Consider the following 62,035-nt stretch of genomic DNA (forward strand, 5'->3'; position numbering starts at 1 on the left):
TTTAATATGCAAAATCTTCTGCTTATCAGTTGCCTTAAAAGAGACCATGAGAATCCCCATACATGGCTGTAGTTTGGCTAAAGGTGAAGCTGTGTCCCTTTTCATGGATATTTTTACAAAAGAACAGCCTTCTCCTTGCAGTGTTTTCTCCATTCCCTAGACGTGCACCACCTCCCACACCCCGCCCAAGTACATTTAAAAAGACTTTTCTTTAGAAATGTAAGCCAAGGGGTAGTTAGTGAAGAATTTTCCCCACTGGGCTCCCTAGAACAACCCTTATATTTAGTTGAGAAGAATTAAATATCAATAATATTCAAGCCCTGGTCTATAGAGATCTTGGTATTTCTTTAAATAACTAGTTTTCTAAAAATAAAGTTGCCACATGATCCAGCAATCCCACTCCTGTGCATATACCCAGATAAAACTATAATTTGAAAATACACATGCACCTCTATGTTCATAGCAGTACTATTTACAAGAGCCAAGACATGCTATTTACAATAGCAACCTAAATGTGCATCAACAGATGAATGGATAAAGAAGATGTGGTATATATATATATATATATATATATATATATATATATATATATATATAATGGAATATTACTCAGCCATAAAAAAGAATGAAATAATGTCACTCGCAGCAACACGGATGGACCTAGAGATTATCATACTAATCAAAGTAAATCAGAAAGAGAAAGACAAATACCATATGATGTCACTTATATGTGGAATCTAAAATACAACACAAATGAGCATATCTACAAAACAAAAACAGACTTACAGACATAGAGAACAGACTTGTGGCTGCCAAGGGTGGGGGTGGGAGGTACTGGGAGTCTGGGATGAGCAGGTGCAAACTATTATATATAGGATGGATAAACAACAAGGTCCTACTGTATAGCACAGGGAACTATATTCAATATCCTGGGATAAACCATAATGGAAAAGAATATGAAAAGAATATATAAATGTATAACTGAGTCATTTTGCTATACAGCAGAAATTAGATACAACATTGTAAATCAACTATATTTCAGTAAAATTTTTATAAATGACTAGTTTTCTACCATTGTCTCAAAAGTAATTCTTAAAAACCTTTCCAAAAGCTTACATAAAATTTAATAATTTATGTATATGACTTCTATCAATATCTCAAGCAATTAATTGAGGTAAAACCTGAGGAAGATCCTTAGGAGAGACTAATCCTTATAGCTGTCTCTTTCCCCCTCCTTGCATTCCTGATTGGTGGGGTTTCCCTGGGAACTCACAAAACTGCTATTAAATCAACCAAAGCGAGCTGGACAGCAGAGAGTGACAAGAGTGGCACCTGTCACAAGTAAGAAAGGAATGCCCACTACTGGTTTTATCCCTTCCTTATTCTCAAATAGAGCAACATGTCACCATCATAATGTCCTTCTATGTCCAATCTTACTAAAATAAACCAAAACCCAAAGGGCACGGGGAAATCACATGCTTAGGAACAGACAGAGGAACTTTCTCCCTGTTTTAGAAAGTGAGGTCCATGAGCTCGGACCTTTTCAGACTGGTTCACGACCATATTCCCAGCATCTAGAACAGGCATCATTATGATTTTTGAGAACCACTGTTTTTAATTCTGTACATTCAAACTGCAGAAAGTAACACCAGCTTTTGGGTTCCAAAAATTATCCACCATAAGATGTCTAATAAGAATATATGATAGGCAGGAGGACACACAATCTCCACAAAATCGAGGATCAATTCTTTTCCCCTTATCTGTGGCTAGCAGGTATAAACTTCACCAGCCCTTTGGGGAGCACACTTTGGTTACAGTACATTTTCAGAAAACGAATCTAGTACTTAAAGTTAACTTCATTCTCCATAATGATCCTTTTACCTGAGTATTTAAAGACGTATCATGTCAAAAGTAAAATCAGTGAGGTCTGCCTCCTCTACCTGATTTAAAACTGTGAGTCTTTCTCTTTCCTGTGCTCCTAGCCCTCCTTAACCTGTTCTATTTCTCAATAGCACTTTTGACATTCTAACACACCCCACATCTTATTTATTATCATGATGGCTTCTTTGTTTGCCTCCTGCAGCCCCCAACTAGAGTATCAGTGCCACAGGGGTATTTTTAAAGACAGAGTTATTTGCTTTGTTCACTCATGTTCCCATATGCTTAGCTAAACTCATGTCTGGCACAGAGCTGATGTTCAATAAATATTTGTTCAATGAATAAATGTTATTTTTCATTAGATAAGCCATTCTACCATGCTGACATTTATTACTGTAAATATAAAAACATAAATGCAAAACTGAGTAAAAATTATATGCAACTTTTGGGTTTCCCTGGTGGCGCAGTGGTTGAGAGTCCGCCTGCCGATGCAGGGGACACAGGTTCGTGCCCCGGTCCGGGGGGAATCCCACATGCCGCGGAGCGGCTGGGCCCGTGAGCCATGGCCGCTGAGCCTGCGCGTCTGGAGCCTGTGCTCCGCAACGAGAGAGGCCATAACAGTGAGAGGCCCGCGTACCGAAAAAAAAAAAAAAAATTATACGCAACTTTGGTCTGTTTTTGATAGTCACATCAGGGAGTGTTTTATAGGAAATATCACAAACCTTTGCCATAGCAGTTATACATGTAGGCAAATAGTTTTAGAGTTTTAGCCAGGTTTTCTGAAAAACGTTTCATCATGGGATTTATCTGCATCCAGTTTGAGTCTGGTCTATGATACCCTTTGTTTCAGCTCAGAATGCTTTTGTAAGCAGGTAATGAGAGAAGAGACTGTTAGGAGGATTAAACCATAAGGACACTTACTGTTTAGTAAGCAAGAAAAAGTAGGCAGTCCCATAATTCAACAATGTTATTAAAGACCCAGGTTCTTTCCAACTTTCTGCTTCCCCATGAACTTGTTGGGTTTTTTACCTTAATGCTTGTTGCCTCACGGTTGCAAGATGGCTACCATAGCATACGGCATCACACCTGCATTCAAAACAGAAAAAAAGAGGAAGATGCCATAGCGTTAAGTTCTCTGGTATCTGTCTCTTTTATCAGGAAAGCAAAAGGAGTGCCAGAAGACACAGCAGAGATTCATTGGCCAGAACTAGGTCACACGGCCAACCCCAGAGATTAAAAAGCCAGGAAAAGCAAAGATCTGGCAAGGAACAGGATTGCCTGACAATGGTTCTCTACCCTAGAGAGAGATTTTTTTAAATGCTAATGACACACTTCAAACCAATTAAATCAGAATTGTGGAGGCGGAGCAGGAATCTGTATTTTTTTCTTTTAAGAATTTTTTTTTCTTTTTTTTTTTATGCCATTATCTCCAGTTCTGTCATTTTTTTACATTTTTATTTTATATTGGAGTATAGTTGATTAACAATGTTGTGTTTGTTTCAGGTGTACAGCAAAGTAATTCAGTTATACATATACATGTATCTATTCTTTTTCAAATGGGAATCTGTATTTTTAAAAGCAAAACAGGTGGGACTTCCCTGGTGGTCCAGTGGCTAAGACTCCTGGCTCCCAATGCAGGGGGCCCGAGTTCGATCCCTGGTCAGGGAACTAGATCCTGCATGCTGCGATTGAAAAGATCCTGCGTGCTGCCACTAAGACCCGGCACAGCCAAATAAATAAATAAGTAAATAAATATTTTTTTAAAAAAGAAAAAGAAAAAGCAACAGAGGTGATTGTCACGTGCAGGCAGGGTTGAGAACCACAGACTGGACCATTCAAGAGTCATTGCTAGGATTAGCCACATCCATTGTCATCCCAAATGAAATCTGGCTTTTGTAAAAAAGGGGATGGGTTAGGAAAGCAAATGGTATCAGCTACATCCATTAACTTAATGTTATTACCACAATTCTATTTAAAAAGTCTCACTCTGCTGTTCATTCTTGCATTCAGTCAGAAGACATTTATTAAGTACCCTTTAAGTGTAAGGTGCTGAGGACAAAAGATGAATAAGTTCTTAACTTAGAAACTAATGAGGGAGATAAACATGTAGAAAAAAAAATCCATCAAAATCCAATATGCCAGGGGCTGGGGAGAGGGAGAGATGGGCGGGGGGGGGGGGGGGGTGTTGTTCAGTTTTATAAGATAAAAATTTCTAGAGATCACTTGCACAACAATGTGAATATAGTTACTACTGAACTGTATATTTAAACATGGTTAAGGTGGTAAATTTTATGCTATGTGGTTTCTACCACAATTTAAAAAACAAAAGCAAAACAAAACAAAAAACAATATGGTAAATCCTAATAGAGGAATAAGACTAAAGAGCTTATGGGAGAACAAAGAATTTTTTTTCATTTATCAAAGTCTTTGGAAGTGAATAATTACCCATCTAGCCTCTTCAGTAACCATCTGTCTCTATGCATCAATTTCACCCTTTATGACCTGATCTTGGGACACCTACCTTGCTTAGATTGTGATCAACAAATGGTAAAGAGCAAAGGCTACACTCTGGGCCACCAAGAAGACAACTTAATGGGAAAGGGAACAGCAGGTCAGAAAGCCAGAACTTCAGACTCTGGGACTTGAAGTCCCAAAGGGCTTTAAGAGTTGAACCCATGCATTTTGTTTTCAGTTTTCTTTATAACAGACCAGTATCCCACTAATGATCCCATTCATGTATTTGAAGATATTTAAGGCTTTTCCTTAACCTTCCTTCACTTCAGCAAGCTAAACAATTTCAACTCCTTCTAACCTTCCATGTAAGATGTGTTTTCCTCAGTTATTTTTTTCCCTAACCTTCTCTGCTTTCATATCCATGTCAAAAGTAAAATTATTCTAATAAATGCCCTAAAATACTATATTAAGTAATTGTTAACTAATATGCAGTTTGAGGTCCACTTTTAGTATTTAGTCTCGTAACAGCTAAATTTGGATTAAACTTGTGTCTAGTCAGTCCTTCCCAATTTTTTTCCTTGCATTTGCCCCCATCAGATTTATCTTATTAGTGAGATATTGTCTTCAAGTTTTTGAACATCTCTTTGACAGAATCTGGGTAGAGAGCCAACTGTAATTCAAAGAAGAGCAAGGAATTTCTAAATCAAGTTACCACCTAACACGGTTTTCAACAGGTTATATATGTGAATGTTTTAAATTCTGTGTATACCCATCTTGAAATAACAAATACTATTACTTACCACATCTGGGCTGTACATTTAAAACATATGGGTGTCAAGTTTATCTGGAATTGTTTGGATTAACCGTGGTTTCCAGAGCCTATGTCTTCCAGCTGCCCTCACTGGGTGCTCAGTAACAAAGCAGCCTTCAAGGAAATCCAACTCTCAGAACTGTGACTGCTATTCTCACCCCACAAACGAAGAGCCTCAACACGCATTCAACAGCCGCATTTCACCCCCCTCCCTAACGCACAGTCTTTCACAACTTTAGGAATCTGTTTTTGAAAGAATCCAAGTCCACTGCCACAGTTAAGAAAAGTGCTTCCAATTTAAAGAGTGTATGTACCCCCAAAGTCTAAACAGTCTGGAAAATCTGCACTATATCTACATCCAATGTAGAGCGCTGGTACGGCATCCAGTACAAACCACATACAACGTCCAGACAACAAATTTGAGCAATTCTGATTCTTGTGATTCATCCAGGTGCTAGTGCAAAACTAGTACTATTTTACAGAAGAGTTTAAAGAGACTATAAGAAAATGATCATCCAAAACTACAAAACTGAGAATGTTGGGCCCAACCTCTGATTATAATCCCCATTAGTTAATCTGCCCTGGGTCACCCTGAGATTGCACTGTCTACGCCTGTCAACAATAAGAAATAAGTACTGAAGGATTAGACACTTGGTTTATAGAAAACCTATTGCTGCAGGTGAGGGATGAATTCAGACACTTAGGTTTTCCTTATGGGCTCTGGTCTGAGTTCTTGCTTCCACTGAATTTATTCAAAAGATAGCCACAATGCATGTAAGGGTACCACCTCTTTTCCACATCAAAACATACTACTATATGTAAAATAAATAACTAACAAGGACCTACTGAGAACCTGAAAAATTTGATATATAGATATATAACTGAATCACTTTGTTGTACACCTGAAACTAACCCAACATTGTAAATCAACTATATTTCAATTAAAAAAAAAGAAAACACCCTGATAACTTTGAATCCTAAAATACCTGAGGCAAAATCTGTTTCTGTCTATTTGTTTTACTGAAAGTTTGGGGACTCGAGAGGTTAAACATGGCAACACCAGAAACAAATTTAAATTGAGTACTGAAGATCCTTCTTAGAAGTCCTTCAGCAACCATACCACAGGCAACCTCTCACTGGCTGCTTTGCCCCACTGGCCTCAGCTTCCCACCCTGCTATCCCACACCCCCCTTTCCTTATCTGATCTCCCTCCATCACCATATTCCCTACCTCTTGTTGACTTCTCAAGCAGAATGGTTTAACTGTCTCTAGATTTCTCTGGTCGGGGACTTGAAGCCTCACTGAACTCCATTGAGGAACCTTCTTAAACAGACTATTTTGTATCTAAGGTGAATTCTGAAGCCTGCCTTTAAGATTATTTTTCCCAGCCTGGCTACATTTAGATTTTGAAATTTGTGAGGCAGAAGACCTGTGTCATCTAAGTTGATCAGAGTGACGGGGCAATAAAGCAAGACACATATAGTGATTAAAGATACAAATATTATTATCTGTCTGGGATCTAGAAGCTCACCCAGTACCAAATAATTGCAGCACTATGTCTTATTCTGAAGGTATTTTATGAAAGACCCAAATGATTGCCTAAGCTGCTGCTACATATTGCATCTTTCATTTTGTATCTATATTGTTTTTCTGTTACGCTAAGTAATTAATACCACTATTAAAAATTATAGAGGCTTCCCTGGTGGTGCAGTGGTTAAGAATCCACCTGCCAATGCAGGGGACATGGGTTCGATCCCTGGTCTGGGAAGATCCCACATGCCGCGAAGCAACTAAGCCCATGCGCCACAACTACTGAGCCCGCAAGCCACAACTACTGAAGCCCGCGCGCCTAGAGCCCATGCTCCGCAACAAGAGAAGCCACCACAATGAGAAGCCCGTGCACCGCAACAAAGAGTATAGCCCCCACTCGCCGCAACCAGAGAAAAGCCCGCGCAAAGCAGCAAAGACCCAACACGGCCAAAATAAACAAATAAAATAAAATAATGAAATAAATAAATTTATTTTTAAAATTATAGCATTAAATGGAAATAGAATATCCTTCATTATTAAATCTAAAAAATTTTTTTAAAGAATTGTTGGGCGACAAGCCTGATTATGTGTGGATATAGATCAGAAAGAATTTTCCAAGAGTGCTAGAAAATCGATTTTTCAAAGCAGCACAAAATGTCCATGGGCAGCAAAGTATTATCACCCTTCAACAACAACAACAAAAAAATAGAAAGATATGAATACATAATAAAGTAAGTTTGCTTGCTCCACAATTTACTCTCAACTCTTCATGCCAACAATGGGAGAAAATTGACTGACTCAAGCTAACATTCTAATAAAATCTCCAGATTCTGTTCTGCCAAATACCATTCATGGTAAAACAGGGTGTTCTTTCTGTATTTTCGAGGAAATAAAATCTGGTTGTTTTTGTTTATTTGCAGATCACAGCTGCTTGAGTTCAAAGGTGATTTTTTTCTTCAATGACCACTGATAAACAGGCAAAGTAAAAAGCCGTCTACTAGAAAGCAGTAAGACTTACAAGAAAATGAAAGGGGGAAAATATCAAAATATGGGTATCCTAGGTAGTTTGGGACATTTCTGGGGCTTTCTTTGGACTAGGAAATAGAAAGGTAGGTAATAGCAAACCTCTCAAGGAAAATAATTCCTAGTAAACATACACATAAATGCAGCACAAGAAAAGGAATATTAAAACAGCAGTCGGAGTAAGGTGAATATAACTGCAAGAAGAAAATGGCTTTATTTTATTTAGGCAATATAGTTCACGCAAGCAAATTGAAGAAAATTGTAGATTCAATTATTCGTTCAGTCAGCAGATATATCCAAGAAATGATTTTCATACTCTCTTCTAACTGGGACATTATAAAGGTCTATCAGATATACATACAGTTTTATTGGCTCAAAATACATTTAAACAAATAAAACCACATCAAATACCCTAGCGTCTTGAAATATGCATTAAACACTCAGCACGCTTTTCTGAAAAAGCACTGGATATACTAGGTTTTATTTGTACATCAAAATAATTTCATGCACTGCATAACTAAAGGAAGATAAAATCTATAAAAGCATTGTCTCTCTAGATCAAAGCATGGCAGTTGCATCTTTTGAATTTTGATGCTACAATTAAATCTACAGGGATATGAACACTAATGAATAAATAATGCTTTAAAGCAGTATTTACATACACAATGCAATAATTTTCTGCTAAGTTTTCTTTTTTGACTGTACGTTCAAAGAAGCACCATGCATGATGGTTACTGTGTGCATGTAAGTGGTTTAAATGATCAGTATGTGACCAAGAGCTTTTCCCCAAACTGCGTTTGCCACTCCAGACATACAAATATATTGATTCTTTCACAGCCTGCACTGACTTGGTTGGAATGTGTGTGTGCAACAGACTTCTGTATCTAAGGTTTTACCACAATGCTACAATTCAATTGAATTCTAAAAAATTTATAAAATCCTACTCTTTGTAAATTACTATGTTGGGCTATGTGAACAGAGTTCATCATACCTCCATGGGGCTTACTAACTACATATCCACCTTGGGGAGGTGGGTTTCTGAAGGCAGAGAATGTCCTGACTTGGCAAAGATGTTCAAAGTGAGCTGAGAAGCCACAGATGTGACAAGTGTTCACTCAACTTCAGAATAGATTCATTTGTTCAATCTTGTTTATAAAGTGCTTACTATATGCCAGGCCCAATTGCTCTCCTTTCCTTCCCATATATCACACTGTATTGTCATCCTTTATATGTCTCTCTGGGCAATCCAGCACCATCACATTACCTCCCATTAAACTGAAAGATTCTCAAAGGCTGGGACCTTGTCGTATCAACTGATACATTGCCATAGACTCAATAAACATTTATGAATGAATAAATAAATGGTAAATGTATAAAATGTTATGTTGTAAAGGCAGGAAAAGAGCTTCTTGGAAGATGTGGCATTCTAGCTTCTAGCCTTAAAGAGAAGAAAGGGAAGAGAAGAGGGTTCTAAACAAAGGGAACAGTATAAGCAAAGGCCTGCGGCGAGTGGGGAAAGAGCAGGCATTTGGGGGAAGTCAGCAGTTGAATTGGTTGGTATATAGCAATGGTTCCTTCCTGGGGAGAAGGGCCCCGGCTTGTCACCAACCCCACTCAACTGTACCAGAATACAGGGGAGAGGGGGATGGCAAGCCCGACATATTGAAATGACTCCCCAAGTCATTCTGAGGAGAATTCCTGGTAAGGAGATGTTATTTATAAAGCGTGGGTCGGGGGGAGGCTAGAGAAATGGTGAGGCAGGGGGAAGTAGCAGGCAAAGTTGCAAAGAAGTTTATCTTTGGGGTCCTCCTGTCCCCTGAATGCCCTTCAGTGGTCTCAGTACTCTACTCTTATCTCCATGTCTCACTCACACAGGCCCCCACTGATATGGTGGTGACAGCAATCCCTTCTAGCTGAGGGGGATTTCTTTAGCGAGTGGCCTTCCATTTAGTCACGATTCCATCCAATTCAGCCTTCACTGACCAAGAGTCCACCATACACAAGCCAGCATACTCTCCTTGGATGCCCAGATGAATGACGTCATCCCATCCTCAAGGATCTCGCAGTCTAAAGCATTTGAATTTTAATATCTAAGTTCATACATCAAATGCTTTTAAGAACTAAAGGAATTGCCAATCGCACCAAAATAGGGAGAGAACTTGAAGGAAATAACCTTGCCCTAAATTCCTAAAACACCCCCAATTAAAAGTGTGTCTGTTCTAAAATTGCTCGTGCCAACTGCCAACTTCCTATGTGTTAAATCTGCAATATTCAATCAGCAAAACAGCTGGCTAAGCTAAACATCTATAGGGATCAGTGGTTCTTCTTCAGTAGAGACATTTTTGAATGAGAAACAGAAATGATGGAGGAAAATCATTCGCATAATAGGGAGAGAATTCCAGGCAAGTCTCCTCTCAAAAAACCAATTGTTTTCTCCCTAAAGAGGCAGCTCTCCACCTGTTTCATCTTATCTCAAGCATTGTGTGAAAGGCATTGTCGGAAGGGCTGTGCTGCAGCAGGGTCCAAGGGTGTTGTAAATGCACTTGACCCCCCAACTGGAACAAGAGTGGCCCCTGACCTTGCTGACCAAAGGCTCCTGGAGAGGCAAAGACAACAGAAGAAGGGAAAAAGGGGGGAGGTAAGAGGAAGATGGGCTGTGCAGGCATGGTTTTGTCCAGGAGAGCATATTGCTGGCCAGCCTGAGGCTGGAGAAGTTATTTCTTCTTCTGCCTTGGGCAGCACTGCTGTGACCTGGTCCCTACCGACCTTTCTACCTTTACCTCTATCGACCTCAACTCATACAATTTATGCTCTTATAATACCTAACTGCCGCTGTGGCCTTCTGGCTCTGTCTCTCTCTGTCTCTCTCTCTCTCTCTCACACACACACACACACACACACTTGCATCTGCTGCTCCTTCCACCCAAAACTCTACACAACTATTACAACCCCTCACCCTCTCCCCCATCCCCAGTGAGTCATTTAACTCTTACACAACCTTCATGGCTTGGCGTAGAAGTGATTTTCTCCAGGAAGCTCTCCCTGCGGCCTGTTTGTTTGTGCTGCCACAGCATCCTGGGTAGTCCTAAATCAATCTCACCATCCTCTGAGCCCCTTGAAGTCCAGACCCTTACTTACTCATCTTTGTATCCTCAAGACTTAGTGCGGCATCTGGTAGGGAGTGGGTCTGGTACGTGGTGAACTGAATGGGATACCGTATGTCTGGGTGCTTACCACCTTGGGTCCAGAATGTAGGAAGTACTATGGAGGTTTCGTGGGTTTCCCCAGACAGACTTGAGAGCCAGCAGCCTCAAAGTACAGAGGAGTTGGAATAGCTATGGCAACCGCCAAGAGAACAAGAACATAAGTCTGGAGGGAAAAAAAAGATTTCACCAAAATGCATGGGTCCGAGAAGAAGTTTTAGGACTGAAGCTTTGAAAAGCCCACGTTACCTGACTCCATAACAATTTTCATGGACTTCCCTGGTGGTGCAGTGGTTAAGAATCCGCCTGCCAATGCAGGGAACACAGGTTCAATCCCTGGTCCAGGAAGATTCCACATGCCGCAGAGCAACTAAGCTTGTGTGCCACAATTACTGAGCCCACATGCCGCAACTACTAAAGCCTGTGCGCCTAGAGCCCATGCTCCGCAACAAGAGAAGCCACTGCAATGAGAACCCCGTGCACTGCAACAAAGAGTAGCCCCCACTCACCGCAACTAGAGAAAGCCCGCGCATAGCAACGAAGACCCAACACAGCCAAAATAAATAAACAAATAGATAATTTAAAAATTTTTTTCATAATACTGTCCTAGTGGACCACGAGCTGAGGAGGGGGTGGGACAGAGGGAAGGGAAGTCCATTATTCACCTTGGTGTCCCATCGTGAAGCGCGTGAGACATACTGGCTAGACAGATACACATTTAATAGTTCCTATATATCTGATTCATATAACTACAGAGCTAATTTAATGCTGTTCATACTATAATATGGCTTCTATGCTGCCCAAGTTATATATTCATTGTCAATTTAATTCATAGTTTAAAAACAAATCCCTTCAAATACTGTTAAGAGAGTCAATCAAATCAGGTGGCCCAAACTGGATGGTGTATTCATTACCCTGACGGTTAACTTAGTGCAAGAAATGTGACCTGTTTCATGAACAGAAAGACATTTTGTGGGAGCATAGGAAGTTCTGCTCTTGGGCCTAGGAATTCCCAGTTTGAGCCCAATGCTTGGTGAAGACAGAACCGGGCTCCTTACATGAGAAGAGTAGTGGGGAGAGATGGAGAGGAGGGGAGGGAGTTGGGAGGAATGGAACAGAGCTCAGTATAGTAGATGCCAAGGCGGCTAGGTTCCAGCCTCAGCTGCACCACTAACTCACTGTCCCTTGGCCTCTCTAGGCATCAACTTCCTCAATCTGAAAAACAAGACAGATGGATGAGATGATATTATATCTCCTTTCTAAAAAAAATATTTCACGCCTTTATTTTTAAAAGTTATGCCAGAGATATAATTTCTTTTAAAACTATGCTAATGCATATCATGCTTGATTTTTATTACCTATTTTTATTATGCTTATAGTCAAAGATTAAAAATAAGAGGACACGTTGCTGTACTCTTATTTGCCTTCTTATCCAAGTTCCAATGGACTTCTGATGAACTGTCTTCTCCGAGGTACAACAGACGGACCTATTACTGCGGTAGCTTCCTTTGTTATAGACATTTAAAGCGTAGCAGTTACAGATGTTACAGAGAAATCATTTTTTAAGGCTTTATTTTCCCATCTTAAAAAAATATTTGATTTGAAAATATTTTTAACAAGTTACTCATCTGTTTTATTCACCAACAATTTATCAGTTGGAATAGGATTTCTCATTCACACATCTCGCTACTAGCACAAACCAGTAATCTTATCCACTTCGGGAAGAGAATTGGGGTGAAATCTAATGGATATTTCAAGCATCACATCAGTTAGCCCCTATAGTCTGCCACATTTTACGTTGCTTCCCTATAATCATCATTCATTTCTTTAGCACCGCGAGGCCATGAGTATCAGAGGCAAAGATGTGTCATGATATCATCTGCTAAAGATCTAACAGATCGATGGCAGTCTTTATTCTTTCTGAAATAAACTCTGCCACCCTCTATGTGTGTGTGTGTGTGTGTGTGTGTGTATACTTTTTTTTTCTTTTTTGCGGTACACAGGCCTCTCACTGTTGTGGCCTCTCCCGTTGTGGAGCACAGGCTTCGGACGCGCAGGCTCAGCAGCCATGGCTCACGGGCCCAGCCGCTCCGCGGCATGTGGGATCTTCCCGGACCGGGGCACGAACCCGTGTCCCCTGCATCAGCAGGCAGACTCTCAACCACTGCGCCACTAGGGAAGCCCTATATATCCTTTTTATATATCCTTTTTATATATCCCAATCATATCCCTTTTATACATGCGCATTATAGATCCCAATCATATCCCTTCCACCTGTGATTGTACATAATTCCAGATTCCTAATCAAGGGGGTTCCAAGCAGTTAACCTAGGAGACCCACATGGCCCTTCCCAGCCGATCGCCCCCTCCCGGGACCTCCCTGCCGGCTCGCCTTTGGCAACACCCGGCCCTCTGCCGCGTGAACGCCGCCTCCGGGTCCGCAGCGCCGAGGCGCGCGTACCCGAGGCCACGTGACCCCGAGCCGCCATGGCGGCGGTGCCGGGCGGTCGCCGCTCCGGGCCTGCAGCGGGCGCCCGCTTCTTCTGCACCGCGGGCCGCGGCCTGGAGCCCTTTCTGATGCGGGAGGTGCGGTCGCGGCTGGCGGCCACGCAGGTGAGTCGGCCTGGTCGCGCGCCCGGGCGGGAAGCAGGGCAGCCCAGTCCCCGGCCCTGGGCGTGGTGCCTCCCCGCCGGGGTCCGTCCCAGACCCGGGAAAGCGACGTGAGCCCCGCGCTCTCGGCCCGCGAACCCACGGAGGCGACGTCCCGGCCCTCGGAGTTCTGCTGGCAGGTCCTCTAATTACTGCCGGAAAGACCCGCCAGCCGTTTTTCCCTGCCCATCTGTTACCGCGTATCTGTCACGCGTGCAGTTTTGTTAAAAAGAGGGTTTGACGCAAGTTACTTCATGGATTCTTTAAAAGAAAAGTGATAGTGCCTATAATTAGAATTTAGACCTGTCAGAATCCTTTCTCCATCCTTTAAATGCAAATATAATCTTCAGGTTCAGCTGTTTTTGTCAGTTTCCCGACAATGATTATGTTTATCTCTTAGGCCTTTTGGGAGGATTAAATGATAAAGAGTGTGTAACGTACACCTTAAACACGCAGTAAATAGTAGCTAGAAAAATTCTCTTGGAAGCCTCAGAGGAGGAAGTTAACAGTTGCTGGCATTTATACGCTGTTAATTTCAATGAAACGAAGCAGGTTTTAAACATCAGTTTAGGTTCTAGGACGTGCTGAGCCTGGTTCTTGAAAACAGGAAAAGGATGTAAGAGAAAAGTGCTCCAGTATCTTGGTGGGATATATATGACAGCGTGAATGATGTGTTTTTGGAAAATGAAAGATTAATGAAAGAAATAGACCACTCTACTCCCAGGACTCCTGCAGTGTTGAAGGTCCACAAAAGGAGTTTCAGTGATGAGAGGGTGGGGAGAGGAGGATAGAGGGGTCATGAAGAATGGCATCAGTCTTTATTAGACTACCTGCCATTTGTGGTTTTGGTCACAGAATGTCATAGAGTATTGAATGTAGCTAATCTAAAAAAGCAACAATAGCAACTGCTGACATGGATTAAGCATTTAATATGTGTCAGACAATTTTCACAACTGCCCTATGGTATGAGGGAGGCTCCACATTTAACAGAAACGGAAAATGAGGCACAGGTAAAGTCCAATAAAATATTCAAGTCGTGGAACCAGAAAACAGCAGAGCTGGGGTTCACACCCAAGCTGTCTGAAATCAAGCATGAGCATATTATCATGTTCAACCTAGGCAGGCTGGGACCTGGGTCCATTTCCTTAAACCCTGTGTGGCCATGACGTCTTGCTGCACTGAGTTTTTAAAATGTAAACGTAGAGTTCTTGGTATGAAAAACAGATGGCTTGACCCAGTCTGCATATGCTGCATTATTAGAAAAAAGACGGTCTCTGCTTGTTCTCAGTCTTTGCCATTTGCTTCTTCATGGTGTGGTTTCATATGTTCCTCTATCCTCTGTTTCCTGTAAATCGGAGTCCTGTAAGTTATAGCTAGCACTTGGTCATATTCAGATTTGATTTTTTTTTCTCCTGGTGGTGGGGCAAGCCTCTCTATAGGTTCCTGTGTATTTTTAAATATTTAATTTATAGCATATAAATATATACTATAGTATGTAGTGTGTAGAGTACTTTATAAAGAAATGTGTTGGGGGGGCTTCCCTGGTGGCGCAGTGGTTGAGAGTCCGCCTGCCGATGCAAGGGACATGGGTTCGTGCCCCGGTCCGGGATGATCCCACGTGCCGCGGAGCGGCTGGGCCCGTGAGCCATGGCCGCTGATTCTGTGCGTTCGGAGCCTGTGCTCTGCAACGGGAGAGGCCCGCGTACCACAAAAAAAAAAAAAAAAAAAAAAAAAAGAAATGTGTTGGGTAAAATTAAGCTTTACTTTGTAATAATGTTTAACGTGTTAAATACTGTTATTATAACAATAAAAGCAGGAACAGTAATTTTGAAGATAGTAGAGGTGTCTCCAATGCCAGCTGGCCAGGAAACCCTGTCAGTTGATTAATCAGCCTTTATAAATCCACATAGCAAAGACAATGAACCCAGGTCCTTTTGTTTTTACTTTTTTAGTGGGGTCATGATGATAGAGGGTAGTGGGGTACAGCTAAGCAGATAGTTGAGTTGTTTCATAGTTTTTCGTTTAATGTAGTAAAGTATATATTTTTAATTCTCTCTTCTAAAATGATCCAAAAAAGCTCACACCCCACCTCAGTCCTTCACTTAGCGCTTTAAAATTAATTCCGAAATTAAATGGCATCTGTAGAGTTAGGAAAACTTTGGTATCACCCTATATTACTGTACCTTACTTTTTTGCATAGGCTTAAGCTTTTCATCTTTGTGTCAGACTTGAATCCCTGAATTTTAAAAGAAAGGTAAAACTGCTAACTGCCTAGATAATGCTAGCCAATAACAGAGCTATTTTTTTCTTTAATAAAGGCTGTTATTTCATCTTCTGAAGTGTTAGACATAAAACCAGCTGGTTTTAGGCAGTTTTTAATGATTTAATTCCAAATGGAAAGAACAGATTGGATATATAAATAAATTTTCAAGGAAAAAATACTGGGATGAAATATTCTAAAATGCCACAGTTCTCCCTAATTATTGTAATTGAATATGATCAGTTACAAACTAAAAAAAATGAGTAAGGGTAGCTTCAGTGTTTGAAATCATAAACACCAAAATTCATCTCTCTACTACTTTGAGATACAATGTCTTTACGAAGGGTGAACTGTTAAAGTGCTTTCATATATATGACTGATTCTCACAGTGGCTGTTTTACAACTTAATAAACTACTTCTGATTACATGCTCATTTCTTGTAAAAGGAATGTAGGCCTAATGTTAATTTTTTTAAATAAAGAGAATAATGTTGCTTTTGGTTTTGAGAATGTATTTAGTGCCTCAACACATATTATTCTTATGATTGGGTACCCCCAATAAATTAAATGACCTTTTAGGTCCTCTTAATTAACTTTATTTTCAGTCCACGCTTTTTTGTTCTTCACACCCCCCTCAAAAACAGATATTTTTGGAGGAAGTTCATTATATAAACTGTTTCCCTTGATACTCAAGTAAATGAGAAAAGATAAGATCTTTGTACAATTAAATAACAAATTTAATGTCTAGACTACTTAGGTTAAAATCACTCGTCTAGATGTTTGCCTCAGTTTGTTTATAAGACTTGGATCTTAAAACCAAACATTGTCAGTAACGTATTTATTTCAGTTCCCCCAGAACCTTGACAAAGTATTTCCTGTCTGTTAACCTGTTTTGTGATGGCTTAACATCAGCTATATTTTTAGGTCAAGTAACATAAAATCTAAACTTCTAAAAATTTACTTTTTAAAACTATGTCTCCAAGTTCTAAGCACTTTTGAGGTATATATTTAGTTTTGACTTTAGAGGGAAAATGTCACCTTTGTAATGAGAAAGAAGTAAATTGTAGAAACCGGAAGTTCTTGTTTTAGTTACTTCATTATCCCCTTAAATACTGATTCCTAAACATTCTTCTCATTCCCTATTTCCTCCATCTCTCTTGGTCAGCTACATTGCTGGTACCTAAGCTATTTGTTTTTTTAATTTATTTGTTTTTCCAGCTCTCTTGAGGTATAATTGACATACAACATTATGTAAGTTTAAGGTGATTTGATACATTTATATATTGCAAAATGATGGCCACCATAGCATGAGCTAACACCTCCATCCCGTCATGTAAGCACCGTTACTTTTTTGTGGTGAAAACATTTCAGATCTACTCTTTTAGCAACTTTCAGCTACATAATACAGTATTACTAGCTGTAATCACCATGCTATATGTCAGAGCCCCAGAACTTGTTACTCTTTTAACTGGAAATATTGAGGTTTTAATTGTTATCAACCTAGGGCTTCCCCAGTGGAGATTCTTCTTCATCAAGCTAGAGTGGTAACCTCAGAAATTACCATCTGCAAAGCTTAGTTAGACCAGGTCAGATCAAACATAAAACATTTGGAGTTCAAATTCCCATTGAATGGGAGCTACCTACGCACATGGGACCCCCCAAATTCCATGGTTGCCTTAGTCCTAGGAAATGACATAAAACCATGTCAGTCAGCCCATGGCCACTGCTAAAAGGAGAATGCTAGGACTGTCCACATCCATCCTGAACCTGAGGGCGTTGGAATGACCCAAAAGGTTTAGGGTTCCATTGGCATTAAGCACCATTTGCTGTACCTCATTCGACTCTCTGTGAGCCAGCGCTCTCTTCATTTTCCTTTCTTCCCTGACTGACCACATAGCCATCCTGTCTCCAAAACCTCTTTCTGTTCGATGCATACTTCTTGCTTCTGTCCATTTTCCAGTTCCCACAGCCAAATGGTTCATTATTTCTTCCTCAGTAATCTACTTCTCCCTCCAGCATCACATTCACCACTCAGTCCTTTATGCCTCTTCCACAGTAATTTTTTCTGCCAGCTAATTTAGTGCTGTCATAGTTTTCATCAAAAGCCTGTAATGCTTGACCATTAGCATCTGTGGTACTCGAAATTTTGTGACTGTTATCAAGCCGGCCTGAGCTACACCATCCATCCACCTGACACCATCAGTCAGCATCACGCAGCAAATGTTGCCATGCTGACTTACAGTTTACTTCAGCCAGGTTGTCACTCCCATCTGTGTGTTCTTGCCCTTTTTTCTTTTGTTAGAATCCCTCTTCCTGAGTCTTATAGGATTCTTCCCCGAGACTTTTACTAACGATGGCTTCCATCGTTGGTGCTACTTATTGTACCTACAACTTATCAGTGCGTTTATTATGTTAAGTTTTTAGTTTTCTTCTGGGTTTAATGCAGATTGTTGTCTTATAAATTTTACATTTGAATTTGTATGTCATTGTATGCCTATTACATTATTATTCATCTTTAAGATTTATACTGTATGCTTCCTTGTAGACCACGAGGTAGATGTTTAAGAAATACCTACTGATTATTTTAACCTTGGGCTAGACACCTCATTTGTCCTCTCCATTATACCTTTCCTTTGCCCACTCTTAACAGTTGAGTGAGATTTGATAATTAATGAGTATTTTGTGTTCTATTTTTTTAGTAGTGTGTGCACACACACACTTTCCAAAAGGTAACATAGAAAGATTATGATCTTGGTCACTGACTATGTGACTTCATACAAATTATTTAACCTCTCTAAGCCTCAATTTCCTAATCTATAAAATGGGGATGATAAAATCTACCTTAGAGGGCTGTTATAAGGATGAGGGGGGAAAAAATGTATTCAGAGTGCCTAGTACAGTGTCTGATAAATAGTAGATACTTCAGAAATGGTCATTTTTATTATTGTTAGTCTAGGTGCTATGTTTTAATTCATTAATATCTATTTTTTCTATCTCTAGGTTGAATACATTTCAGGAAAAGTTTTTTTCACCACCTGTTCTGACTTGAATATGCTGAAAAAATTAAAATCTGCAGAAAGGTTATTTTTGCTGATTAAAAAGCAGCTTCCATTTAATGTTTCTTCTGTAAGTAAAGGTACAGTGTATACCTATTGCTTTTACCCCCCATGATATATTGTACTCCAAAGTTTTCTGCTTGGTAATTAATATGTAGCCATTTCACATTTTTAAGATTCATTCAGATCCGTGGGATCGTTAATTAGTTATTTTTCTGTATTTCCTGAACATTATCACCTAATTATGTCTCTTCTCTTTGCAATCTGCTGCCTGTCTTCTGAGATTTTAGTGTCCTAAGTCACATTTCTTCCTTAAGAATTACGATCAGACACCTTCTCTAGAACTGTGTGTGGTCAGTGCATTTATTTAGATTTAGGAGCACGTAATAACCCAAAATGCATTGATTTAATTAATTGGTCAAACCTGTCACCATCTAAATTTTAACTGATGAGTGATATAATTGGAAAAATACTACATAGTAAAATTTCCTGTTTGGGGAACTTTAAATGTTTTGAAAACACTTATACCCATTTATAAAGCATTAGAGTTAAAGAGGGCTTAAGAGATTTCTTGTCCACTCCCTAATTTTATAAATATGCTGCTGAAATAATGTAAAGATCTTGATAAAAGCAACAAAATAGGATCAGATACATCTGGATAAAACATTGCCTTAAACCTCATTTTGATTGCTGCTTGTGCACAAGAGACCATGTCATCATATAGTCTATAATAAAATGTGTCAAGAAAGATACAAATGGCGAGAAATCAAGGCAGGGCAGAAAAATGGTTTTAAAGCAAATCCTAAGGTATTATATTGTGGGGTCAATAAAATTTCATCCCAATATTCCACACACTTTCATCTTTAGAGAACTACAGTAATTATTCTTGGGTCATTTTTATGTCCCTTGTTCATCAAGGAAAGGTTACATTTTATCGAGCATGGCTGGCAGTCCCTAAGTTATGAATGGGTTGGATATCTGAAGTGTTACTTTGTGGGAAATCATTTTATTATCTGTGCTAATATTGTATGGTCTAACATAGTCCCAAGATTTAGTTGCTATGTTTTTGAGCTCTGTGTTTTGCAGTTTATTCTGTTTTTTTAAACTTAATTTTTGTAGGCAAGATCAGCATTATTTTAAAGATCAACACATGCTCTAGGTCTGTAAGTATATAAAGAGGTGCATATGTTATCGTAGGACAAATGATCTTGCTAAAGAAAATGATAACTTTGTAGGAATTTTAGAACAGTTTTGACGTTAAGTATGGAATATACGAATGAACTTTATTCTGTACAATATTCTTATGTTAAATTATATAAATTCCAGATAAAAGGGAAGTCACTATTCATGTAGCAATTTAATAAAATTTCTTATTTTAAAGAAATAAAGGTAATGGGATTTGGGGGGTGATGAATAGCTTCAATAAAGGGTAAACTGAGATTTTATTTCTTTAGGAAAAATATTTAATGAAATGCAGAGACTTACAAATGATGATCCTGAAAGTTGGTTGAATGCCATTTCAATTTGGAAAAATCTTCTTGAACTTGATGCAAAAAAGGTAAAACTTTCTCAAAAAAATGCTAACCCACTAAAAAGAAAAGTGGGAGAAAATGACATCATTGCTAAGAAATTGAAAACAGCACAAATGCAAGAGATACAAGAGAATAAGGAATGCCAAATGGAAAAACAAATAGAAGAAGAAACACTGGAGCAAGGAAATTTTACCACTAAAAGAGACAAATCTCAAGAAGAACTTCAGAACGATGTAGCAGAAGCAGTTGATACTCAAAAGCAGAACGACTTAACTTTCAGAGTTTCCTGTCGCTGCAGTGGAGCCATTGCAAAGACCTTTACTGCACAGGTATACTTTCCCCCTCCAGAGTGGGTTACCGTGTTCTAAAAGAATTTATTACTCTTTAGATCTAAAAAGAGGTAAAAACCTTTCTCAGAATACATAAACCAGGCCCAGACAGATAACTAGGCCTAATCTCATATAACTAAATCTCTTCTAAAAATGCATTTTCCTTCTTAACTGTACCTCAGATGCTTAAGAGGAATAGTATGCCATTCTATGTAAAGACTTCCTTTTACTTTCTCCCTAAAAGTTTCGTTAAACGAATAGATATCCTTTACATTTGGAAATCCTAATATCATGGTCTGAAGCTTTTTGGCTTTCTCTGTAGTTCGGTTCTGTGTTTATTGAATTGTTGCTCTGCACCAGGTCCTGCATGTGGGATTGTCCCAGGACCCAGATGCAAATACACAGATGGACGTAAAAGGAGAGCAGAGACCACGAACAGACCCTACAAAGTTCAGTAATATAAAGGGCATAAGCCTAGGTCCTTTGGCCAGTCTTAAAATCAGACAGACCCTTAAGTTTGAGCCTAATGCTATTGCTGGTAATTTTTGAACATATAGGATTGCCATAGCTAAAATAGTTAATCTTTCAGCTTGCATCTGTTTCCTAAAACCCAGAATGACCATATTTATCAGGCCATGATCTGGTTATTTCATGTATCTAAAATTACAAGAATAAAATAATAATAATAAAATAAAATTACAAGAATGAAGATTACATACAAGTAGACGTTAATGCCATAGGATGTGTTGGGGGTGGAAAAGGTAAAATATACCCTTTTTGCCTTGAGTAGAAGATGCTTTCGTGTGATATTTTAATATTGTAGCCTTAAATTACCATCAGATAGTCTGATTGATTTTCCTGCAGACTCTGTTAGTTTTTGCTTACATTTAAACTTAAAATTTTCATTTTTAGTAAATTCTTTTCTATAACCTGCTGCTTTTCCAGGAGGTAGGAAGAGTAATTGGAATTGCTCTCATGAAACAGTTTGGATGGAAAGCAGATTTGAGGAATCCAGATTTAGAGGTAATGAGTGTTCATTTTATTTTATATGCTTATAACCTAATTCTTTAAAGACGATGCCAACTATTCCTTATTTTAAATTGAAATATAGTTGACATAAAATATTATGTTTCAGGTGAACTACACAGTGATTCGACACTTGCATACATTACAAAATAATCACCATAAGTCTAGTAGCCACCTGTCCCCATGCAAAGTTATTACAGTATTATTGCAATGTCAACAACTTTTATTGTGCTTTTCAATTTTGCTTTAGAGTTTTAGAAATCATGTCTACATGGATCCAGCAGTCTGTTTCCTCTCTAGCAATAGAATACTGCAGATAATTTTGCTAGTAGTTTTCACTATGAAAATGTCTCATCCAAATTAGGACTTTTGGAATGGAATTGTTTAGTCACAGTTAAACTGAACATTTAATATGAGGTTGCAGAGATGCTCTCTATAATCACTATAATAAATAACAAGTCTGTATAATAAGAAATTCTAGCTAATGGTAAAAAAAAAAAAATCGGAAAACAAAAAGGCCAATACAAAGTTAATTAGTGTGTTAATCGTGGCTTTGTTAGGGTTTGGGGATTATTTTTCTTTTTCTCTATTTTCAAAATCAATTTAAGGAGGTTACACAATTTTTAATTAGAACAAAGTAAACACTTACATGGGAAAACAAATTCTAGCTATAACAAATATTCTTCACTATTTTTTGAAAACCATCTCATAAATTTGACCAGTTTAGTCACTTTTATGATTCGTTAATTCATAAATTTATTGTTATATAGCTTTAAATGGAGTAATGGCTGGCCAAATCAGATTTTGTGTTGTTTTTCAGTTTTGTTATTTGAAATTTTTTGCTTTTAAAAAGTCGTGCCTCTTTTATATTCTTTATTGCTGTTATGCAAAATATTTTGACCTCAAGACTGTTTTGACATAAGGGTGTCTTCCTTCACCTGCCCCTTTCCACTTTGCTTATCTTCAGCTCTCCTGGTTTCCTCCTCTCCATCTCTCCCTGCCTCTATCTCACTGTCTCAGAATTATAGTTTTCTCATAGTTTAGCTCATAACTAAATATATCTAATTTAATTCCTATCATCCACTTAATGCAAAAATCTGTGACCAAAATTGACAGAAGAATCAAATCTTAACAAATTTTGTTCTGTACAGTTAATAGAAAAACCTTCATAGTGGGGAAAGCTATACCTGATAACATTTGATATATAAAAATATCGGTATATCATATCTTTAATATAACTTTTAAATAGAAAAGAATTAATCCCAATTAGTAGTTTTGCTAAAATGAATAATATAAAAAATTGGAAAGTTTAGCTTCAGTAATCAAGGAATTAAACTGACTAAACGGAGTTCACTCCAGATTATTCTTTTCTTAATAAAAGTTTATCAATATTGGAATAATTCTGATTAAACTATATTAAAATACCTTTGGGGTAAAAGTATCAGGAATCAAATGTTCTTGAGGTCAAACAGCAGAATTAGAGAATTCCATAAGCCTCATCAGGCTACAGAAGGAGGGTTCTTTAAAATCTGTGTGGGCTACTAATTATAACTTGAGACATTTAAATCCTCATCATGGCCTATCATGACGACTACAGCTGACACTGCTATACAACTTAAAGGAAGGCGGTTAAGAGAGTAAATCCTAGGGGTCCTTATGACAAGGAAGAAGTTGTTCCTTTTTCCCCTTCTTTTCCTTTCATCTATATGAGAAGACGGATGTTAGTTGGACCTATTGTGGTAATCATTTCACAATATACATGAATGAAGCCTTCATGCTATATGCCTTAAACATATAGAGTGATATATGTCAATTATTTTTCAATAAAACTGGGGAAAAAATAACAAGGTAATAGAAGGAAGAAGCTCCCCTATAAATAGTAGGGAGGGGAAAGGTCACCCTTGCTACAGTATATTTGGCTTAAAGAAAGTTTTCTGTTAACCATGGCATCAAGTCTTATTTGAGGCTAGAATTAGGGTAGATTTAGGTAGTTGTCTCTAACCTAAAATGATGAAAAATCTAATTTAGTTAAGGTAATTCAAAGAATCGCTGGGAAGAAAGGTGACCTTGAGTTCTTCGTAATATGATTCTCAATATAACTTGTATACAATTTGACCTCAGAATTTTTCTATGAGACGTACTTAAAATTTACTTTGCCTCTGCTCAGTAAAAAATATTATGGAACATTTTTCTGGATATGACAAAGCCTTGGAATTTCTTATTAAAATATAGGTTATATTAGGTTCAAATTGGAAGTTTTCAAATTGTCAATCATTTGGTAATGCATTTCCTGTTCCATTTTAACTTCTGTATTTGTTCTTTCAGATCTTTATACATCTAAGTGATATTTACTGTGTGGTGGGAATTCCTGTGTTCAGGTAGATATTGTTTCTAAGTTTCAGGTTTGTTCCTTAGTAGATTTTGTAAAATTAAGAACTTTGTGCTTTTATTTATAGTATGAAAGAAACATTGATATATCAGAGGGGGCTAAAGGCAAAGCATTTGAGTTCTTTGCTTGAGCCAGTAAAGTATTTTCATGGAGCTTAGTAGATATCTGATCGGACTAGAGCTGTGAAAGATTTGATCACAATAACCCACTGATTACATGATTCATACTGAAAATTATATCTAATTATTTCTATTATTAAATGATTTTCACAGGCCCATATTTAAGCTAAAATTTTTAGTCTGTTGGCCTCTTGGCTTTTTTTATTAAAGTAGAAAATACAACACAGTACTTAAAAGTCGCCTTAAACATTCTTCAAATTTTATTGCAGTTCTTTTTTTGTGGGAGAGTAATTCCAGTTTTTAAAATCTTCAGGTTTTCTCCCTAGTTATGTTGGGTACTATATAATAATAAATGCAGTTGATTCCTTTTCTTATTCAGAAATACTTATTGAACGCTTATCATATGGCAGGTCCTTTTTCTAGATGCTTTGGGAGGAAAGAGCTGGTTGGATGATGGAAATAGGGATTTGCAGTTTGTTGGGAACATGTGAATATTGTTGGCATCTTCAAAACATTTTATTTGAAAGCCCTGTTTACACAGTGTAAGGTGATTTAGATACCCTTTCTCTAGGTGATTCTAGGCATGGACTGTTTTTAAAATCCTAAAAGTGCTATGGGAATACGTCACTTACCCTAAGCTCACATTTGTGCATGTGTAAGCCTGAATCAGGATGTAAAAAGGAATGCTGAAGGTCATTGTAATAGCTTTTAGCAAATGGTGCACCATAGCAGTTGATTAGCACAATGCTGAGAACACTGTAGATGTTCAAGAAGTGCTGAATGATTGAGTTCCACTGTGTGCTAGTTGTAGGGTAGGCCCCACTCGCCTCTAGATTACAAAAATCATGCACCAAATAATATTTCTTGTCACCTCAACACACACGAGGTCATCACATGCCTCAATGCCCTGTTGGTTTCCCTTGGCCCCCACCTACCCCAGTAGCCTACCAACTCTCCCAGATGAAACCTAACCCACTGTTTTATACCTACACCTGCAAGGTGTCCAGGCTGCCCTACTCCAGTGCCTTTTGAAGTCCCAGGCCCTAACCCCTGCAGAATATTTGTAAAACTTTTTTTTTTTAGCAATTTTGGTTTTTTTAAATTTTATAATAGTTGACAGGAAAGGTGGGAGAAACTGAAAGATGGTCACATTTCAACCTAGTGTAATTATTGATAGTCACCAAGACAAGGGTAAGGAAGACTAGTAAGACAGTAAAATATGAAATACATTTTTAGAAGGATTCATAAAGCAGCTAAATATTCTTTAACACTTTGGCCCCTAAAAGGGTGAGCTTAAGTGTCTAGAATATTGATTTATAAGGAACATTTCATCCCCAGCAGGGCTGACTGATGCAGTATGAATGTATTTAGATTTTTGGCAGCAAATAAAAGAACTCATTTTTAATTTGTGATCATAGATAAAAATGCTAACTTTCATGCTCTTTTATTATTAACTTAACAAATATACATAAGTTCTTATATGTGTTTTTAAAAGGTGTACAATTTTATTTAATGATTGCTAGACACCCTCAAGAAGTCATGCTTATGGCATCTCAAGTAATAACTGGTAATTTAACCTAAAAGTTGACAAATAAAATGTATGTATCTGAAAATTAAGGCTCAGACCCTGAATGAGCAGTGGCCGAAAATAAGATTGCATTAGACACTCTGTAATTAGGCTGTTTCACTACCTCAGCGAAGGAAGGAAGCAATCACGAAGCGTGTTGATTAAAACAGTTCGCCATTGTGTGAGGCAAGGGGGGCATATGAAGAACTGAAAAGCAGATAGCGGTGGACAAGAGAAGTGATGGTGGAGGTCAGAAACTGTAACCTGGTGACCCTGACAAGAGAAGAAAGTCAGAAGTGATGGAACAGAGGACAGAGCAGCCATCGAGTTTGAGGGACACACAAAAATGTGTATCTTAGTAGCACATCACCTGGTACAGTAAGCACAGTGGATAAGAACCATGGACTTCAGGTCCCCCTTCTCCACAAAATAACTCTGCGAGTTGGGGCATATTATCACATTCCTCTGCTATAAAATTGGGAAAAGGATGGTATCTACTTCCTAGCTTTGTAGTTGGGATTTAATGAGATAACACATATGAAAATGAGATAACTGCTTTTATGATACAGTAAGTGGTGAATAAATTTCAACTATTTTTAAACAGATCAGCAACTAAGGAGGGAAGGGGAGAAGCATTTACTAGAGTAAGATTAATTCATTCAATTAATTTCAAGTGAAATTATCTAATGAGCACTTACTCTGTGCTAAGCATTGTGCTACATATCCAGTGTTCAAAGATGAGTAAGATGGCATTAAACACAAGGAATCCACTCTAGTGGGAGAACAGATATGTGGTCAGTGCTTGATTGGAATTAGAAAAGAGGACCTAACTGATGGAGGACAGGTGAGCAAAAGAACACAGAAGAGTATCACTCAGTGTATCACTTAAATGGAGAATAATAAGCAAGGATATCTCAAGTGGACAAGAGAAGGAAAGGATCTTACAAGCAAGGAACTGCACGTGTAGAGGCATGGAGGTGTGAGGAGGCTTGAGGTACATGGCGGACAGCAAGTAGCTTCGGTATAGATGGGACAGGGAGTGCATAGGGAGAGTGGTGGTAAAGGAGACTGAGGATTGGGAATGAGTCATGAAGTGTCTTATAAGCCGGGTTAAATAACTTGAATTTTATTCGAAAAGCAGTAAGAATTTGAAGCAGAAGAGTGTTGTGATTAGGTTTGTGATTTTTAAAAAATTACCAAGGAAATTATATTTTAAAGGGGAAAGGAAATAAAAAAGCGGGGGGTTAAACTCATACCGGTTCAGGCGATGAATGATGAAGAAATGAACTAAGGCAAAGTTGGGGGTAATAAAAAGGAGGCCGTGCATTCAAGAAAATGTTAGGGAGTCTAGAATAACTTCCAGATATCTGATTTTGGCAACGAAGAGACACTGGTGTCAGTCACTGAGATATAAAATATGGGGAAAGGAAGTAGTTATGTGTCCAGTGAAACACGTCCAAGTAGATATTTAAAGTTGCAGCTCTGGAGTTCAGGTGACAAGTCTCAGCTGGAGGTGTAGATGAGATTACCCAGTACATAGATGGTAAGTGGCCTAAGGAAATGAAGACGTATATCAAGATAGTAAATACAGGGAAAGGAGAGTGTACTTAGTTTATATCTTTAAATTTTGCAGTACTTAAAGAACCTCCAGGTAAAAGATGTCCAAATACACGTTTGAAGATATGGATCTGGGATTCAAGGGAAAAGTCTAGGCTAGAGAGATGTAGGTGAGAATGTCTTCAACTTGCTGATACACGGTGTGTAATAGAAAAAAGAAGAAATGTATGTAAGATCAAAAACCACCTTTATTTATTTTTTTAACATCTTTATTGGAGTATAATTGCTTTACAATGGTGTGTTAGTTTCTGCTTTATAACAAAGTGAATCAGCTATACGTATACATATATCTGCCCCTCTTGCGTCTCCCTCCCACCTTCCCTATCCCACCCTCATAAAGCACCGAGCTGATCTCCCGGTACTATGTGGCTGCTTCCCACTATCTGTTTTACATTTGGTAGTGTATATATGTCCATGCCACTCTCTCACTTCGTCCCAGCTTACCCTTCCTCCTCCCAATGTCCTCAAGTCCATTCTCTACGTCTGCGTCTTTATTCCTGTCCTGCCCCTAGGTTCTTCAGAACCATTTTTTTTAGATTCCATATATATGTGTTAGCATATGGTATTTGTTTTTCTGTTTCTGACTTACTTCACTCTGTATGACAGACTCTAGGTCCATCCACCTCACTACAAATAACTCAATTTCATTTCTTTTTATGGCTGAGTAATATTCCATTGTATATATGTGCCACATCTTCTTTATCCATTCATCTGTCGATGGACACTTAGGTTGCTTTTGTGTCCTGCCTATTGTAAATAGTGCTGCAGTGAACATTGTGGTACATGACTGTGTTTGAATTACAGTTTTCTCAGGGTATATGCCCAGTAGTGGGATTGCTGGGTCATATGGTAGTTCTATTTTCAGTTTTAGGTTTTTTTTGTTTGTTTGTTTGTTTTTGGTACGTGGGCCTCTCACTGCTGTGGCCTCTCCCGTTGCGGAGCACAGGCTCCGGGCGTGCAGGCTCAGCGGCCATGGCTCATGGGCCCAGCCGCTCCATGGCATGTGGGATCTTCCCGAACCGGGGCACGAACCCATGTCCCCTGTATTAGCAGGCGGACTCTCAACCACTGTGCCACCAGGGAAGCCCATATTTTTAGTTTTTTAAGGAACCTCCACACTATTCTCCATAGTGGCTGTATCAATTTACATTCCCACCAACAGTGCAAGAGTGTTCCCTTTTCTCCACACCCTCTCCAGCATTTATTGTTTGTAGACTTTTTGATGATGGCCATTCTGATCGGTATGAGATGATATCTCATTGTAGTTTTGATTTGCATTTCTCTAATGATTAGTGATGTTGAGCATCCTTTCATGCGTTTGTTGGCAATCTGTATATCTTCTTTGGAGAAATGTCTATTTAGGTCTTCTGCCCATTTTTTGATTGGGTTGTTTGTTTTTTTGATATTGAGTTGCATGAGCTGCTTGTAAATTTTGGAGATTAATCCTTTGTCAGTTGCTTCGTTTGCAAATATTTTCTCCCATTCTGAGGGTTGTCTTTTCATCTTGTTTATGGCTTCCTTTGCTGTGCAAAAGCTTTTAAGTTTCATTAGGTTCCATTTGTTTATTTTTGTTTTTATTTCCATTTCTCTAGGAGGTGGGTCAAAAAGGATCTTGCTGTGATTTATGTCATAGAGTGTTCTGCCTATGTTTTCCTCTAAGAGTTTGATAGTGTCTGGCCTTACATTTAGGTCTTTAATTCATTTTGAGTTTTTATTTTTGTGTAAGGTGTTAGGGAGTGTTCTAATTTCATTCTTTTACATATAGCTGTCCAGTTTCCCAGCACCACTTATTGAAGAGACTGTCTCTTCTCCATTGTATATTCTTGCCTCCTTTATCAATGATAAGATGACCATACATGTGTGGGTTTATCTCTGGGCTTTCTATCCTGTTCCATTGATCTATATTTCTGTTTTTGTGCCATTACCATAGTGTCTTGATTACTGTAGCTTTGTAGTATAGTCTGAAGTCCAGAAGCCTGATTCCTCCAGCTCCGTTTTTCTTTCTCAAGATTGCTCTGGCTATTTGGGATCTTTTGTGTTTCCATACAAATTGTGAAATTTTTTGTTCTAGTTCTGTGAAAAATGCCATTGGTGGTTTGATAGGGATTGCGTTGGATCTGTGGATTGCTTTGGGTAGTATAGTCATTTTCACAATGTTGATTCTTCCAATCCAAGAACATGGTATATACCTCTCCATCTGTTTGTATCCTCTTTAATTTCTTTCATCAGTGTCTTATAGTTTTCTGAATACAGGTCTTTTGTCTCCTTAGGTAGGTTTATTCCTAGGTATTTTATTCTTTTTGTTGCAGTGGTAAGTGGGAGTATTTCCTTAATTTCTCTTTCAGATTTTTCATCATTAGTGTATAGGAATGCAAGAGATTTCTGTGCATTAATTTTGTATCCTGCTACTTTACCAAATTCATTGATTGGCTCTAGTAGTTTTCTGGTAGCATCTTTAGGATTCTGTATGTATAGTTTCACGTCATCTGCAAACAGTGACAGTTTTACTTCTTCTTTTCCGATATGGATTTCTTTTATTTCTTTTTCTTCTCTGATTGCCATGGCTAGGACTTCCAAAACTATGTTGAATAATAGTGGTGAGAGTGGACAACCTTGTCTTGTTCCTGATCTTAGAGGAAATGGTTTCAGTTTTTCACCATTGAGAACAATGTTGGCCGTGGGTTTGTCATATACGGCCTTTATTATGTTGAGGTAAGTTCCCTCTATGCCTACTTTCTGGAGGAAAAAACACCTTTATTTTTGTACTAAGGTAAAAGCCAGCTAAACTCTGATTAAACACATCAGCGGATTTTACGAAAGTAGGGAATTATTTTTATTTTCAAGGAGTTTATTTCTGAACACTTCTTTCCCCCGAATAATTTTATTTTTACTGACATAATGAGGCCATTTTGTTGAAGTAATAGCAGATTAGTTTTGCCCAAGGTTAAGCAAAATAAGAATGTGTTCACTTTTGTCACATATTAATAGAATTGGCTTCCATAAAATAAAACCTCTGTTAGTAAAAATATGCACATAATGGCTAAAAATGTAAAGGTTCTACATAAATCTCTGATGCTTAGAAAAGCACTTTGTAATATATATGGACAAAGACAGTTTTCCATACCAATTCTCGCTCTCTCTCTGTGTTTGTTTCTAGAGTGAAAATAATCTCTTCATTTTGGTTTTAACTAATGTGTTTTGTAGCAAGGTAATTGCTGCACCTAACCTGCAGAAGCAAGATTCATTGATCAAAATATTTTATAGTCTTTTTACCTGCAAAGTTTATATCCCAGATTCCAAATCTGTGGATATAGTACTATTTACAATGTGAATTTTTATTTCCTGAAAAACCTTTTAAGAGAAAAAAACCCCACAACTCTCATGGGTTTACCATTCAGGGCTTCCTCCTAATAGTAAATATGCAATTATACCGTTTTATTTGATAAGGTATTTATAATTATTTCATTCTAAGATCTTAAGAGGCTTGCAGTAAATACACACAAAACAGGATAACTTAAAGTCAAAGAAAGAGCAGAAATAAAATGATGAAAGGAAATAGGGTTTGGAAAACACTGTGGCTTTGTGTAATGTTAGTAGAAGAGCCCCTTAGTGGCTTTGGAACAAGCCTATCCCCAAAACAACCAGGCACTGATTCTTGAAATCATACCCGTAATGTCTTACCAACAAATTGTATACATGAAATAGAAAAGTGCATTGATATTTCCAAGGAAATGCTTGTTCGTTGCATTAGAAACATAAAAATAATTTTCTGAAAATTTGTATCAAATCTGGAAACACCGATAGTAGCAATGATTAGGTAGAGGAGAAAGTATAAAGTGATATATAATGGAGGCCAGTGAACTCATTGGGGAGATGTCTGCTTCAGCCCTTCGTTCGATAAATTATCTTAGGCAATGCAATGTCATGCTTCATTCCATCTTTTGAGAAAGATGCAAATGAGCAAAAAGCAAACTTACAAAAGGGACCTTTTAGAAAACATATTTCAAGGGTTAGCATCCATTCAGCCCTGCTTCCCATACTACATCTATATCACAATGCAGTCTGTTCCTCTTGATGACTCCAGATCAGCAAGGCAAGGTCTAGTCTGTGTGGGAAGTCAGGGAAGTCTATAAACACTTTAGGAAGATTTCCCTCATGTGATTAAATCTTTATAAGTTAAACACAAAATGGTTTAAATTTCATTTATCTAAAAAATTTACCTTTCTGAAATACCACACTGGCTGGTTAGACAAGGTGCCAATTAGAGAAGGTAATTTTGTAATAAGGTTAAATATTCTCTAACAGGAAATACTTTAGTGCATGTTGTATGAACTTGTTAAAATGAGGTACAGATATGAATGGGTTCATTTTTTGTTTATATCATATTCTTTAACATACAGTAATATTGGGTGTTCTTTTCTTTTAGGGTTCCTTTAGCCAGCAGAGCTTACATCAAGACAGCAGGACTGAGATCTACCATAGCGTGGGCAATGGCCTCTCTCGCAGAAATTAAGGTAAGGAAACTGTTCTCATTCTTATTAATGTAATAGCAAGGTCCTTTAACCAAGATCTTGATCAGTTTTTGTAAATATTCCATGGACATAAGAAAATAATTTTATTTTCTAGTCAGGAGATGGCCTTTATATCTTTACTTACTGTTTTACTATCTGCTCAGTTCTGAAAGAGGTATTTTGAAATTTATTAGGTTATTACATTTTTTTAAGATTTTGCATTTTTATTAGTTGTTACCTCATTCAGCTGCTGTGTAGCTTGGTTTATACTCTTTTATGAATGTTACTGCTTCATTGTGAAGTGTGCCTCTTTCTTGTTATTAAAGTTTTCATTATCTTGATTTGAAAATTTAAATTTCACCATGTCTTATTAATATTTTCACTGTTTTCTTTCTCTTTGCATTTTCCTTTGTAGTAGTTCTTTGACCCTGCTTTATTTTCACCTTTGTTTTCAGTGTGTTTTTTTAATAAACACAGAACTCTGTTTTTATCCCACTCTGATAGGCTCTGTCTTTCAATGAGAGTATTCGGTATTATGATAGATACACCTGATTGCGTTCCTCCTGTTTTATTCTGTTTGTAACTTCTGACAGTGTGTTCTTTATTTTTGCTAGTTTAAGCAAGTTAATCATTTCACTGTTCTCCCTGAGGTTGGAGTTTACTCTATGTTCTATTCCATGAGTGGCTCCCTCGCCCAGCTCTCTCAATTAAACACATGGGACTCGATTCTAACTTTACAACAAGACATCAACTCTTTTCTTTGCCAAGACACTGTTTTTACCACCAAGACACTCTCATCTTCCCTCCTCTGTCCCCTCTTCCCTATCATAAGATGAGACCTCCAGGGTACTTCTTTCTCTTCTGCCCCACAGAATTACTCCTCCCTACAATGAGACCTTTGAAACATTTTCCCACCTTCCACTCCCAACTCCCAACTACTAGATTGAACTAAATTATTTATTATGTATCAGAATTTCCCTTAAAGCATGACCCTCTGTTTCAGAAGTTCTTACTCTGCACTTACCTTACACAGCCTATCCTTAATCATTAAGATGTAATGTGTGTAACATGCACGTTTCTGTATAAACGCACAAAGATATATTGTGAGGTGCATTGCTCCTCGCCTTTGTTCTTCACTTTGAGGCCTCGGCTCAGGTTTATTTGTTGCTTGATTAGTCTTTTCTTAGCTACTTTCCTCAAATGTGGTATTGAGGAATATACTGTCTGGATTCCTATATATCCTCAAACTTCCTCCTGTCAACCTGGGTATCGTCACTTTGGCTAGGTATAAGATTCTTGAGTCGCAGTCCTTTTCTCTCAGAGGTCTGTAGATGCTATTCCATTGTCTTTTCACTTCTGGTGTTCTAGGTGAGTAGTTCACGCCAGTGTGATTTTTCTTTTCCATTATGCCTGTCTTGTCCTTTCTGCTTGCAAGCTTATGAGAGTTTTCTCTTTAATCCTTTAAAGTTCAGGAATATCACCAGGATGTAAATACTTATGTAAGAGTCTTTTCTATTCAACCCAGAACTCGGTGAGTCTGACTGAGTTCTAATTCTGGCTCTACCACTTACTGGCTGGGAAACTTTATGTAAGATAACTTAACATCTCTGTGCCTAAGTTTCTCATTTGCAAGATGAAAATAATAATCTCACAGGGTCATGTGAGGACTAAGTGAATTAGCATTTATCAAGTGATTAGAACAATGCCTAGCATATAGAAAGTATGTAAGTGTTGACTTCTGCTATAGTAATGTCAGGGAGGTGAAGACTGCCCTCCTACCCCTCTTGAGTTCTTTCGGCTGGTCTAATAATTAAATTGACACAAGACAGATTAATAGGAGGAAAAAAATATTTAATTCATATGCATGGAAGTCTAATAGAAATGGGACCCCTGAAGTGACCAAAGCAGGCTGTTTATGTATTATTTTTAGACAAAGAAACAATTATTTGTGCTTGTAGTAGCAGACGAATGAAGAACTAACAAAGTTTGTTTATACAGCTTTCTTAGCCTTCAGTTCCCTAACTCTGGTGATAAGGATGCTTTCTATCTCCTCCCAGTAGTGGGAGGATACCTTCACAAGGGAAATTTAGTTTCTGCTTTCAGGGGGAAAGGAGGTGTCTTTTTCTTTCTTTCCTTCTTTGTTAATATCATTTCTTTTTACCGGCTGTTTCTCAAGTAACTTTAATTCAAGATATTCAATATGCCATTGAAGCATATTTTGGGGTGGCCTGCCCTGCACCCCAACAGTAATAATAATCATAGTTATAATAATTATTATTTGGAATTTATAATTATAAAAAAACATTTTTTTCCTCCACCTCAGGCACTCTTTCGTGCATTATTTACTTAATTATTATTTCCTCAATTATTTTGCTTTAGTGTCTTTAACCTTAAACTACTTCCTTTTTTCTGCTTCTGGAATTCCTGTGATAAACATGTTAAGCTTCCTTTCTCACATGCTCTCCATCTCTTTATATTTTGGCTCTGCGTTTTGAGTTATTCTTGGATATTATCTTAGAAACTATAACAAGAGTCACAAAGATGTGCTCTACTTTATTTATTGAAATGTTTAGCTTTAAAATCATGGTCTTTTTTAGCTTTGGAAAATTGTGTATGTGTGTGCTATATTTGCTATCTTTAGAAGCTCTTACTTTTTTTCACATGTTTATCTGTTCCCTCCAAAAGTTACATTTCACTAGATGTGTGTTCTGTTTGCTCTACGTTCTCTCTAGGTTTTGAGGGACCTCCTCCCCTTAGATGTGTCATTATTTTTCTTTGTTGGCTCACTGGGGCTCAAGTGTGGTTAGTAAAGTATTTTAAATGCCTGGAATCCTGTAAGTGGTAAAAGGCAAGTGGATCTCTGGCACCCCTGGGTTTGGTAGTGTAAGGAGACTGTCAGCCATGCTCAGGCACTCAGTGGAAACTTTTCTATTTACTGGTCTCCCTGCAGGTCCACAGATCTCTGAAGACCAGGTTTTTCCCTGATTCCAGTGGTTTCCCCTCTGGGTTCCAGTACTGGTCTCTAATCACCCACCCAGCCCATGGCAAGGAGACCTCATACTGGCTCCTTCTCCTGGGACCTCAGCAGAGCCCAGGGCATCGCTTGGCACCGGTTGCCTGTAGTTCTGAGCATCGCTTGCCTCAGAAGTAAGTAGCTCAGAGTTGAGAGAACAAGGAGAGAGCTATTTCCATATTACCACGTTCCCAGAATCCATGATTTTCTTTACTTGATTTAAATCTTTAGCCTAAATTTTTTAGTAAGGAGAGAGGGATATGGTAACAGTTTATTTTTTCCCAAACTTCCAGTGATGTCACCACAGTTTATATTTACATATAAATTTATATAACCACCTACAAATTTGAAATGTTACCTTTATCTGATATAAACATACAATTTTCAGAAATATAGAAAGTAAATGATTGAAAATATCCACAGATAATACTCAATGAAATTTTTCCCTTTTGTCAGTTTGTCCTGCTAGGACCGAAAGTAAAAATTGTTTCTCTAATGTGACCATCAACAAAGAAGGTCTGTTAAAGTAGGTGAGAAATAGCACAGCAGGGTTCTTTTGGGGGGAATGCAGTGGTGACCCACCGTGTAAGTGATGCCAGTATCCAGCATTGATCCAGGCCCCTCTTTGGAGCTTGGTACCCAGAGCAGTGCACAAGCAGCTCAACCTCAGGTAGGCCAGTGCCACGAAAAATGAAACTTAAGTCTGGGGTCGCTAGATCTTTTTCATGTTTACTATAAACTGTTCTTCCTATATATCATAACAAGTAAGGAAAACCAAGTTCTATAAATCTCATAAGCATATAGAAATACTTCTCTGCTTCTGCCTGTGTACCCAAATGTCATGGATAGAAAAGGTCCTACAGTAAAATAGACACTGAAAGATACTTAAGGTCAAATTACCTCATTGAACAGGGACCATGGGGGAGAAAGAACACAGTGTTTGGCACATTTTAAGATCTTAATAAAGATTAGTTCTCATACCACTATTAATCTTATAGTTGCCATTTAAATCATTATCCTTTTTGTTACTCTCTGCCCCTTCATGGGGGACCCGTGTGATACTCTCCATAATTTCATGCCAGGGGAAAGTCTCTCTCTCGAAGGACATTTTGTTTCTTTCCATCAGGTACCCCCTGATGTCCTGGCTATCCTCTGAGCGTTCTGCCTCCTCTGTAGACAGACCAAGGGACCGCTGGGCCTGGAGGTGGGATAGGCGTCCTGCTTGGCCTCGTCGCCCCTTCTGCCCCCAGATCTCTCACTGCCTTAGAAGCGCATGCCATCAGATTATCCCGGTGTCTACAGATCTCTTCCTATCTTTTCTGTAATGGTTTAGACCATTTCTCCTGCGTAATTCTTTACGACCTCAGTGTCCACTGTGTAGTCTGCTCCCTTAGTGTCTTGGCTTCCCTACCTCTAACGATCTGCCTTAGTCACATCCTAGACTTTGTCATACCCAGAAGGGTATACCTTCCAAAATCTCAGATTCAAGGATCCTGCTGTTAACCTTCTCTTTCGCATTCACTTCCTCTTGGGCCCTAAAGCAGTTCTTTAACCCCGTGGGACCTCTAGTAGGCGACCCTACTCACCACCTGTCCTCAGCCCCCTTTCACAGCTTGGATTTTATGTTCTATCATTACAGCCATTTCTTGCCCATACTTTGAATTCTCTTACTTCTTAATTGACTTAAATATTGGAATCAGAAGAGAACTTTAACATGTTCTTCCCACCAAGTTTACCGACATATTGGAATCTACGCCCTCATACTTTGCCTGGTCTTCATTATAATAAATGAACTGTCCTTGTTTCACTCCATTACTTGTGTACTGGATTCCATTCCCTCTTGCCTACTTGAGGACTTTTTTCTCTACTAGGTCATTCCCATCAGCATGTACACACCTTGCAACTTAAAAAAGAATTAATTAACCCTCTCCTGAACCCACATGCTCCATCAGCTACCACCCCCTTCTCTGCTTCCCTTTACAGAAAAACTTAAACTAGTTGTCCATACTTGGTGTCTACTTCTTCTCTTCCCACTCTTTCTTGTGCCCACTTCCCTCAGGTTCTCATCGCCAACACTCCACTGAAACAGCTCATCTTGCTTAATCTACTAGCATGTGGACACTGTCATCACTCCTTCTTGAAATGGGTGTTTCCACTTTGTTTCAGGACCACTCTAGGTTCTACGTCAGGATGTGCTGCTGTCAGTGTGCCCTGCTGAATATTCATCTACCAAATGTCTGTACTTAGGAGATCACCGGCGTCCAGCCCAGAGACTGTTCTTTTCTAACTTCTCTTGCTTCCTAGATGGCTTATCCAGTTTTGATGCTTTAAATACCATTTACAAACTAACCACCACGGTTCCCAAATTTATATCTGTGGCCTGAACCTCTCCTCTGAACTTCAGATGCTTAAGTACACTTGACATCCATGCTTGGTCTAAGAGGTATCTCAAAATGAACATGTCCAGAACTATACTCTCGTCTCCTTTGTAGCTTTTCCTCCCCAACACTTCCCAGCTCAGTAACAGGCAGCTCGTCTTCCTGATGCTCAGGTCAAAAACTTCAGTCACTTCAGACCGTTGTCATTCTTTAACATGCCACATGCAATCCATCCTGTTGGTTCTACCTTTAAAATATACCCAGAATCCAACTACTTCTCCCCACTTCCACCAGCGTCACTCTTTATTCAAGCCACCGTTATCTCTGCCTGGATTCCCTAACTAGCCTCCCTGTAACACTCTTGCCCTTCTGTGATCCGTTCTCAACAGAGCAGCCAGAATGATCCCTTTGAAATGTAACATCGTGTTACTCCTGCTTACTTTCCCTCCAACAGCTTCCCACCCTTCAGCATAGAACCAGACCCCTTGTAACACCTACGAGATCTGACGTGATGTGACCCCACCCCAGCCCCACTGCCCAGATGGGAGAGTTCTTAGTTTTTTCTCCGCACTTCCTGTTCTCCTCTCAAGTACAGATAGGATGACACTTTCCTGGCCCCTTCAAATTGTGTGTGTCCTGTGACTGACATGTCGGTGGAAATGATGTATGTCCCTTCCAGGTGGCACCTTTAAAAGCCAGTGCCTGATCTGTCTTGCTTTCTTTCCCTCTGCCACAGCGGTGGCCATGCTCCAGGTGGCGACCACTTCACTGTTTGACTTGCTGAGAGAGGAGCAGAAGCCCCAGGTGTCGTTCTGTGGGCTTGGAGCCTGAGCTACACAGTGTTTTCAACCTGTAGGACTCGGTGGCTGTGACTGCACGCGGTGTAATGCAGCCCACCTTGATGGAGTAGTCTGGCCACCTCTCTGACGTAATCCCCACCTTGCCCCTCTCGCTCACTGTGCTTTGGCCACACTGGGCTCCTTCCTAATCTTTAAATGTGTCAAGCATACCTGCACTAGGGCTTTAACTACCTGAAATTCCTAATGAAGTATAGAAAGGAGTCTTTACTCTGAAATATTGATTCCTCAAGTGTTAGGTTTCTTTTATATTACCTATTATAATAGATTTAATGATAGCAAATCAACATTTCTGTCTATAGGCCGGTGCAGTTGTTTTAGATCCAATGTGTGGACTTGGAACAATACTTTTGGAAGCTGCTAAAGAATGGCCAGTAAGTTCTAAAGTTTGGTAAACCAGGCAATGTTTTACGTTAATCAGTGTGTGTGTGTATTCACTTACCAATTATTTACAGGTAGACTGTCTATTTAGGGATTATTTTTTAATTATACAAGTTGCTATATAACTGTAATAAAAATAGACTATGAAGGGTTAATTAAATTGCTGTGTTATTTCTTTAAACACTGTGAGAAATTTAGGAAAATATGATAGAAATACAATAATTAGTCATGACCTACATTATATAAATCCCTAAATTCCTTAGACATTTGTAATTGTAAAATATTATTAACAGTTTTTAAAATTTTAACAAAAACTTCTGTTTTTTGCCCATGAATGTCATTTTAAAGAAATATTCTAAATTTGTTTTAACCTGAACTAACAAATCTATTAATTTCATTTTCATCATTGAAAATGCAAGTAGATTTTCTTAACTACATAAAATATGGGTTTATTTATACTTATAATATGAATTTCTTCCCTCACAGGATGTGTATTACATGGGTGCTGACGTCAGTGACTCACAGTTACTAGGTGCCTGTGACAATCTGAAAGCTGCAGGCCTTAAGGATAAAATTGAGTTACTTAAAGCCTCTGTGATAGGTAAGATATTAAAAATGCAAACATTTGGGGTAAATGAACATTTGCAAATACATTTAGGATCATAATATAAAACAAGACTCACTTTTCATATATAAAGGTTGAATTGTTTATACCCTGTAATATATCTGTGGCGCCAATACTCAGTGTACTTCCAATATGATAATTGTAACTTTTTAATTCTTCAAATGATTCATGATCAGGAACGGTATTTATGTAGTTTCCCTAAGCATGTAAGTAAAAGCATGCCTTCTTAAGATGTGTTGTTGCATCTGAACCATTTCTCACATCATAACCAGGGATCACTTAGTATAGGCGTAAAATAAACAGAATAATAATAATAGCTCTGTGGATTCTTTCAGATAAAGTATATGAAATGTTTTGAATTATCTTACCTTCTCCTGTCTCATTGGACAGTATTCCTGTGATATAGGGAGTGAGGTGACCAACTATCCCAGTTTGCTAAACCAGTACTACTTTCAGGGCTAAAACTGGGAAAGTCTGGGGCAAACCAGGACAATTGGTCACGCTGTGAGGTAGAGGGAAACCATTACTCCCAGTTTACTGACGCGGAATCAGCAGCAAGAAACATGATGAGGAATCAAGTCTGTGGAGTCCAAAATAATATTTCCCTAAGGGCCAAGGTATTTAGACTGTTCGAGAGAAGGCTCACATTCCTTCTTTTTTTCCCTTAGTGCACCTTTCTCTCTTAAAAGTGACCACATTTAATTCCCAGCTAAGAAAATCGTATTCTCTTGACATGAGAATGAGAGAATAGGTGGTAGGTAAGTCCCAGTATTGAATCTGTAATCTAGAGGAACAGAATATTGTTTAAACAAATTTTTATTATAGTAGAAAAGTAGTAGAGATGAGTTATTAACAAGAAGAAAATATTAGGATAACTTTTATATAAATGCATAATAAAGCAGTGTCAGAGAAGAAACTGTACTATTGATTGAGATCGCATAGTTGTTTGCTATCAATGACTATCTTTTCAACCTTTCTGTCAAGGTTTTTAACGGGACTCTGCGCATAAGACGCAATTTTCTAGAGGAAGCCAAGGGGTGATTAGACTGAAATCAAGTTTTCATATACCCTAATTTCTTTAAGAAAGCTATTTTTTTGAGACCTCAAGAAAAATGGAATAGCTCTATAAGTTGTTCCAGAGCAGTGGTTTTTCATACCCTGTACAATCTCCAAAGTGCCTAAACAGCATGAGGAAGGAAGTACTGATTTGCCCATCAGAACGTTGCTGCGCTCCCCACTCCACTTTCATCAGTTCTCATGCTTGGGGCATTTCCCATAAGATTTCACTTTAAAATCAAGTATAACTGCTCAACTGTTATTAAAAAAAAAATTTTAAGAAGAAAGTTCTCTATGACACCAAATAGCCAAATAAATCCTACTTTTTTAAAAGATCACTCTAACTGCTGTGTTAAGAAGAGACAATAGTAGGGCAAGGATTGGAACAAAGAGACTAGTTACAAGACTCTTGCAATAATCCAGGTAAGAAATGGTGGTGGCTTGGGGCAAAGTGATATTGGTGGAAGTGTTAAGTAGAGGTCAGAGATATGTATATAAATTTTCTGAAGGTAGAACCAACAGGATTTGCTGGTGGATTAACTGAGCAAAAGAACGAGGATGACTGAGCTTTCTGACTTGAGCAGCTAGAGGGTGGAGTTGGGGAAAACTGCAGGCGGAACAAGTTGGAGTTTGGGGCCTGTTCAGTTCCACGTGATGATTAGATACCACATGGAGAAGATGTCAGTGCAGTAGGTCAGTATACAGACCTGGAGTTTCTTAAGGGAGAAGATAGACATCCCTAGTATAGATAACATTTAAATCCATGAGATCACCTAGGAAATAAGTACAAATAGAGAAAAGAGAGGCTTTCTCTGAGGATGAGATGCTTAGAGTTCTGGAGGGTGAGAATCTAGTAAAGGAACAACCAGTGATGAGAAGGTAAGAGAGAATCTGAGGAAGAACCATCAGCTGTGTCAGATGCTGCTGGGCGGTGAAGCAAAATATGGTCTGCCTGTTTCCGTGGAGCAGCGGGAACATAGACCTGCCCGCCTGAGTGGGTCCCGGAGAGAACGGGGGAAGGTAGCCTGCAGACGGCTGGCCCTGGTCGTTCTTTTGGGCCGTTTGACCGGTAAGGGGAGCAGAGAGATGGGGCAGTAATAGAAAGTGGTGAGATTAGGGATCAAGCAGGGATTTTTTGAAGATAGAATTCACTTTTTTAAAAAAAGTACAACATGTTCTTATGCTAAAGAGAATGAACAGATAAACAGGAGAAACTCGACAGTGTAGGAGAGAGAGAATTGCTCATCTGATACACTCACAGCCCCCAAGAAAGGATGGGACGCAGTGCACAAGCGGCAGGATGGGCACTCCTGGTGACGGGAAGGCAGAGCGCATGAGGATGGAAGTTGTAACAGGTCACACCAGACCAGGTGTGGCCACTGTAGTGCACATTCCCTCAGCCTTTGTTGAGGCTGGATATTATCGTTCTATTACGATTTTTTAAACTCTTTACAAATCTGGTAAAATATTGTAAAGTTTACCTTTAATTACTAGTGCGATAAACCCTTTTTCACTTTATGTCATTTGTAGATTTTTCTTTTGTGAATTACTGGTTTTCAAGATAACTTTCTGGAGGAAAGAATAAAACATCTGTTTTAAATTATTTTAACATCACAGCCTTTTAATATTAAAAGTCAGTCTAGGGGGATTATATATCTTGTGTACATAGGGGCCAATATTAACTATTTAATAAGTACCCCTTCGTTGCATGCCTCTACTTTAGAGGTGGACATTCTAGCTAGATACAAGTGTTTGTTTTCTTTTTTTTTTTAACAACTTTATTCGAGTATAATTGCTTTACAATGGTGTGTTAGTTTCTGCTGTATAACAAAGTGAATCAGCTATATGTATACATATATCCCTATATCCCCTCCCTCTTGCGTCTCCCTCCCACCCTCCCTATCCCACCTTTCTAGGTGGTGACAAAGCACCGAGCTGATCTCCCTGTGCTATGCGGCTGCTTCCCACTAGCTATCTATTTTACATTTGGTAGTGTATATATGTCCATGCCTCTCCCTCACTTCGTCCCAGCTTACCCTTCCCCCTCCCAGTGTCCTCAGGTCCGTTCTCTATGTCTGCATCTTTATTCCTGTCCTGCCCCTAGGTTCATCAGAACCATTTTTTTTTCTTTTAGATTCCATATATATGTGTTAGCATATGGTATTTGTTTTTCTGTTTCTGACTTACTTCACTCTGTATGACAGACTCTAGGTCCATACACCTCATTACAAATAGCTCAATTTCGTTTCTTTTTATGGCTGAGTAATATTCCATTGTAAATATGTGCCACATCTTCTTTATCCATTCATCTGTCAATGGACACTTAGGTTGCTTCCATGTCCTGGCTATTGTAAATAGTGCTGCAATGAACAATGTGGTACATGACTCTTTTTGAATTCTGGTTTTCTCAGGGTATACGCCCAGTAGTGGGATTGCTGGGTCATATGGTAGTTCTATTTTTAGTGCTTTAAGGAACCTCCATACTGTTCTCCATAGTGGCTGTATCAATTTATATTCCCACCAACAGTGCAAGAGGGTTCCCTCTTCTCCACACCCTCTCCGGCATTTGTTCTTTGTGTATTTTCTTCATTAATTTGGTTTTACCTTTTAAAGCTCTAATCATAACTACAATTTAGAATTGTATTTCTACACAAGGATCTCCCACCTCTTACTATAATGAGAGTACATATGAACTTCAGAATCAAACTGAGTATAAATCCTGGATCCACTGTTATTTCTTCACTGTGGAGCCTTCAGCAAAACACTGGACCTCTCTGTATTTTCTCATCTATAATATGAAGCTAGTACCTACTTCATAGGGCCGTAGTGAGAATTTATTACGTAACTACATGGAGTCCAGTGTCTGAAACACAGCATGAATTAAAGACTTCTGTAAGCATGGATACATCTAGGAACATTAGTATTCAATGAAACTCCTACCGTGATTTGTGCTTTTGCAGAATCACTGTCTTTATTCTTTGTGTGCATTAATGGCCTTATTTTTTTCTACTTTTTTAGTAACATTCACTTTATCTTATAACCCTCTACTAATATAAGATGAGATAATCCTTTAACATGCAGAATTTTTGCACGTGTTTATTCGTAAGTTTTCATCATCATGAAAATTTGGAACCAAATGAATATTATGTTGCAGGCTGTCTTAGGAAATAATTAGTCACTGATTAGGCTTTTTTTTGATCTACAGAAATACTTACATTCTCGTATAATATATATACAGATTTGAGCAAAAGAAACACACGAATGATTAACTAAAATGACAAAATCATAGGCAGGTGAAAAAAGGGGAATGTTTTCACTCCTTCTAACTAGACATTCTGTAGCCTGTCACATTCAGTGAACGAGTGTATAATAGATTATTGGTAATAACCGTGCTTTGTTCTCAGTCACATCTCTGCCTTCGTCTCTACACTTGTAGATATCAGGCATATGCTTTTTTCTACACCCGTAAGCTCCACGTAATGTGGTGGTTGCATTTTGTTTCTTATTAGTGTGAGTTTTCCTCTAATACCAGTCCTGCCCCTGCTCACCTGGCCCTCGGTGTTCTAGTCAGGTGTGTTGTGACTCACACCATATCCTGCAAGATTCATGAAGCTGCCAGGATGCCCTGGCATTTGGGGAGTCAGGGGGAAGTGTAGGAAGTGATGGGTTAGGTGTGTGTGAAATATGTGTGGGAAATAGGGGGTAAGAAGCTCACCATAGAGTTTGAGTGTTTTTGCTACAATGGCTTTATGGTTTATCATATGGTGTAAATCCCTTTTTATTATTTGGTAATGCTACTATTCTGTAACAAACTCTTTCAGCAGCAGTTAGGTTTTAAAAGTGCATATTTAATGAAAAAGTTTATATTTCTCAAGAAAGCTGTTGATGAACAGATAACTTGAGTAAAATGTTTATTACCATTTATCATCCACTGTGAGGGCCATGATGATAGCACTAATCCAATGAAACAAATCTGTTCATAGAAGCATCTAGCATTTACTTCAAAACTTAGTCATTATTTTAAGGAGACTGAGCCACAATTAAGTATTTATCACATGCAGCTGAAAGAACTGCATTTAAATGTCACTCTGTGAAGCATGACTTTTCATTTAGATCAAGTGACCACTCTTCTAAATTAATTTTGCTCATTTTCAATTCCAAATTTCCTTATGTACATAAATAAAATGAAGCTATAGCTATTAATATGTTGGCTCCATTAGCAGAAGACCTCTGCAGAAAGGTAAATGTTGCCATCTTTGTATCCGTGTTATCAGATGCTTCAAAAAGATCAGCTAAGTCAATTCCAGTAGTGGTTTAGCTTTTTTTTCCCCCCAATTCTTGGAAATTTAGGAAGTTTTTTCTGTCAGAGATGAGACATCTTTCCTTATTTTGAATGCTGCTGTAAATTCAGCTCAGCACTGCATGTGTGTCTGTTTATGCATTATTTGGTGGACCACAGCATCATGGTGAAAATTAATGTTCTTATTAAATAAAGTAACCTGTGAAGCAGAAATGTACTTGGAATTTGACATGGTACCTACATAATTCATAATTACCTCCAAACAAGCTGTGATGTTCTGAATTGAAATAGAAACTTAAGTTATCAAAATAACAGACTTTAAAAAAAAAATTTTAATTTACGCAGAGTAACTGAACTGCAGGCTATCTGTGATAAAGATGGTTGAATGCAAAAAAAGTAATTCAGCATGACCGTACACGCTTTATTTGCTTGCCCATCATTAGGTAGGTTTAAAAATGTTTAAGCCTTTCAAGAATATAAAATGGGAAAAAGACAGTCTCTTCAGCAAGTGGTGTTGGGAAAGTTCGACAGCTGCATGTAAATCAATAAAGTTAAAACACATCCTCAGAGCATGCACAAAAATAAACTCAAAATGGCTTAAAGACTTAAACATAAGACACGACACTATAAAATTCCTAGAAGACAGCATAGGCAAAGCATTCCCTGACATAAATTGTACCAATGTTTTCTTAGGTCAGTCTCCCAAGGCAATAGAAATAAAAACAATAACAAATGGGACCTAATCAAACTTACACGTTTTTGAACAGCAAAGGAAACCATAAAAAAAAAAAAAAAGACAAAAAGACAACCTACGGAATGGGAGAAGATATTTGCAGATGATGCATCTGACAAGGGCTAAATCTCCAAAATATACAAACAGCTCATACAACTCAACAACAAAAAAACAACCCAATCAAAAAAGTGGGCAGAAGACCTTAATAGACATTTCTCCAGAGAAGACATACAGATGGCCAGTAGGCACATGAAAAGGTGCCCAACATCACTAATTATTACAGAAATGCAAATCAAAACTACAATGAGGTACCACGCCACACTGGTCAGAATGGCCATCATTAAAAAGTCTGCAGGGCTTCTCTGGTGGCGCAGTGATTGAGAGTCCGTGTGCCGATGCAGGGGACACAGGTTCGTGCCCCGGTCCGGAAAGATCCCACATGCCACGGAGCAGCTGAGCCCGTGAGCCATGGCCGCTGAGCCTGCGCGTCTGGAGCCTGTGCTCCGCAACGGGAGAGGCCACAACAGTGAGAGGACCACGTACCGCAAAAAAAAAAAAAAAAAGTCTGCAAACAGCAAGTGCTGGAGAAGATGTGGAGAAAAGGGAACCCTCCTACACTGTTGGTGGGAATGTAAGTTGATGCAGCAACCATGGATAACAGTATGGAGGGTCCTCAGAAAACTAAAAATAGAATTACCATGTGATCCAGCAATCCCACTCCTGGACATATACTTGGACAAAAGAATAATTCAAAGAGATACATGCACCCCTGTGTTCATAGCACTATTCATAATAGCCAAAACATGAAGACAACCTAAATGTCCAACGACAGATGAACGGCTAAAGACGTGGTACATGTATATACAATGGAATATTACTCAGCCGTAAGAAAAGAATGAAATAATGCCATTTGCATCAACATGGATGCAACTAGAGATTACCATACTAAGTAAAGTAAGTCAGAAAGAGAAAGACAGGGACTTCCCTGGTGGGGCACTGGTTAAGAATCCGCCTGCCAGTGCAGGGGACAAGGGTTCAAGCCCTGGTCCAGGAAGATCCCACATGCCATGGAGCAACTAAGCCTGTGCACCACAACTACTGAGCCTGCGCTCTAGAGCCCCCAGGCCACAACTACTGAAGCCCGCGCACCTAGAGCCTGTGCTCCGCAACAAGAGAAGCCACCACAATGAGAAGCCCACGCACCACAACGAAGAGTAGCCCTCACTTGCTGCAATTAGAGAAAGCCCACGCTCAGCAACAAAGACCTAATGCAGCCAAAAGTAAAATAAATTTATTTTTTTAAAAAAGACAAATACCATATGATATCACTTATATGTGGAATCTAAAATGTGGCACAAATGAACCTATCTACAAAACAGACTCACAGACATAGAGATCAGACTTGTGGTTGCCAAGGGGGAGGGGGGAGGGAGTGGGATGGACTGGGAGTTTGGGGTTGGTAGATGCAAACTATTACATTTAGAATGGATAAACAACAAGGTCCTACTGTATAGCACGAGGAACTATATCCAATCTCCTGGGATAAACCATAATGGAAAAGAACATAAAAAAGAATGTATATATGTGTATAACTGTGTTACTTTGCTGTACAGTGAGATTGGCACAATATTGTAAGTCAACTATACTTAAATGTTTTAAAAAATGTTGAAGCCTTTGAAGAATTACTTTGTAAATCAGCCAGGGTATCTTATAATTGTGCTATAAACTTTTTAAAATAAACAAGTTGCCTAATTGCAGTTGCATTTTTTTCAAAATTCATTGGAAATCTGTAATCAAAGAACTCAACAAATGGAGTGCCAAAAACCTTAAGTTTCTGAAAGTTTTGATGAATCGCAGTTATTAAAAACAAAACTGGCAACTGGACATTAAAATCTATCCCTACAATCACCAAGGAAGAAATGAACAAATTAAAACAGTGAGAGCTCAATTATGCACAGTATTTATTCTGAAATTTGTAAATACACCTTGGGTATATTATAGGAAGAATCTTCTAATGGCTTCCTTATTTTAATTGGATAAATGTATATTCTAGAATGGAATGGAATGAAATTGAGAAGGCTTAGATTTTATAGCCTCTAAATTTGGCATAACAATTAAAAGAATGATAGAGACAACTTAATTGCGTTTTGTGTTGTGAAAATATTTGTCAAAGGCACTCTGAATGGAGAGACTGTGAACCAGAGGGCTGAGATATTTACACTTTCCCTATGAAAAAAAATAGAATTGAGAGTCTCCTCCATATAGCAGAATTTACTCTGAGCTCTACCGTACTATCAACCGTAAAAATGAAACTTTGAAGAATGTTGCAAGCAACTGTACGAAAAATTTTAGAAGTCCATATTTAAAAAAAAAAAAAAACCGGGCTTCCCTGGTGGCGCAGTGGTTGGGAGTCCGCCTGCCGATGCAGGGGACGCGGGTTCGTGCCCCTGTCCGGGAGGATCCCACGTGCCGCGGAGCGGCTGGGCACGTGAGCCATGGCTGCTGAGCCTGCGCGTCCGGAGCCTGTGCTCCGCAACGGGAGAGGCCACAACAGTGAGAGGCCCGCGTACCGCAAAAACAAAACAAACAAACAAACAAAAATACTACCTTCTTCTGAAAAATGCCAGTGATGACATGGTATTAGAGCTGATGCATCCAAGAAACTGCTCAGCATGTGAGTACAGACCATAAATAAGTATTTCACTTATTTTTAATGTTAAATAATATTTTAAGTTTTTATTTAAAAAAAAAACTTCAGGGCTTTCCTGGTGGCGCAGTGGTTGAGAGTCCGCCTGCCGATGCAGGGGACATGGGTTCGTGCCCCGGTCCGGGAAGATCCCACATGCCGCGGAGCGGCTAGGCCTGTGAGCCGTGGCCACTGAGCCTGCGCATCCGGAGCCTGTGCTCCGCAACGGGAGCGGCCACAACAGTGAGAGGCCCACGTACTGCAAAAAAACACTTCACTAACACAACATTGTAAATCAACTACAATAAAATATTATTTTAAAAAAACTTCACTATGCCAGATATGTTATTTTTTAGGTTCACCATAATAATAAACCAATTTGTTAGACAATAAATATCTCAAAAAGTATATAATTTTATTTCTAACCTCTTTGTTCTCAAAAATGTTTCTGTTTGCTATAATGGAAGAGAATCTGGAAGAGAATACATATATATATTCTTTTATATATATATTTATACATATATAAAAACTGAATCACTGTGCTGTATACCTGAATCATTCAATCAACTACACTTCAATAAATAAATAAAGATTTCTGTTTGGACTATAAATTAAATGGTGACCAGATCCAGATGCCAAACTACATTTTGCATATTCAAGACTCATTATGGATTAAGAAGACAGATTGAAACTTCAGCTTCATTGAAGTATTTGTATTCTCTTGTATTTAATGAAATCAGAAAAAGAATAGTGTAAATAAAAGGGAAAAATTTCACCAGCAGCAACCAAATAAGGAAAGCGCATAATCTAATGCAATAAACTTCAAAATCTGGCCGTGATGGAAAGAAACAAAATGGCAGAGCAATAGCCAGTGGAATAGTGGCTACCTACAAGGTTACTGAGGCAAAGTGGGACCCAGAAATATCGCGCCCAACCAAGATGTCATTTTAGTATAGAGATATTTTCAAATATAAAAAGGTTCAGGCAACATTTCACTAATAAGCACTTTTGAGGGGGGAAAAAAATTAATAAAATCCAGATATTTAAGAGATGAACCAACTGAGGAGTAGAGAAAGCCAAGGTAAAATGGTCATGAGGATTGGATCAAATATACAACTAATTTTGAACACCTGAGAATTACAGGACAGAATGCCATTGTTATAAACCTGGACGATGGAAAGAATAACAAACAGAAGTACAATTAAAGAAAATAGAAAAAGGGCGTGCCCAATTTTATAAAAGTGCTCAATTTACCTTGTCTCTTGTCTAAGTAGACACAAAGAAAGATATCTTAAAGGCTCTTAAAACCTTTTGGAATAAAACATCTTAGGGCCATAATCCTGGTTTTAAGCAGTTCTTACTCATTTTTCTCCCAGAAGGAGGGAGTAAATAGGACAGTTTTTGTTCAAGACATACCAGTCTTTTAAATTTTTTTTCATGTTCTTGAATCATCCTGCAGAGATGTAAAAAAGAGATTTTTTTTACTTGTTTTGAGTTCTGTTTCTATTTCAGAATTTTATCTCCTTAATTACAAACTCTTTGTTCACAGGCAGTTTAAACATTTAATAATTTAAAAGATTTTACTGCGTGTTTAATCTTACGGGTCAACTGCTCGTGATTTTTGGAGTTTCTGCATCAGAAACTCTGGAGGCGGGGCCCACAGTCTGTGTTCCACCAAAGCCCTTCAGTCGATTCTGATACGCACTAAATAGGTTTGGCTGGGGGCCCCGAGAGTTTGCATTTGTAGTTCCCAGGTGATACTGATGCTGCTTCTCTAGGGACACACTTTGAGAACCACTGCTAAAGGGAAGGTGAGTTGGAAAGAGGCCCATCTGGAAGTAGTTGCCCCCCCAGGCCTTTGAGGCGCGGTGACAAGGACTTGCGAAGTTCTGCAGAGCTTCCCTGAAGGATTCTGACCCACTGGTCTCCACCTGGCTGTCATCTCCTTATACACCTCAGAGAGGACATTGTAAGTAATGACAATAGCTGACAGTTACTGAGTGCTCTTTACATGCCAGGCACTGTTGTACATACTTTCCGTGAGTTCCTCGCTTGTTAACTTCTGAGATGGGTAGTCTTATCCCATTTTACAGATGAGAAAACTGAAGCAATAATTTCCCAAAGTCGCATAGCTAGTAAGTGGCAGAGCCAAATGCAAGCTGTCTGACGCCAGAGGCTACACAACAAAAGCCACATCAATGGAAGTTCAGATTATTTTATGTTCTATTGGAAGATAACACCACTCAGTTCTAGAACTTTGTAAAAAGTTACTCTCTTCTATCTCGAAGTGTATTCCTTCAGCTTCTAAAATGATTTAAAGCAGTTCGGCAAATTATATGGTACAGAGTAGAAAAGTTGCAAATAAAAATAGACACCAACCAGAAGGGGAAAAAATGTTACCAAATCTGAAGATGGGCAACTCATGTATGTGCGTGTTTAAGTAGACAAAAGACTTGGGCTCAATCTCAGGAGTAAGTTACTGCCTGGTTCCTCGTGTAGAAACGTTTGATAACCATGTCTGTACATTGTCTTCAGTAGTTTCACAAAAAGTATAGTTAACAGTGTTCAAGTGGATGTGTCCCATATCAGTAACCTAAAACCAAAGGCATGAAGTCAAAACGTGACATGGAGAAAAGATTTCCTGCCTAGTCCGAACAGAATATTATCCCGTTACTTGTTTTCTAACAGCCTGCTCTTCTACTAATCTCAGGTAAGGTCAGAACTAGGAAAGATAAGCAAGTGTTCATTAGACTCTCCCAGATAACAGGATTTTTTATTTTGTTTTTAAATCTCCCGCCAACAAAAATTTGTATTGTATTCAGATAGTAAAGACTATTTAAATTCTATTGCGCTTCTATAGAATTAGATGCTTTCCAAAATAAAAATGGTTATCTAACTTAGTTTAGATGGTGGTGGAAGTAAAATAATTGGAAAGTGAAAAGTTTACTCAGAAAATGTGGAAGTTAAGATTGGGTGTAGGTAAGATTACCTTATGGTAATCTGATTTCTGAGAATAAGATGTAAAGTTGAGAAGGAAATTTAGATTTGATAATCAAACACTGTATTTTGTTTTAGAGATGATATTCATTTTGTTGATTATTGATTGTTTGGCCTTTTCTCTAGTCTTAGGACTTAAGTAGATGTTCTTAACCCTTTGGGTCTCCTTTAAAACCACAATGAAAGCTATGGGCCACCTCTCTTAAAAACAAATAGATCATGCAAAATTTTATATATGATCATGAAAAGAAAAATGAAAGTTATAGGACGTAATTTTGTAAAAGGTCTTTCTAGACATCCTAATATATTTCTTCTTGGATCTAGTAATTATCTATTCATGTAATATGTTTAAAGAGTTGAATTTTCTGGTTAATTTAAAATTCTGCTTATGTCATATTTTATTATACCAATATAAAAAAAACACTTTTCAAAGAACGGAATACAACAACTATGCCATATATCTTTGGTGATTATGAAAGCCTTTCAGGATCTTGTAATTCCTTAGAAACAGTATTAGCAACCCTAAATTTTATTTAATATGCAAAAATAATCCAGTGTACTTCAGTTTTCTCATACTTAGGTTGCAGATGTTTGAACTTACTGTCATCAGATTCTCTCATTTTTGTGTTTCAGAATTACCACTGCCTTCAGAAAGTGTCGATACTATTATTTCCGATATTCCATTTGGGAAAAAGTTTAAGTTAGGAAAAGACATCAAACACATTATACAAGAAATGGAAAGGTGAGCTGTTGAATTTATTTCCACAATTTTTGAGCTATTGGGCATTTAACCAGAATGTATCGTAGCTCTTAAGATTTGATTGCATTTTAGTAATTTCCCAATTTTTATAGCTTAATTTTCTAAGGTTTCAAATCAGAAGTTTATAATTGAAATAGTTATTCTATATCATCATACTATAAGTTTATTCAGGAAAAGATATTAGTTTTTCATTACTGCCTGAAATTTGAATATGTAAAACAATGACATATTTCAGTTTCTGAGCTAGTTAATTTACATATTTACTTCTAATTCTCCCCAAAACCCTACCTCCTTTGTGTTAATCCCCCACACTTTACTGGAGAGAACCTGGGACCCAGAAAGATGATCTTTCTCAAGATCACAGAGCTACTAAGGAGCAGAACAGAATTTACATACAGAACATTCAGTCACATAGAATGGACACTTTCATTGTTGATTGTTAAATGAAAATGCAAAGGTGCTATTCATGTAGTGATTCTCAGGTCAACCTCAGGGAAAGTATTTCTTGGAGAGGTTCAAACAGTGAGGCCTGAATATGTATTTTCCTGATCATTTCAGTTGATAAAAGGGAGAACCTTTCACAGAGGAAAGAAAGGACATGGATAAGGAGTCAGTTCATATTAAATTGTCTCCACTGAGCATTTGATGGTGCAGGATAACATACACGGTCACGAGCCTGTATGTAACCCTGTTACGCAGTTACCTAACTCATGACATCACCTGGGATCTCAGCACCTGTAATTCAGACATTTCCTGAGCTCCTATATCCCCTTATATGTGCCTGACAGCACATTCCCCTCGAGATTTTGTAACTCTGACTTCATTTTAACATCATTTCAGGAGCTTCTGAAAAATACTGATGCCCATCCTCCACTCCTCCCCACCGAGGCTAACTTAACTGGTCCAGGGTAGAATCTGGGCGTTGGTATTTCTTAATGGCCCCCCAGGTGATTCTGTTGTGCCACCAGGGTTAATAAGCACAGCCTTTGCTGGCGAGGTAACTCACCAGGTATACTATGAAGCCAGCTCGTTGTGAGATACTACTCTGGGAGCATGTTACACTTAATATGGAAATTTACAGTTAACCTGAACTTTGCACCAGAGATGGTGGCTTAGCCTACCTGACGATCTAGTGCTGTGTATTTTAAACATTTCCACAAGTCAGTGGAGGGCAGTGTTTGGAGTAGACAGTCTTTTCAGCTTTAGTAAAATTAGACCAGCCTCACCTTCTCTACACCAGTTTTGGTTTTTGTTCTAGGTAACTGAAAATGAGGCAGTGATAGATATGACTGCCCTCACATTGTTTCAGGAAATTTAAATCTTTACCTGAGAGTCAGGAAGACATTCAAGATTTCCCACATAATTCAGGTGCCTCCATAGAGTCAGTTCAAAGTTTATGTATTTGTACATAAGGAACTTTCCCTGCTCCTGTGACCAAGCTTCCTTGCCACCTGCCCTCAGCCTTTATCGTTTGGCCTTTGACTTTTCTGGTTTGAGGTTTTATACAGGCCGTGTAGTGTAATGTAGTGGTGAAGATCACGGGCTTTGAAGCCAGAATACCTGGGCTGTAATCTTGGCCCTATTACTCAATAGATCTCCTGTCACAGGCACGTTGCTTAACCACCCTGCGCCTAATCTTTAAATAATAATACCTACTTCATAGTATTGTCCTGAGGAGTCAGTGGATTTAAAGCTCTTAGAACAGTGCTAGGCACCTAGAAGGGCTGTTAGCTCTTTTTTAGTGTAAACCACTTCCAGTGCTTTGGGAAAGTAGATGGGGATGTATATAATATATATAAGTACACATACCATTTTTTCCCAGTGGTTTACCAATAGTTTAAGACTCTAGATAGAAAATGGAAGGGAATGGAGGGGGAATTGTGTTAGTAAAAATAAGAAAAAATACAAGAGGTCAGTAAACCTGTTTACAATAGGCAATGGAAATAGTTGGCCCTGAATGTCAAACAGCACTGGATTCTTCAGGAAAGAACATGCAATCAGAATTTTAAATTCCCAGACAGATAATTGCGCTGGTCAATTATTTCCTCCTTCAATTTATTTCAGCAATAACAATTTCACGTATGTAAAGTGCTTCAGAGAAGTATAATATTTGCGCTTTCCTCTCAAATACAACCATGTAAAACAGATGAGCAAAATTAGAAATTAAATTTGCTAAGCTTCAAGGAAGAAGTCACTACATCCCCAAAAGACTTGAGGTGGATTCATGGAAGAAACCTGATTTCAGTGAAATTTAGAAATTTGCAAAGAATAAAAAAGGAGACCGCACCATGTTTTATACATACAGATATTCAACAAGTATTTCTTGAGTAAATAGTGAAGCAAAAAGCGTGTTCAAAAAACAGTGAGTAGGACTTCCCTGGCGGCGCAGCGGTTGAGAATCCCCCTGCCAATGCAGGGGACACAGGTTTAAGCCCTGGTCCGGGAAGATCCCACATGCCACGGAGCAGCTAAGCCTGTGTGCCACAACTACTGAGCCTGCGCTCTAGAGCCCACCACAACTACTGAAGCCCACGCGCCTAGAGCCCATGCTCCCAACAAGAAGCTACCGCAATGAGAAGCCCTCGCACCACAACGAAGAGTAGCCCCCGCTCGCCAGTTAGAGAAAGCCGGCGCGCAGCAACGAAGACCCAACACAGACAATAAACTAATTAATTAATGTTAAAAAAAAAAAAAACCTCATTAAAAAAAAAATGAATATACCAGACTGCTTGGAACAGAGATTAGTGGTAGAAGGTTAAGGCCTAATGCCTTCCAAGTTCAAATAATTTGGGTATTTGTATCACCTACCCCTAGTCTTGCAGGTTCACACGCAAAAGAGAAATCTCTTTTGTGCTGTTTGATGCAGAGTTTCCCCCAACTTATTGACCACATAATTCTTGGGTTTTTTTTTTTAGCAAGAAATAATCTCTCATACTACACTAGTGTTCAGAGGAATACAATTTGGGAAATGTTGCTTTATAATTTCTGAATAGCTTTCTTAGTAAGAAATTATGTGTATATGATCATGGAAAGTTGCCTAGAAGAACATTTATCAAAAATGTTCATCTCTGAGTGGCAGGATTTCAAGTGATTTTTACTTTCTTATTTTCTCCATTATGTGAAAAAATTTATAGTAAATTAATTGGTGAATGTCCTGCTAGACATTATTCCATGGACATACACACAAATAGATAACATGTTTTCAATTCTAGCCATACATAAATAGGATCATCCTTAATTTACTGCACTGTATAACCTTTTTTTTTTTCCACTCAAAAAATATGTCATGAGAGCTTCTCTGGTGGCGCAGTGGTTGAGAGTCCACCTGCTGATGCAGGGGACACGGGTTCGTGTCCCGGTCCGGGAAGATCCCACATGCCACAGAGCAGCTGGGCCCGTGAGTCATGGCCGCTGAGCCTGCGCGTCCGGAGCCTGTGCTCCGCAATGGTAGAGGCCACAACAGTGAGAGGCACGCGTAACGCAAAAAAAAAAAAAAATATATATATATATATATATATATATATATATATATATATATATGTCATGAATCTCCTTTCTGATCAGTTGTTATAATGTACCTGATACACCATTATGTAGCCCGTATACATAATAGGGATGAGCATTTAGGTGACCCCCACTTTTTCATTTTAATAAAGAACAACGCTCTGAACATCTTTGCACCAGTTTTTCAAACTTACTGTAATAACCAAGTTACTTAAAACCACGGTGCCTCAGTTTCTTCATCTGCAAAATGGCTGTGCTAACAGAATATACTTGAATTCTGAGGATTAAATGATATATAATACAAAGCATTTAGCACAGTGGCTGGCACATAATAAGTACTCAATAAATATTAGCTGTCACTGCCATTATTGTCACTGTTATTATATTACTGCTTCTGCTTCTACTTTTATATCTTAGAATAATTTCCTAGAAGTGGGATTGCTGGGTCAAAGGTTATGTACATTCCATATTTTTGATACATTATTGCTAAACTACTGTCAAAAAAGTTATACCAGTTTTTGTCTTTGGGAGTACTCATTTTCTCCTAAATCTTGCCATCCTAAGTATGGTAGTCTTTTTATTTTTGTTAATGTGGTAGGTAAAAAATTATATCTCATTTATTATCTTAATGATGTTTTCTCCTGTGTGTTTAGAGACACTTGTATGGTTTTTGTTTCTGTCCCCTGGTACAGCCACATCTGTCCTCATCTCGCCCCCTCCTCTCCCAGTAGCCTGTGTTTTGGTTCCTACCTCCTCAAGGATCGTTCTCTGCCCACTTCTCATTCTTATCTTCAACCTGTTCATCTCCTCATTCTTTCCAGATCCAGCCATCCCTTCCCAGGACACTTTTGTGGCCTTGCATATCCACCCGCTGTACTAGGCACTGGGGCTTTGGCTGTGAACAGGACAGAGCCTCTGCCCACGTGGGGCTGGCACTCCAGCGTGGGAAGACAGATCATGAATAAATCAACAGGATAATTTCAGATCATGATTGACACCATGAAGGAAACTAAAAGGGACATTTTTGCCAGAGAGTGACTGAGAGAGAAGCAGTGGCTACCTTAGATAGATGCTCAGGAAAGGCCTCTCCAAGGAGATGGTGTTTGACCTCTGGGACAAGGGAGTGGGTGTCAGTGCCACACAAACAGGGCTGGACGTCCTGATGTGAGAAGGGAGGTTGGTGTGTGGAAAGCATAGTGGGCAAAGGGAAGCAAGCAAGTGGGAGTTGGGAGTGTCTTTGAAGTATAATGGAAGAGAGAGAGGTCTCAGGGATTTGCAGTTGTGTCCTGTGTGGAAACTGGGAAGGGGAGGTGGGGAGATGGCGACAGGAATGGGAACCAGGCCTGTCGGGTTGCGCTAGTTCAGGAGAAGCACGAGCGTAGGCTGAAGTGTGATGTCGTTTGGAGGCGGACTAGTCTAGACGGGCTGACTGTTTAGATAAGGGAAAGCTGCTTAAGCTCCTGACGTCTTTGCTGGGCGTGGCGAGGGGTTCCCGTTAAGTCTTGGTCCTCTAGCTGCCGCCCAGTTTCCTTACCTCTGCAGCCAAGCTTCTCCAAAGAGAAGTCTACGCTCGCCGTCCCTGCTTCCTCACCTTCCCGCCCCCCATTGACTCCGACAGACCAGCATTGGCTCCTGCCCTCGACTAAGTCACTAATAACTTCTCATCCCCTCGTCGCTTGTTAGTCCCGTAGCATTTGACGCTGTTGGGACTCTTCATTCCTTTCTTGAAACTCTACTCTTCTGGCTCCCATGACATCACCGTGGTCCACACTTTCTCCCAGGCTGTTTCATGGGCCCTTCCCCCTTCCTTGAATGTTAAGTCTGTTCCTTGGCCCCTTGTCTCTCCTCTCTCTGTTCTGCCACCGCAGGTGATCTCGTGCCCCATTATGGCTTCATCTGCCGTTTACTGCTGGAAACTTTGAAATCTCCACCTCGAGCGCTGGCCTTTCTCATCACCTGCAGGCTGGACGTCCAGCTGCCTGTCGGCCCCCAAGCTCGGCACAGCACAAATGGAGCTCTTGCCCTGCCCCTCCTCCCGGCCCCCTCTGACCTGCCCTTGAGCTGAAGCACTTCCAGTGCCTCCTGTTCTCCGCTGCTCCCTGTCTTGGCTCCTTTCGCGGCCTCCAGCGCCCCCCTTGCTCTAGTCCCGCCCTGTCCCTCGGCCCGGCCCACGCCTGCGTGTCCTTCACACCCGCTGCAGGTATTCTCATCCCCTGGGGATCTTCCCCACTCTCAGTGCTGGGTGTGGGCCCCACCTAAGGTGCTCCCACAGCACCTCACTCTTTCACTCTTCCCCTGCCTCTCTCCCACTGGTCAGTCCTCTCTTTAGCAACTCAGGGGACAGTATGTCCTTCATCACTTTTCCCACAGAAGTGCCCTACAGACTTTGGTCAGATGATTGAGAAAATGAATCCTTCTCCACAAGCTGACATTTCAAGGTCTTCCCCTCTTTTTCTGATCTTCCCTTTTGCCCTTTCTTTGTTCATGTCCTCACTCCTTCCTGGTGACTTTCTTCTGCCATCAGCCTGCTGCCTTTCCCATGCGCCAATTCCTCGGGATTCTTTCATTTGCCTTTTCCTTTGTGCAAAATCATTTATTAAACTGTGACTACACATTACTTGGAGGCTTGCCTTTTAAATAGAGTAAAAATAGATAATTAAAGCAGATTTGTACTGGTGATTTCATAATTACTATAATGAATATGCATTATGGAAGATACCACCTAATTATCAAAATCCGCTCATTTAAATAGATAAAATTAAATTTCAGATTAAAAACACCAAGTATTTTAAACAAAGTGGGATTGTGTGTTGTCTACAAAGGGGGAAATACTCCCACCAATTACCATTTTTTTTTTTGTCACAGAGTGCTTCGTGTTGGCGGGACCATCGTGTTGTTGCTTAGCGAAGATCACCACAGGCGCCTTAAAAGTTGTGAAGAGAGCAGCGTCCCTTTGAATTCCAAGGGCAGCCGCACGGATAAACCTGGAAGCACAGAGTGCTTGAATCCTGAAGAAAAAGCTGCCATATCAGAGCCAGCGTCATCTTCATTTGCAGCCAGTAACCAGGAGTGCTTGGACAGAATGCCACCATTCGGCTCTTTGGTGCCAGTGGAATGCTACAGAGTTAGCCTTGGAAAAACAGATGCGCTCATATACAAATATAAGAAGTCGCACTCCCCTGGGCAATAGCGGGCTTGCTACTCTGAGCCGCGTTCAAGTCCTTGTACGTCAGCTGTACGGAGTAGAAGATGGTTGTCTCTGGAATCTTGACAGTGCCAGAGGCTTCCAAGTAAACAGACTCCCCTAAGACAGGGCGGTGGCTGCTGGACACCTGTTCTTCATAAGAGCTTCTGTTTTACACTCTAAAGAGTGTTTCTGACAAAGAACAACTAATGGATATTTGAACTAAAGGACTCTTAAACTTCGCCTTCTGTCGGAATATGAAAAGGTCTGCTCTGCTTGCACTATTTATGAGCAGAAGATTCAACCTCAAAGCAGAAGTTTCAGAGGCTCAGCATAAAGTATATCTCACTCATCACAAGTTTAGTAATATTTTCACTGTCACATTTTTTGAAATGTAGAAACTTTTATGTTTTGATATCAACTTTCTTTTGATATTAAACTTGATTTTTTGCACCTGTCATTTTCTTCTCTGTTGGAATGAAAATAACTTTTATCTGCAGTACATTTTATATGTCCCACATTATGTGAAACATCAGTGGGAATAATAATATGAATTAAGCCAATATCCTCCCACATGATGGAAGATAAACTTCGTATTTTTTGTGAAAGTATTAATAAATTGTCACCTCACTGTCATTTAATTTGAATGCATTCCTTGTGTTCACTACTTAAAGAAACAGGAAATTGATGAAAAATATGATTTCGTTTTTTTCAGTAGCCCAACGTAGTGACTTAGCTTTGTGGCTGCCTTGGTACCATCTGAACAACGTGTCCACGCTGGGGAAAACTCTCACCTTGTGAATCCCACCTCTCCAAAACAGAAGCAAAAACCTGTTTTCCAGCTAGGGTGTGGCATGTAACCTAGGCCCAGTGTCAAGGTCCACTGGTCAGTGTGGGGCGAGTGTGGCACAGGCGATACGTGGAATTTTTACCTGGGAGCGTGGGCCCATCACATGTTTATACGGTAAATATTTATTGCAAACCTCCTATCTGCCAAGGCACTGTTCTAGGCCCTTGGAGCATATCAGTGAACCAAACAGATCCCTGCCCTCATAGGACTTAAATCTAGTGGGGGAGACAGATAAGAAATGATAGACATAACAGGTAATTTATTTGATAGGTTAAAAGATGAGGGGCCTTGCAGAGGGAGCAGTGATTAGGGGCGCAGTGCAGTGATTAGGGGCGCACAGGAGGATGGGGACAAGTGTTTTGCATTCTTTTTTTTTTTTTTTTTTGAGGTACATGGGCCTCTCACTGTTGTGGCCTCTTCCGTTGCGGAGCACAGGCTCCGGACGCGCAGGCTCAGCGGCCATGGCTCACGGGCCCAGCCGCTCCGCGGCATGTGGGATCTTCCCGGACCGAGTCACAAACCCACGTCCCCTGCATCGGCAGGTGGACTCTCAACCACTGCGCCACCAGGGAAGCCCCCTTGCATTCTTAATAGAGAATGTGAGATTTGAGGAAATATGTGATGGGCATGGAAGAGTGTCTAGGCATATGGAACAGCCATTGCAAAGGCCCTGTGGCAAGAGGGTGGCTGATGTGTTTGAGGAACAGCAGAGAAGCACCAGTGGCTGGAGTAGAGTGAGTGGAGGGGAGAAAGAGGGGTTAAAGAGGAAGTGAGTGGTGGGGGGAAGGGGGGCAGGTTAGATTGCATAGGACCTTGAAGACTGTTAGAAGGCTTTGACTCAAAACCACTGTAGAGTTTTGAACAAGTCGCAATCTAACATACATTTTACAGGATCACTGTGACCACTGTGTTGTGAATCAATTGGTGGGAGGCAAGGTGGGAAGTAGAGAGGCCAGTTGGGAGGTTTTTGCAATAATCTTGTCCCGGGGCAGTAGCAGTAGAGGTGGTAAGAGGCAGCTGAATCCTGGGTATATTTCGCAAGTAGAATCAGCAGGATCTGCTGATGTGTTCGATGTGTGGCGTGATCGGTGGAGAAGAGGCAGGAATGACTATAAGATTTTTGGCCGAGCACCTGAAACAGTGGAGTTTCCTAGTCAACTGATCGAGGAGAGACTACTGGAGGGCCGGGCTTGGTGGGAAATACCAGAAGTTTTGCTTCAGACTTGCTCAGTTTGAGATGGGCATTAAACATCCAAGTGCAGGTGCTCAGTAGGCAGTTGAATATACAGTCTGCAGTTTAAGCCAGACGTCTGTTCTGGAGACAGGAATTTGGGAATTTGCAGCGTAAAGGTGCCAGGAAACTGGATGGGATCACCAAAGGATGGAGTGGAGGAAAGAAGGGAAGAGGACCCAGGCCAAGCCCTAGGTTCCTCCAACAGAAGAGGGATCTGCAAGGGAGACTGAGAAGGAACAACCAGTGAGGCAGGAAGAAAACAAGAGCGGTGGCCTGGGAGGCAAATGAACAAAGAATATGGTGGAGGGAGTGACAAACTATTAAACGCTGCTAACCAGCCTAGTAAGAGAAGGACTGGAAACTGACCGTTGGATTTAGCAATGAGGAGGTCATGAGTGACCTTGACAATGGGAATTTTGATGGCGTGGAGAAGAAGCAAAACCACACTGGGTTGGGCTTCAGAGAAAATGGGAAAAGAGCCAGAGGTAGTGAGTATAGGCAACTCTTTCCACTAGTTTTGCTGAAAAGGGAGCAAAGAATGGAGGTAGTACGTTGTGGCAGGGGACATGGAGTCGAGGGAGTGACTTTTTCTTAAGACGGGAGAAGTAGCAGCATGTTTTTTTTATGTTGAAGAGAATGTTGCAGGAAAAGCAAAAAGCTGATGAGCTGGGAAAAGGGAGATAAACACCAGAGCCATGTCCTTGAATAAGGGGATGAATCCACAGGAGGAGGAATTAGCTTTTGATAACAGCGTGAATAATTTCTCCATGGTTACAAGTGGGAAGAAGCATGCAGGCATTTCTGCCATAACAGGATAAATGTGCTCCTGAACATTTTTTCATTCCCAAACTCATGCACTAAAAATAACAATTTATGGAAAAAATAGCGTTGGGGCAGACCATTCCAAACCTATCCAACTTTGCAAACTGCACACTAGCAAAAGCACCAACAAACATAGTTTTTAAAAACTTTATACACCTAACAAATAAATGCATCAGAAAATAAAGGATTCCACCTTTCCAAAAAAAGGGCAAAGACAGCTTGCTAGAATTTGGTAGGAGGGTAGAAGCTGCTGAGTTACACAACAAGCACTTCCAAGACAGAATCTGCGGCCAAACCACCAAGACCTGGAAGGAGCAGTGAGCACGCGTCACGTAAAGTACCTTATTCTTCTGCAGCTCCTCCGTTCAGCTCATCCTGTTGCTGTCCTGCACATTCGGCTGCTTTTATCTGGTGGAACAAAATAATGTGCTGGGGGAAAAAAATCACTTGTGATCCAACCCAATTTCCACATTACAGTGACATCATCCCCCTACTTAGCAATAATATTTAATGTCCATTACAGAAACACGCAGTGTAGAACAGACTGTAAGTGGGAGCAGATGCTGGAAGGTGGGCGGATGTGGTGGTGGAAGACCGTGGAAGTTCACTTCTGACTGTTTTAATTTTGTCAGTGAAAAAGTATGTGGTAATTTCCCCAGTTCCTGAGCCTGTAGTTGGAACGGTTCCCCTCGGCAATGAAAG

The 62,035-nt window shown here is 39.4% G+C and overlaps 1 protein-coding gene across 10 annotated transcripts; it reads left to right on the plus strand.

Moving 5' to 3' along the window:
• The first annotated feature begins 13,352 nt into the window (after window positions 1-13,352).
• Window positions 13,353-59,063, plus strand: THUMPD2 (THUMP domain containing 2). Of its 10 annotated transcripts, none has more exons than XM_067703182.1 (11): window positions 13,354-13,512; window positions 18,808-18,943; window positions 20,318-20,724; window positions 21,670-21,747; window positions 24,076-24,128; window positions 30,011-30,154; window positions 31,869-31,956; window positions 38,504-38,575; window positions 39,069-39,183; window positions 51,613-51,721; window positions 53,804-55,235. In XM_067703182.1, the coding sequence occupies exons 1-11, from the start codon at window positions 13,387-13,389 to the stop codon at window positions 53,844-53,846; spliced, it is 1,371 nt and encodes a 456-aa protein (XP_067559283.1). In that variant the 5' UTR covers window positions 13,354-13,386; the 3' UTR covers window positions 53,847-55,235. The 10 variants fall into 10 exon arrangements, 9 of the variants coding, with proteins under 9 accessions (XP_067559283.1, XP_067559284.1, XP_067559285.1 ...); XM_067703175.1 differs by lacking the exon at window positions 53,804-55,235 and adding an exon at window positions 58,109-59,063 and having other exon boundaries at window positions 13,356-13,512; XR_010934074.1 differs by lacking the exons at window positions 51,613-51,721; window positions 53,804-55,235 and adding an exon at window positions 34,904-35,100 and having other exon boundaries at window positions 13,353-13,512.
• Window positions 59,064-62,035: the final 2,972 nt, after the last annotated feature.

This window comes from Pseudorca crassidens, chromosome 14, assembly GCF_039906515.1.
Source record: "Pseudorca crassidens isolate mPseCra1 chromosome 14, mPseCra1.hap1, whole genome shotgun sequence".
NCBI lineage: Eukaryota > Metazoa > Chordata > Mammalia > Artiodactyla > Delphinidae > Pseudorca > Pseudorca crassidens.

What these genes read in the sequence shown, in the direction of transcription:
- THUMPD2 (XM_067703175.1), top strand. Translation starts at nt 13,387, where the DNA reads ATGGCGGCGGTGCCGGGCGGTCGCCGCTCCGGGCCTGCAGCGGGCGCC. An exon ending in TGTTTCTTCTGTAAGTAAAG is followed by an intron (nt 18,944 to 20,317) that starts GTACAGTGTATA and finishes TTATTTCTTTAG; the next exon opens with GAAAAATATTTAATGAAATG. An exon ending in ATTATACAAGAAATGGAAAG is followed by an intron (nt 51,722 to 58,108) that starts GTGAGCTGTTGA and finishes TTTTTGTCACAG; the next exon opens with AGTGCTTCGTGTTGGCGGGA.